This window comes from Aulonocara stuartgranti, assembly GCF_965226115.1.
Source record: "Aulonocara stuartgranti genome assembly, chromosome: 4".
NCBI classification, from domain to species: domain Eukaryota; kingdom Metazoa; phylum Chordata; class Actinopteri; order Cichliformes; family Cichlidae; genus Aulonocara; species Aulonocara stuartgranti.
In genome coordinates this window covers 5518651-5590739 of record NC_138942.1, presented here as the reverse complement: position 1 = coordinate 5590739, position 72089 = coordinate 5518651, and the positions used below count along the sequence as shown (strand labels likewise).

General features: G+C 39.6%; 1 protein-coding gene and 1 long non-coding RNA gene across 2 annotated transcripts; one reads left to right on the top strand and one right to left on the bottom strand.

The window, feature by feature from the left end:
• Nucleotides 1-14243: 14243 nt before the first annotated feature.
• On the bottom strand, nucleotides 14244-61680 carry mybpc2a (myosin binding protein Ca; the record flags this gene model as incomplete). Its single annotated transcript, XM_082531567.1, has 29 exons — nucleotides 14244-14624; nucleotides 14923-15109; nucleotides 16025-16161; nucleotides 17410-17569; nucleotides 19004-19143; nucleotides 20278-20473; nucleotides 26204-26292; nucleotides 26623-26790; nucleotides 28544-28678; nucleotides 28818-29006; nucleotides 29172-29276; nucleotides 30034-30193; nucleotides 30436-30575; nucleotides 31907-31936; nucleotides 32038-32144; nucleotides 32678-32843; nucleotides 34385-34554; nucleotides 36358-36463; nucleotides 40195-40319; nucleotides 45945-46077; nucleotides 46287-46453; nucleotides 46557-46613; nucleotides 50600-50648; nucleotides 50888-51005; nucleotides 52855-53003; nucleotides 53135-53218; nucleotides 61308-61383; nucleotides 61487-61495; nucleotides 61663-61680. The coding sequence occupies 29 exons, from the start codon at nucleotides 61678-61680 to the stop codon at nucleotides 14590-14592; spliced, it is 3405 nt and encodes a 1134-aa protein (XP_082387693.1). The 3' UTR covers nucleotides 14244-14589.
• LOC309704195 lies at nucleotides 38063-39045 on the top strand. Its single transcript, XR_014276165.1, has 2 exons — nucleotides 38063-38278; nucleotides 38355-39045. It is a non-coding gene; the product is annotated as an uncharacterized lncRNA (long non-coding RNA).
• Nucleotides 61681-72089: the final 10409 nt, after the last annotated feature.

The following is a 72089-nucleotide window of genomic DNA, read 5'->3' as shown; positions in this document are numbered from 1 at the left end:
TTGTCCACCCATGCATGTTACTGTCGCATTAGAAAAGCTGGCGAAGTGGCCTCTGTGTTCCCGTTCCTCTCCTTTCTTCCACCCCCACTCTGCTGCCTCTCCTGTCGTCCCCTTCTCCCACATCGTTCTCACCTTCCTGCCAACCTGCTGCAAGGATCCTCCTCAAATTCATTTTATTGGCAGCTAGCATTTCCATGGAAACATCTCGAAACCATGGCAACTATTTGAACGGAGCCAAACGCTTTCAAAACTGCTGCACTCATCCCCTTGCTATGCCTTTTCTCTCCCTCATGCTATCTTTACTCTCTTTTCTCTTCACTACACTATACCTGCGGAAATTTACAGGTCCTATATATGCATATATATATATATATATATATATATATATATATATATATATATATATATATATATATATATATATATATATATATATATATATATATAGTAGCAGCAGGCCCTTCTTGTGTCAAAGTGTACTTCATGCATGGATTTCAGACTTCAGCTTTTGGCTGTGTGGCTAAGCAGAGTGTCTCCAATGCATGGATGTTTGTGTGTCTGTGCATTAGTGTATCCTGTCCCCCATGCACTCCCCTAACATGATTATGTATGTGTGCCTATTGCCTAAGCCTCTTCTCCGCCTCCTTCGCTACTTACCTTGAGCTTGTCCTCTCAAGTGTTTAGCAGCATGGCTGTCTGTCAAACTTCTGACTCCTCCTCTGGGATACAGCCTGATGATGTGAACTGGAGTAAGACTGAGTTGACTGGAGTCCAGTCACAGAATCAGCCCACTCCTGACTGGCCCTGGCACTGCCGCAAGCTTCTGTGACAGACTCCACAAACATTCAGCCAAGCATGGACTGAAAATTTAAATTTTAGTTTGATTTTAAAGCAGCAGTGGGTAAAGCCAGAGCCTAAATCAAAGAAGCACTGAAAGGTTTTTCCTATCAACACCAATTTTAAAGTACAACAAATAGGAAAACCTTTTTTTAAGTATTTAGAAGTGACATAATACAATATATATATATTTATGTATAGCTATAAATATAACAAAGAATATATTACGTGTGATACACCAAAGGGAAGCACCAAAAATGTGGCCTGTGACCCAGGAGAAATTACGTCTAAATCTCAATGATGTGTTTGGTTCTAAAATCATCTCTATGTGAAGCCTTCATGCTCTTAAAGATCCACTTGATATGTAAATAGTAACACACGTGTAATGATTGCAGACTGACTTGCAAAAAAGCACACTCTCTAAAAAAATACATATTTTTCCTAAGAGCGCTCCTGCTGTAAATCAGCTGTTTTTGTACATGAATTGTTGAGTACAATAGCATGTTTGAGGTTGTGTTTATAATTTGCTTAAAAGAAAGATAACATTTTGAGCTGTGTAAAAATATACACATACACTGGGCTTTTGGGGTTATTTAGATGAAATTGTGGTCAGGAGCTAAAACGAGTTTATCACTCTTGATTCAAATAAGAGACACGTGTAAATGCACAATTGTAGGAAATATGTTTAATGGCAGGAGCTTTTCAGCATTGAATTACTGTACTTTTTATGCTGACTATTCATTTAAGTGCCATGTTTTGTTTTTAGCTGTTTTTCCTGCACAGCTGCACAGCACTTTGGCCAACATCTGTTTTCCTTGACTTGACTAAAGAAAGAAAAATAATCACTGAATATCAATGTCCCAGAGGTTTTCATTTACGTGTACAGCAATCATTCTCAGCTGAATACGATAATCATATTCAGGGGGGCATTTTTTTCCTCAAAACTGCCCTTTAAACTTGTAAATGTGTAATTTGAAGCTAAATACATTATTCCAGTGATATTCACTTAACTGCATTCTGGGACTTCCTCAGCTCATAAGTTGATTTCTAGGGATATCAGCAAATATTTAAACCTTCCAGAGTAGCCAGTGAATATTCAGCACTTCCTCTTCTGTTGCCAATAGTTTTGAGATGTACACAAACTGTTTACATGCAAACACGCTGGATCACGAGGTTTTGTTGGTAGAAGTGGAAGTACAGATGCTTTGGTTTAAAAAAAAATACTCTAATAAAAACTGAAAAGCTGAGTTAGGCTGTACTTTTTCAGTGTAAAAGTAAAAAATATAAAAAGTGAAGCCAGCTATTTCTGTGCAATGCTAAAGGAACCTTGTGTTATATTAATACGATAATAAATAATGTTACTCTAAGGGAACATCAACTTCTTTTTAAAAAAAAAAAACTTAAAAAAAAAACTAAACAGAAATGAGTACAGTCAGGGGTTAAGAGTAAAGAGTATGTTTTTCCAGTCATGCAATCACTGGGTGACTGTGGCAATTGGCTCACAACCAAAGCAATCCCATAGAGCAGGGGTGTCGAACTCCAGGCCTCAAGGGCCGGTGTCCTGCAGGTTTTAGATCTCACCCGGGGTCAACACACCTGAATCAAGTGATCAGTTCATTACCAGGCCTCTGGAGAACTTCAAGACATTTTGAGGAGGTAATTTAGCCATTTAAATCAGCTGTGTTGGATCAAGGACACATCTAAAACCTGCAGGACACCGGCCCTCGAGGCCTGGAGTTCGACACCTGTGCCAAAGAGGCTTTTAGTGCAGAACTTTCTTTGCTTATGATCCAGGAACTCGACTGACAGTCAGGGAATTCATATTTTTCCCAGTGGTTCCCTGAGGGTCGTCGACCAGTCTCTGGGTGACTAAAGCCTTAGCTGAAACGCCTTCCCACCGCTGGGTATGTGTCACTCTGCACCAGACATCCATGGACATTGTTTCTAGGCTAAATGATTAGCCATTCATGGCCTTTTAAAAGTGTCCCTTTTAATGTCTACCCCCGAAACGGAGCAGTTACTGTCATGTTTCAGCCCTGCTTCCAGAACAATATGACTGTGTGTGCATCAGAGGTTAGTGAGGGTGATCTCTGCCTATACAGTTTACTAGGGCCACCTTTGGAAAAACACAGAGCCTATTCTAATTATCATTGAACCACATATTTATTGTCGGTTTTATAACTAGTCCTTAAAGTTGCAGGGGAGGTCATAATAGGTCGTCTTCATGGAGGAAAAGTAAAGGCTAAATTTGGTGCAAGGTAAAAGAAGTGAATACTAAAAAGACTTTAATTAAACTTACACTGAACAATGTCCTGTTTTAGTCTAAAAGATTTCTCACATGAGAGAAGAGCCGAGACTATAGACACCACAAAGCTTCAAAAATCACGGTCTCGAGTGTCATTGTGCCGCTTTGATCCAAAAATGTTAAAGTTTGCCTTTATTTACCAAAAGCACAGCTTGACTGGACCCCATGACTACAGCGAGCAGCATCTGACTTATCATCTAAGAGCTATTAAAAGTTGTTTATTTTTACTTTTCAGTTCTTTAACACTGGGGCTTTGGATGTGACAGTGCTGAGTGAGACGAGAAGATGTGAAGAAAACATTTATACACAAATGCAACCAACAACGCTTTTGTGTGACTTCTGTCATGTGCCAAAAAGGAACGAGGGAGGAAAAAGTGCCATAACTGTGAAATTTAATCTGTCCTATTTTAGATCGGTTGGTAATAATTTATATCGTACCACAGCTCTGATGCATCAGTGGGCTTTGATTTTTATCTGAAGGATCTAATTGTAAGGCTGTGGTCATACAAGCACAAAGAAACTAATAACATCACTCTCAACATGAAAACTGTGCAGATAAAATAATTCCCAACCTTAATGATGAGGGAAGATGTGCAGATGAGTGGGGAGACATGTCTTCATCTTTTAATGTTGAGCTGCTCTTATTGTTTTCATCAGAGAAAGCCATAAAACATAACACGCATTAATTATTATCCCGCTTTAATCATGACAGTCTCAGTCTTGTGCTCATCCTGTCTTGTATCCCTCTTCCATGTTTCAGCTTGTGCGCACTTTCCCATTGCTTGCAGTTTTTTTTTTTACCAGCCCTGGATTTCTTAAAATAAAGCATTTCCTTTTTTTTTCTTTAACAAGTAAAGTAAAATTAGCGTAATTGTTTTAATGAAAAGACCTGAAGGCATTTTCTTTTTTCTTCACCCTGTGATAGCAGATGAGTCCTTTTCACCTAAAGCACAAGGCTGTCCTCAAAATCATTGAGGGAGCAAAGAAAAGAAAGCTCGTAGCAGCAGAAAACTATAATAAATAGTGCAATGTTTAAAAAAAGAGGAAAAAAAACAATACCCTAAAATAATAATACTATTACTAAACACAATGCAGATGAAAGAACAGTCATATACACAAATCTATTCCCCAAAGACCTGCTCAGGATTTGCTCAGTGGTTAAAAAAAAACAATTACAGTGCCATGAAATGAATAAAAGGTATATTCAGTTATCTGAGTCCTTTGAAGATGGGTGAGGACGAGTAAGCAAATCTAATTCAACAGCGAGGGTTTTCCTTTGCAGAAGAGCCTATGAGAAAAAAACTCCCAAAGTGCAGAGATTAGTAAGCAGTACTGCAGTTTCTTCTTCACTGGGGGAGTGTGTGTTGTTGCTCTCTCGCACGCTCTCATTTCTGGTTGTGTGTGTTTGTGCATGCGTGTGCGTGTGTGTGGTGGCACTGTAATAGTCCAATCTGGTCGGTGACAGTCTGAAGAGACAAACTTCCACTGTTGCAGGATTCCTGGGAGTTAATGATGAGGAGCCAGCAGAGGTGAGGACATTATGATCAAATGCACACAGAGAGAACTAAATGAACCCGTTCGAGGGGGGGCGGGCAAAATAACAGGCGCACCCTAACAATGTGAATATCAAGCAGCTAATAAGGAGGACCACCACCCTTCGCTCTCTTCATAACGGCTGCAGGCCTCCCCGTGACGCTTTCATGCTGCTTCGTGGACTGCATGTGGTCGGATCTTGGAACTTCTTTTAAGTGGGAAGCTGTGAGTTATGAGAGACAACAGAAGCGAAACACCCAGCGTTGTTTAGATCGGCTGGCAGAAACAACACTGCTGTTTTTTTCAGAATGTTAAAAAAGTGCTCGATTTGCCTTGAAAAATTAAATTTTTCTTTAAATGTGTGTGTCCTGCATAGGGAATTATGTGGCATTTGTTAATTATGCTTCATACCTTCATGCCTTTGAAACGGTTGCTTCAAAGATGGAGAGCAAGTCTGCAACCACTTCCAGTCGTCTTCGAAGGAACTTTGGTATATCAAGACAGCAATAACATGCCAATAAGACAGAGACGATCTGCCATCAGTCTGCTAGTCTGCAGCTGAGTGGGGTCAAGTTGGCAATTAAAATTGTTTGTGATAATATGGCAATTAACTGTGATAATTGGGGACAATTCCAAATCTGTTGCTATCTACATACACAGAACTTCATGTTAACAGTTTATATTCAGAGTGCAGCTAGAACCTCATAGATTTAAGCAGAAATTCCCTGAGTGATGTAGTTTCTGTGGGAAGCTGATTTCACTGCAAAATTTGACTGATGCTCTACAAACTTTCTTTTATAAAGGAAAAATAACCAGTCGGCAAACAGTTGAGTCATGTCCCTTACAGCAAAAAGATGCATCGGAGATAAATTGTGCTTATCAGCACAGACTGTTACAGACTGATTGCAATATAAAATAAAATAAAATACTCCAGTAAAAACTGAAGTACTGATTCAACTGCTTTACTCAAGTAAAAGTGAAAAAGTATAGGCTCTGAAACGTAAAATCAATAACTATTCAAGTAAAACACAGATACCTGAAAATCCTACTTAAGTACTGTAATGAAGTATTTATACTTCGTTGCTTCCCACCTCTGAGTCAGACCACAATTGTTTGGAGACAGGTTACTTCCCAGCATGCAACCCATGCTCGTCAAACGTGGTCACTGTGGGGCTGAAGGTGTGACCAGCTAGTCGCCATGTACTAGCAGTAAGTTTCTGAACTTGCCATCCTATTTTTCCTCTAGTGTGACTGAGCTGTGACTGTGGTTATAAATGTTAATACAAAGCAATAAAACCCAGAGCTGACAAAATGAGGAAGTGTCAAAAGCTGCAGTTCCTTGAATGGCCACTCGAGGCTGACACCTGAAGTAAGCCAATCAGCATTGACTCCCATGTCAAAATGAACTTTACAAATAAAAAAAACCAATAACTTTAATGAAAGCAAACCAAACCCAGTAACAACAATTCAAGCAAAGAAATCCAGAAGAAGCAGGTGTGAGGAGCACGAGAACATCAGACATTATCACAAGGAGACCACAAGCTGACAAACAGACTGATTAAACAACATAGTTAGAAACAAGACTACATACATACACAAGACTGACTGGGCACAGGTGAAAACAACTGAACACAGGTGAAATCAACAAGGAAATGACACAAAAAAAAAAAGCAAAAAAAAGCAAAAAACGAAACTAAAACAAACACAGGAACACAGATAGAGAAGCATATGAGAAACAAAAGTACAAGAAAAACTATAAATATGGCAGAACATAACACATACAGTCTATAGATACATCTATCTAAGAAAGCTAGAACTTAGCACAGCACACTGTCTTCCTTGTATGGTCACTTCTGGCTCAAAAAAACTTAACTTGAGCTTTCAAAATGGGACCGTTATAATTACAATAATTTTCTACATTGAACTGTCAATGTAAGTTTGGCCTGTCATATTTTTTCCACTTACAGTGGAGGAAGCTGGGCATTTTACCCCATTTAAGCATTACTTATAGCCATCTATTTCAGCCGGTTATTGCTTACAACACTTACAACAATTTAGCTATCACTTTAAGCAAACTATTACAACTAATTTAGTGATTAAAGAAAGACTTGGCATTCTGCTCACTTGCTAACTAGCGCATTTTTTACTCTCTCAGTGCCAACACTGGTAAGGTACTAAAACTGATTCTGGAAAAGCACCAGGATTACTAGTCTGTGAGCAGTTACCTTACATCAGTGCATCGAATGCAGACCACAAAGACTCAACTATGATACATGTCAAAAATAAATAAATAATATCGAGCATGTCTTGTGTAGTGTAGACATTACGGTGGAGCAGCGTTTGCACCCCTGGGTGCCTCTGCCATTTCAAATGGCCTCAGACGTCTTGTCTGTTGCATGACCATGCAGATCTATGATCAGACCTAAAGCCTGTGCATGACTGACAGCAGCTACTGTTAGAGATCCACCATCGCGTCTCAGAGCTGCCAACCCATACTGGGCTGAAGGCTTTCCTAGGTTTGCTCCAAAAAAGAAAAGAAAGGGAAATGTCAACCACCTGAAATATTTTTCTTCACTCCACGATGCAGTCTGTACCGTTTTAAGCTTTTTGACCGATCTTTGTCTGCATATGTTTCCACGATTTTGCAGACTGTTATTTTTCTCACACTATGCAGGTGGATTTACGTGCACAGCATGTGATTCACCTGTGTGTGGCAACATATTAAACACCTACACACATAAACATGTATGTGTGTACCCACACACTTTTATTTACGAGAACCTTTTGCTGACTGTATTTATCACCTAAGCACATATTGTAACAGCCACATTTCAACCTAACATTCAAGCATTTAAATCCTAAACCCTTTAACCTACTCTATTCTATGATATTAATGAATTCTGCACACAATTTATAATTCAGCAGACATGTCCATTACAGTGAGAGCAATCAGTGTACCGCTGAAGACAGAGCAGCATGTTAGGACTGTACTGGGAACCGTACATGAGGAATAAGAAGCTCAATGACAAATCAGGAGGTAAAACTTTGATAGGAATAGTCAGGCCTATTAGCAGTAGGTGTTGGACACAAAAAGCTTTGTTACAATTTGAATTTTTAGTTGGCTTATCTCAGGGTATTTGTTAGCCCTTCTTTTGTTTTTTATTTTGAGCAATGGTCTACAGCAGTCTTCTTCCAGGCCAAAGGTGCTTCCAAAGGTAAAGATTATATACAACCATAGCAGCAGAAGTTAAAAGTCAGGCAGTGCTATTTCAAAGCTACAATATTTTAAATTTAGAGGTAATTCTGTGTTGCTGTGGATACTGTTTTCTGGTTGAGCTGCAGCAAGACCATTTTAAAGACTCTTTTTTGGAAAGTTGCCTGCCTGATTTTTTATAACTAAGACTTGTGAATCCTCAAATCATTTTCAATTCCACTCAGTCTGAAATTGGTGCTGAGAAGGCCAGTACACCAAAGGTGAAATATTTAAATCTCAACAACCCTTTCAGCTTATACACAGGCATGTGAATTATTTTTTAAAGCAGACTTAAAATCTTTAAAGCCATTTCTTTAAGATGTATCGCTGCATCTAAGATGGCCAGCTTCCTTCTGGCTGGGAGTAGATTTGTGCAAGTAAAGGCGCTCTCATGGTTTTGCTGATTAGTGAGCGTACATAAGATGCAGAATTAGATATTAGCCAGGGTTAAGAAGAGAGTCAACTAAGCCAGAAGCTAAAGCTGTAGATATAAAGTCTACTCTTAATTTGTGTTCATTAACTTTAAAGTAATAAGATTATTACTACGGCTGACCTGAACTATTAGCCTTCTTTATGACAGTCTGGGCTCAACCGTATTCGAACTGGATAAGGACTTCTGTATCCAGAAGGCCATCTGCTTCTTTTTTTTCTTTTTCTTTTCAAAGACACCAACTGTGGTTTTGGCATCTCATCCGGAGCCCTCGCTGTGTATGGAGGTTTTCTGGGCATTAAGGAGGAGACGCAGAGCACAATGCAGGGATTATATAGACATCCCTTTGGACCCGAGATTGCTGAAAGAACACCAGGAAGAGTTGGAGGATGAGTTGTGGTTGAGGAAATGTGTGTCAGGGCTAGTTTGTGTCCCCTGGACCATGTAGTGTAGGAAAAACGGGAGGGGGTATGATGTTTTAAAATGAAGTATATTGCCAAACTCTGTTACATTAAACCAGGGGTCAGCAAACTTTAACACCCAAAGAGCCATTTGGAGCCGGTTTCCATGCAAAAGAAAACACTGGGAGCCGCAAATACTTTTTGACATCTAAAATGCAGATAACTCTGTATATATTGTTTTTTACTTTTATGCTTTGTGTGACCAACTAAGGTGTGTTTCTTATGCAATCCATGAAGTGCTACAGAGAAAATTACATTTTATTTATGTAATTAACACATTTTGAGCTCTTAAAGAAATATAACATAAGGAAAGACACCCAGCTGAACTAAAATGATCCATGTAGCAAACAAAAACTGTTGTGAGCCGCCACCCTTATATCGCCTTTGGGCTTTTGGAGCCTTGACCTGACTTTTAAAAAATAATTGAAAAAAAAGCACTATGCTGCTGAAAAAAATGAAAAATAGATATTTGAAATTTCTTCCTAAATATGTATCTAACCTGGTTAATGTGTGTGGCGGGGCGTGGTCTGCAGTGTCGCTGCAGGAGAGGCGGACGCACCTGAGCGGCACCCGCAATCACGCCTCGCCGCCTTAACGTCTGTGCCGTCTATGCTGTTGTTGGTGTGTGTCGGGCTGTGAGCTGAAAAGCTACAGCCGCCTGTATGCGTACAGCAACCGTGTGTGAAAAGTGGTCAATAAAGAGATGCTGAAAAGCGCATTCATGCAAACATCGTCGGGTCTGCCGTGGTATGTTTACAGTGGGACTTCTGCTCCCGAACCTCTGCGTACAGCGTCTGCAAATCGGAGCTGTACGAAGTCACTTTCATCTTTACACAGGACTGTAAGCTGTCATCTGTGAGGCGTGAGCGGTTTTAGTTTTTAACATGGTTCACGGTGGAGAATAGCTGCTGACATAATGTGAATCCGCAGATCCATAATTGGCCCACCTGGGGTTGAAAGTCTCGATAAATGCACGGCGTTTCGGCGGGTACACCGGCTTCTGCGAGTGTGACGCTTGTTTTGAGCGATGAAAAAATGAAAGAATATAATTGTATTTTTATATTTCAATATCACAATAATCTTCCAATTTAGAACAACAAGTTAAAAAAGAACTAACATAAATAAAATACACTTTAGCTAAATACTTCTAATTTATTTTCCCAAACCACGGGGAGCCGCATGTTGCCGACCCCTGCATTAAACTATTGAAAGTTCCGTTTAAAATTACAATATTTAATTAATTACACAGTACAGAGTACATCATAGGGGCTAACGAAAAACTCTGTTTCTGCTGTTTCATCAGCCTATACTGAACCAAAACACAAAGGCACATTTCTAATAGTATAAACTATTTAAAGACGCTAACAATACCACAGCAACCTTGTGATAAGAGGGCGTACCTGTTTCTGTTGGCTGCATGGAGCCATAGACTGTATATAAAAGATGGACATAGTGGTTCAAATAGTGATGTTGGTTTTTAAACACTATGTCATAAGTGTAAGCTATTTAAAGATGGCTGCTCCTTTTTTCTGCTGGAGATTTCTTCCTGTTAAAAGGGAGTTTTTCCTTCCCACTTTTGCTACCTCCTTGCTCTAAGGGGGTTGGGATTTTCTGTTATTATAAGGTCTTTACCTTACAATGGAAAGCTCCTTCAGGCAGCTGCTGTTGTGATTCTGCATTAAATAATAACAGTTTATCACATGCCTCTTCCTTTCCACATTGCACATAAGGTGTCTTTGGGCACTGGTGTCTTGATGCAAAGGCTGCCTATTCTCAGAAAAATAATGTTTTGCAGATATGCAAAGACCACATGAGAGTTATATCAGTTCATGTCATTTATACCTTTCTGTTTAGCATTTGGTTTCCCTTTTTCCAATTTATTTTATTTTCACTCACTTTCACCCACTACTTAGGTTTTGGCAATAAAAACTATTTGGTTAGGATTAGAAAGAAACTGCAGGAGTTAGATTCCCATGGCTCTTATGTCATAACCTGGTGAGGCATGCAGCTACCAAATGGCACCTTTTGAGGAATGAGGCATGCCAGAGGATTTCACAAAATTGTAATATTATAGAGACATAGACTTCTATCCAATTTGAATTACCCATTCAACCAGAGAAGTCCCTGCTCTGCATTAAAAAGACAGCAGGTTTAAAGTGCAAAAGACTTTCTGCCATAGACTGTGTATAAAAGATAGATATAGCCCCAGAAAAGTTTGAGAAATGAAGTGGCTCTTTCTAATAGCCAGCAGGGGGCTAAATCTGCAGTTTCAGAAATCTTCCTGGTTGTATGGAAGCTTTGTCTCTGTGACCGCAGTAAACCCTTTCGTAATGTGACAGTCCATTTTCCACAGGCAAAGACACTAAAGGCAAAAATGCTTAGTTTAAAGAACTTATTATGCTTTCAACATCTATGAGTCTGCTAGGATCTCCTCACGTTTGAGTGGCGTGAACTTCATCATCAGATGGCATGCACGCGGGTCAGTGCAAACATCCCAATGTCTGCTTGTTTTTTGTGGATAATTTACAACACAGTGTGCAAACTATGGACACTGAGTCTCCAGTTGTCTGTGTCCATGCCTATAAGAGACCATAATGAAGTTAACATCTTTAACCGCTACCCATCTTTTATATACAGTCTATAGCTTCTGAACTGGCTTCACTTTTCAGCCCAGAAAGCTGTATCTCTCATTTACTCATGTATAACTTGTGTATGCAAACATTTCCAAGCTTTACGTTTGTTTGCTTTTTAGTGCATAAGCGAGTCGAACCTGAAATTGATCCGGCTGGCAAAATGCCAACGTTGCAAACTCTAAGCGCTCACCTGAGCTCTAAAAATGGGAATTTTCCTTTGCAGAGGTATGACAGCGCTGTGCCACCGTTAGCAGAAACAGAGCTGTTTCTGTCAGCCGCATGCAGTCATGAAGTTGTCATTATTGTGAAATGTGAGGGCAGCTCTCTACTTTATGCCCCCCACCCCCCTGCAGATACAGTGTGCTCATTATTTGGATCATGAGCTGCGGGAGGGTTCGGGCTCTTTAATCAATGAACAGAATGACACAGGGTATAAGTCACAGTGATCTTCAATAAAGCACACTACAGTAACCAGAAGATGAAGACATAAAGTCCATGTGGTGAAATGTACAGAATTACTGTGCAATAGCCTGGATGTAGATTAAAAGTAGCTGGCTGGACCTGGTGTGACGTTGAGAGAAAACAGGTGGATGGTCCAATGTAATGTGTGTGTTCCCCTTCTGTTTCATTTAGTTCCTATACTGCAATTACACGGATGAGACTCACTGCAAGGCTTTTTCCCTCCAGTGCTCTTTCTCTCTCCCTCTCTCAATCCAAGTCTGTGATTTCATGTATAATTACTTGCATAATTATAGTTCCCTCCGTTCTACTGTTTCAGGAGGTCTGTTTCTGTCTCTCTGGTATCGCTTGTCTTTCTCGAGCACTCACACATCCCGCGCACACAGACACAACAGTGCTTGCACCCTACTGATTCTCCCACCCTTTCCCTTTGCCTGGTGGTAAGACTTGTCTTGTCACTTTTCTTTGTTTAGTCGTCGTCTGAGGCAGGCCTGTTCTAATATTGGAAAGACAGCAGAGCAGATACAGTGTGCATGAAGAAGCTGGTGCTTTACTCCTGAGCTGCCATGCTTCCTCATTAATTATTCATCCAGACATCGCAAACTTAAAGAGCCTTAAGGTGTGTCACAGGGAATGAGGGGAAACAAAATGCTCTATAATTTTTTTTGTTCTTGCTTACAACTTAAAGCTTCCCGAACTGTGTGAGAAGACAAGAGGCGCACACGCGCACACACACATAAACACTGATCGTGGCATTGTAAACCAGCACCTTCTAATGTTTTTAACGTTTCCTACGGCTTGTGGATGATGCCAGTAGATACAATTAGTTTGATTGCTTAGCAACAGAACATCACTTTTGAGACAGGGTAAGATTCAGGTGGAGTATCGAGGTTACATGCTGTTTTTTTCCCCAAAGAATCTGTTTTTCCCAAAACTTCCATGCAAAGTAGCACGCGGTGTATCTTCAGTGCCGCTTTAATGTGTCAATCAGCAGAGTAACACACCACGCTGTGTCTCGGGTTAACTGACAATACGATTATATCAACACCACACATAATCCACACACACATACTCGCAGAGTCATTTACTGCTCGACAGGGTTCAAAATATAAGCTTTGTACCGCACTGCAGGTCTACTGTGTAACCAATCATGGCCTACTTTCAGGTATCTGGAGGATTTCCCCGCTTTATCTGGCCACATATGGCCTCATCCTATTTCAACTCATCTTTATGCTGCGATGTAAAGGAGGAAATTCAATTTCTTGTACTTGGAAGTGTTTCAGGATGAGTGCCAAGAGTTACGGGAAGATTGGCACAGTTTGGGAGCCAGGTTTGGCATTTCGATAAGCGGTGCATCAGTAATGTAATGATGCTTAATAACCTGCCACTCACAATTACAGCACAGACCCTAATGGTGGTCAGTTGTGTTCTTTGTCACTGTGCTCTTACCCCCTCTGCTGGAGAGACAAGAGACCGGGACCTGATGTACTCAGCGGTGGGGCAGGTCTCGAGAGTAAAAAGTACCTTCACATCTCCAAGGGAGGGTGATGTATTTGCCCTAGTTCACAAATGTCACACCTCACACTTTCACTCTCCAACTTGAGCTTTTCCTTCAGTCAGGTGAAGTTAGGGTGTGTGTGCGTGTGAGGGAGGGCAGGCACACTTGGGTCGGAGTTGCAGCACATCGGTGAGGCTTTAATTTGGTGTGCGAGGCGAGCTGCCGCGGACTCTCCCAGCAGAGACGGTGCTGTGTTTGTTTTGCGGGTGTGTAAATTAGCGGTAATTCGTTTGCTCAGTAATGACGTGGGAGAGCTAATTAGGGCAGTGTTGATGGGTGCATTAATTAGTCTCTAGTGTGTGATGCTAATGAGACCCTGATTTGGAGTGTGTATGTTTGTGTTCGCATGTGCATGAGTGTAAACCATGTTTCTGTAAAGGCCCACCAGTATAGGTCATGCCATGAGGAATGTAGTATGAGAGCATGAGGGAATGGGTAAATACTGCAAGAGAGTGCGTTGTGAGTCAACACTGGTACTTTGTGTGTGCGTGTGGTGGAGCAGCAGGGCTATATCTGTGTATGAGAACCTCTTTAATCCTGGTTACGCCATGATGTCGGCTATGCCTGACTGAATATTGATCCCTCCATTGAACCATTACAGGCCCCTGCTCACACACCACAGCGAGGAAACAGGGGCGTGCGTACAGCCGGTCAGTCACACTGCGGTGCTTTCAGTGCTGCAGCTGCATCCCAATCATAAATTCATACCAACCTATAAAAACGTCCAGGACACAAAACAGACAACACAGGGAGCCGTAATGGATGAAAGGCTGTTTTATAAGTGTGTTCAGTGACAGGTCCACTTCACAGATAAGAAGGATCCATCTGTGTGTGTGGTCACAGCAGGGCAGCTCTACTACTCTACACTGTGGGTTCTCTCAGTCAGGGAGTGACAAGGTGGCAGCGTGCTGAAAGAATTTATGGCATATTACTGATATGGCATTCATCATAGCAGCGGTGAAAGGCAAGCATATGCGTTTAGGGGGGTGGGGGGTGCACGGGGTGGCTTTAGAGCCTCACAAGTGATCTATTTTAATCATATTTATTCATGACTATCCCGTTATACATAATCCATTACTATTCCTGTTCAACTGTATCCTCTGCTGTTTCGCAGTGCCGCTCATTTCTTCGCCTCCTCCCCTTTCTCTTGTAAAACTGTGGAGAAAAAGAGAAATTTAAATCAGCACGAGGGGCCAGCAGATCATCCTGTTTAAAGTCATCTGTGGCTCTGAAACTTTCTCTGACAAATACAATAAGGTGATTTATATTTAGCACAGGAAAAGGAATTCTGCTTTCGCCTGAACAACAGCTCAGGCAAAAGGGGTTGAGGGGATGGAGATTTGTCATGGTGAGCTTTATTGAAGCCTGCCAGGGAGAGACTTGCCCTGACTTCAGGTCATGCTTTAGCTTTGAAACTACATTGTTGTGGGAAGTGAAAACTACATCGACATACCTCGAACCTCCAGAGTGCACTCCACCTCGTCTTCCCCGAGGTCATTGATGGCCCTGCAGGAGTATCTGCCCCCATCAAACAGGCTTGGCTTGCGGATATTCAGAGTCAACACTCCCTGGTTGTTTTGCATCAGAAACTTGGGGTCTTCACCGATGATCATTCTGTTCTTCATCCAAATGATCTTTGGCTAAGGCACAGTAGGATGTTGGAGGAGCAAGCAAAATTGGTGGGATGCAGGAAAGGAGAGGAGAAGGGTGTGTGAGTGTACGCGTGGGGGGGGGATAACACAGCGAGGGACGTCAGGAGGGTAGGAGAGAGCAGAGGGAGGAGGGTAGGAGGTGAAATTAGGTCAACGTTTCGCCTTGACAAATCTTTGCCGATTTTGTGTGATTAAAAAAAATACATGCGCTAAAAGATCTAGCTGCTCCACCTCTTGTTCTAGCTTCCTACATAAAAATACATTCCTGCAGCAAAGGCATCAAAATCCTTTCTGACTGTTCACACACTCACTGCTTGACACTCAAAACCTGTAAAAAAAACACAAAGCAGGAAATCTGTGGCAAACCCTTGCAGTGCAGCTATCACAGGCCAATCCAGGTAAAGTCCACACACGATGGTGCTGTAGTGTGTAGTATAGTCATTTGCAACAAACAGCTGGGGGTTACCTTTTGTGCATTCAGCACTGCTTTATTGACAGCCATGACTTTTTTTTTTTGTCTTAACACAACCACACTAGGACACATTGTACTCACTTTATTTCACATTTATTTTACTCGTCATGCATAAACTAGGAAGCACACTTCTCTATATTTTATCTTTAGGTTTTCTAGATATGTTTGAATCTGTGAGCCGCACACAAACTACCATCAAAATCCACATACTGATTGGTGTCTAAATACCTAACAGTCTAAATACCTTGTTGCTTGGTTTTACAGACCAATTTTTAAACCGATTTTTAAAAATTATTTTATATCTTAAAAATATAAAAAGACAAATAATTAAGAGCAGAAGGATAAATACCTTGGGTTGTAAATGAACTCCAATCAAATGCCCAAAAAACGACATCACTGACACACACCTGTAAAAAGTAAAGTTCAGATACCTTGGGGTTGCCACGAACGGCACAGGAGATGGCGGCACTGTATCCTGCAATGACACTTCTGTCCACCAGGGGAGCTGTGAATTTAGGACAGCTGCTCACGTCTATCTCTTTGTAGGGTGAAGTGTTGTAGAGCAAACCTGGACATGGGGTGAAGACGTTGAGACACACATACACTCACACTGCTTGATGCCAACACAGATATAATGAAACATAATCAAAGTCAACATATATGAAAATAAAGTACATATATCCATAAATAAATCAAAAGGCAGGGTAAAGAGGTAAGCTTCAAGTTTATGATTAAAGATTTCAACACGTCCTCCAGCAGACTGGAGCATAAAAGCTAACGCTGACTCCCCAAAGGTTTTTGTCCTGTGCTTTCCAGGTCTTTCTATGATGAATGTGAGACTGAAATAATACCGAATTTGCTTCCTTGTATCAATAATGGATATTCAACAAATTTACCCATTGATGGGTTAAGAGGAAATTCAAATAATTCTGAGAATTTTCTGAAGAATATGATGAAAAGACAGATGAAGGCCATGTAGCTGAAAAGGCTTACATAGTGTAGTGGATGAAAGATGTTTTCATTTCGGTGGGGCATGCCTCAGTTTAAAAGACGCCAAGCTAGTTTGTACCACGCTGTAAAAGTCGATTCTGTCCAGGAAATGTGTAACACATAGACTGAAATGCATAATTATTAACCTTCAGTTGTCACTGTCCACTATTTTGGGAATGTTTTGTCTGTAATATCCACGCCGCATCCTCTCACACAAGCAACTGTTCTCAACTGGCTTTTGAGTTATCGAGGCAGGAAGCTGACTTTTTGTTTTATGCTCAGGTCAGGTGGGCACCGCGATCAACAACCCTCCAAATTTTATAGGCCAGACTGATGCTTGGAACACAAAAGAGATTGGCTGGTGGGCTGCCAAGTCTTCTGGGAGAGTAAGCAAATGCAACAACACAAAAACAGTAGCAGCATTTGGCTGGTGGCAGGTGTTAATTTCCCAGCCTGGTTGCTTTCATAATATGCGGCCAATATTAAATGGTATTTAACACTCTGTCAAAGAATATTTCTGTTAAGCGTAATCAGTGTGAATTAATTTAGTTTTAAACCATGTTCAAGCAATTAATCACAGCCGATAATTAATTATAGGTAGTTCTAATGTCGTTACTGTGTTCTACAGCGAAAATAATACAAAGCTGCGTTTTATTTAGTGTAGCTTCTGTTTTTCACTACTGTACCCTTTACAAACCACAATGCTCACTTTATCTTTCAATTGAATACAATGTGGTCTACCGCTCAGCATGCGTTAGATGTTGCTCAGCATCAAAAGCAATACTATCATGTTACAGAGAGCAGAGCTCTGCGGGGATTTCATTACCTGTTTTGGTAATGACAGCGGTGTTCTTGCTGATGCCAGGCTCATCGCTGAGGCCACAGATGTTTTCGCTGAACACTCGAAAGGAATACTCGTTCCCCATGACCAGGTCAGACACAGTGCAGCTGGGCCTGCGGTTGTGCTCATAGACCGTGAACCACTCCTGATGTATGAGAGAGAAGGAGAGGTTCAAAGAGGCTTATAGCTGAGGTGGAGCTCTATATGCTGAAGAATCTCCAGTGCCCAACATCTATGTTCTTCTAGGCCGCCTTCCTGTCGATTCATTCAACATAACGACCATGGTAGCGTACGACGGCTTTGCGTACGACGTACGACGTTGGGTTTTTTGCACATTCGCTGAGCATTGCACATTCTGACTTTGGAGTAAATTTTCTAGGAAGCCAGAGTGGGAATGCCGTGTGGAGATGACATGTTTTTCACTTGTGAAAAATCTTTCTCACTTGGAATAATGGACTTCAAAGCCTCAAAACACCTTCCCAGATTGATGGGCAGCAAATATTGTTTCTTTAACATGATAGCTGATGTCTTTGCATCTTGGCAATGTATCTACACACCTGAACGCTCCAGACTAGTTTTTACAGGAGTGCTCTCACTTATCAACTATCAGTTAATTAAATGCATTTGATTATATGCACTTGTCTTTCGCTTTCCCTTATATTTCCTGTTGACACAGTAAGGGTGTACTTACTTTTTTTGCACACTGCTTCTGCATTTTGACTTAGTTTTTATTAAATAAATAATGGCAGGGTGTAATATTTCATATGTAATTTTACCCAATTTTAACACCTTCCAAGGATCTTTATTATGTGCTGATTGACAAACTGATTGAAAAACTTAGAACTGACAGTTGATTTCTTTTTTACCATGACTGTAGTGTAAAGTGGGCTTTTAGAGGTTTACTGCTTTCAAGAAATTGTTCATAAAATTGTAGGGGGGAGAGTAACAACAATGAGCAGAATAATTTTATATATATATATATATATATATATATATATATATATATATATATATATATATATATATATATATATATATATATATATACATAAACATTAAATTGATGCTTTTTTTTAAACATGAAACTTGGGTTAGTTCAACATAGAAGCTGAAAAGTGAGCTCTGGAAGTGATCCATAGGTGCACAAGGAGGCGACCCTGATGGGCAAAATGGGACAAATCAGGTTCAGTTTTTACAGAAAGTTTAAGCTTGCATTTTTTGGGGGTTTTTTACATTCTGTTTCTTTTCTGATGATCAGACACAGTGTGATCGTTCCAAATTTATTCTGCAGCAGCTAATGTCAGCAAAAGATCCCAAAGCAGGACTGATCTTCATGGAGCGTGCCTGGCTGTTTAACATTTAGCAAACCACAATATAGAAAATGTCAGGCAAAAACAATTAAATCTAATCCCAGTGACATTAAAAACAAAACACAGAAGAATTTGGTTCAACTTGTACTTGGATGCATAATTTAAAAGACACTGTTGCTCCGGAGTTGCATGCCTCCAGCACTATTATTAGCGAATTACCTTGCTTGACAAACCCTCTCAGTACCACCTGTACACTCTGTTATGCATACCTTAGTCTTCTTGTCAGCTTTCTGAATGGTGTAGCCAATAATCTCACAGTTGCCGTCATCTTTAGGCGGCTTCCACTCCAGCGCAGCATTGAAGCCCCAGATATCTGTGACATGCACGGCGATGGGAGGACCAGGCTTTTCTGGTGGGATTGTGAGAAGTGGCAGAGTCGAGATACAGGTGGAGGATTTTGTGTGAAACTATGAACAAGACAGGTTCATTAAACTGCACAGCTCAAGGGTGGTGAAAAAATGTTCCACACATGCATAGCTGGCTGAGATAACTCTCTTCTTTGCCTAGACATAGATGTTGGCAAGGCTTTTAGAGGCTGAGAGAGGGAGAAATGTACAAACAGATATGGAGCAGGGAAGTCCCAGTGAGACAAAGAAATCAACACTTGCAGCCGTAGAGATTTGACAGATTAGACAGATTAGAAAGATTGACAGATTAGCAGAGCAAAAGACAATAGGATCAAGGGAAGGCGGTGATAGCTGCATACATTACTAGAAAAACTGTTGGCATAGACGTAACAAAGAAGAAGTATGCCTCGATAACAAAGCAGAGAAATGCAGTGTATTTATCACTGATCCTTCTCTGTGGCCTTCACCAAACACAGTGCAGTAAAGAAAACAGTGCAACATAGTAGTGTGTGTCTCATTAATCTTGCTGTGAACACTCTTTTCTTTTGGAGTACAGTACAAACTGTGAGCACTGCTTCTGTTTTTCCCCTTTAATCCCTCCTGTACTGTCTCCTGCTAAACGAGTACAGTGACAGATCAACTGAGGAGGGGGGGGATCAGAGCCTCTCATTATTAGCTCAACCTTCTCAGCAGAGGAAGTGACAGAATAGCCCTCAAAATCCAAACCTAATCCAAGTCTATAAGCAAATAATCTCAGCAGAGCCCCACCAAATAATCCACCCAGAACCCTGACCCGCGGAGACGAGCAGTAAGCTGGTGAATGAGCTGGCGGCCACAGAGGCAGGAGCCAGGATTATAACAGAGTGAGAGAGAGGACTGAGCACTTTGATGATTTGCTACTTTGAGTCACAGATCCTTCAGAGTATGAAATAAGGAATTATCATCAAATTTGACAAAAAAAGACTCTTGACATGTCACAGATTCAAGCTCGAAGATTCATCCCATTTCAAAAAGGTTATTAATCATGCACTTTGTGAATTATGTGCTATGTTCTAATCTTAATGAGAGAACATGAGGTGCGAGTTTACATTCTTTAGGTGAAGCTTAGAAGGTGTTGCCATGGTGAAGGGACTGACCTACAACCTGGATGTGTATGTCAGCGCTGTCTGACATGTTTTCAATCTGAACAGACAGTGTGTACTTTCCAGAGTGGACCCTCTCGGCAGAGCGAATAAAGAGGATGGTGTCAACTTCACTGGTACGAGTTCCCACTGTGCGGTCCTCCATGGGAACACCATCTTTATACCAGGTCACAACAGGACGAGGCTTTCCCTGTAATTAAAGGAAAGGAAAGGAAATGATTCCAAATATTTCAAGGAATACAGTCTTTCCAAAAATCGGGCACAACCCTTATAGCAAAAGAAGATCATAATTTCCATCATGTCAGACAGTATGTCTCTATTGTCCCATGAGACCATTCTGCCCCGCTAAGCATTTATTTTAAAATACTGAGGCAGCAAAAGAAGCAGGAAGACTTCAGCACAGAACAGAGGAATCATCACTGTCAACAAACCTGATGTTACCCACATAGCAAAATTGGTATGGCCCAGATCTGGCCCACACAATGTGCTTACACATGGCCCACATACCGCAAAGAATGACGGCCCTTTGGTGGCCTAGATCAGGTTTGCCAGATGTGGCCCACGCATGGCCAGCAATGTGTCCACAAGTGGCCTTTTGCTGGCCCTGTGCTGGCCCAGAACAGTTTCAGCTCTGGCCCCAGATGTCAGCCTAATGTGTACCTTAATCAAGCCATGTAATAACAATGTGCATAATAGTGCAAAGTAACATGACAAAACTCTGTTCAGACAGTGAATGGACTGATTCTTATATAGCACTTGTCTACTCTGTCAGATTACTCAAACACACCACACTCACTTTCTCTAAACTGAGTGCTTCCGAACTACATTTATACATATTCACACTTGACATACAGACTGGAAGAGGCAGGGATCGAACCACTAACCTTGTGATCAATAGGTGAACTGCTTCACCTCCCAAACCAAACCACAATTGAGCCAGATATGGCATGCCATCACATAGTGCCATCTATGCCAGGCCTGGCCCATATCTTGATGTCATATGTTTTACCATGCCAGAAGTCAGCCAGCAGTACCGGCTTGATACCAGATCCGGGCCAGACCTGCTTGCTATGTGGGTAGCTGGGGTAGAGGTGGGTTACAAAGCAGCTTGCAGATACAGAGATACACAGCCTGCCCAAAGATAGAGATATGCCACTGAAGTAAATCTGAATAAAGATTTGTTGGCAAAGAATCGCAACAATATCAGATGGACTGCAGAGTGAAGGCAAAAGGGCCAACAAGTGCTCAGCATCTCTGTAATATAAATATTCTGATCCTGATTTGAACCTGCTCTTTTCTCCTGCCGTACATCTGATATCTCATCCCAAACCATCTCGACTGGGTTTAGGTGACCAAGGAGTCCAGGCCATCTGGCGCAGCACTCCATCACTCTCCTTCTTGGTCAAATAGCCCTTACACAGCCTGGAGGTGTGTTTGGAGTCATAGTTCTGCTGAAAAATAAATGATGGTCCAACGAAACGCAAACCGGATGGGATGGCATGTCGCTTCAGGATGCTGTGGTAACCACGCTGGTTCAGTGTGGCTTCAATTTTGAATAATTCCCCAACCATGTCACCAGCAAAGCACCCCCACACCATCACACCTCCTCCCAGCACAGATTTCCACTGGTCTAATGGCAATTCCTTGTGTTTCTTGGTCCAAACAAATCTCTTTGGGTTGTTGCTTTTCCTTAGTAGTGTTTCTTAGCAGCTATTTGACCATAAAGGCCTGATTCACAGTCTCCACTGAATAGTTGACGTAGAGATGTGTCTGCTACTGGAACTCTGTGTAGCATTTATCTGGTCTGTAAACTGAGGTGCTGTTAACTTGCGATTTCTGAGGCTGATGACTCGGATGAATTTATCCTCAGCAGCAGAGGTGACTTTTGGTCTTCCTTTCTTGGGGTTGTCCTCATGTACGCCAGTTTCGTCGTAGCTCCTGATGGTTTCTGTGACTGCACTTGGGGACACATTCAGAGTCAAATTTCCCAGACAGACTGACCTTCAGTTCTTAAAGTAACGATGGACTGTCATTTCTCTTTACTTAGCTGATTGGTTCTTGCCATAATATGAATTCTAGCACTTGTCAAATAGAGCTGTCAGCTGTGTACCAACCTGACTTATGCACAACACAACTGATGATCTCAACCCCATTAAGAAAACAACAAATTCCACAAATAAACCCTGACAAAGCCCATCTGTGAAGTGAAAACCATTTCAGGTGACTGCATCATGAAGGTCACTGAGAGAAGGCCAAGGGTTTGCAGCGCTGTCAACAAAGCAAAGGGGGGCTACTTTCAGGAATCGAAAATATAAAACATATTTAGAGTTATTTATCATTTTTTTCTTTGGTGCATAATTCCATATATCTTGCTTCATACATTTGATGTTTTCTTTTTATACCTACAATGTAAAAAATAGTAAAAGAAAAAAAAACATTAAATGAGAAGGTGTCCAAGCGTTTGACTGGCAGCGTATCAGAATAACTAACTCAGTAGCTGAGTCTTCAGCTGATATGCCATTATTTCATCTGACCTCGATCTGGGGGCCCACCTAAACTAATGCTTTGGTTAATCTGTTGAAAATGAAACAACTGACTTGATTACTCACTAATAATGTCCTTACTAGTAAATTGATCTTTTGATTAACAATAAATTGATCTTATAGAATATTTTTAAAAAAAATTTAAACTTTTGCACATAAAATATTTTATTAAACATGTCACCGATAACTTTAGTTATGGCCTGATATTACATCAGTGTAAAAACAGCCGCGGGAACACACTCAGTCCAGCTCGTGGATGAGATGACAGAACAGTCGGTGCTCTTTTTTCCCAGGAGAACACTATGTAGCCATGTTCTCTGTCTCAGAGAAGGCTTTTCATCTGCTTCTTCAAAAGGAGACCGAGCTATGGCTCGCTTTCTTCTTGTCTATTTTTATTTAGAACAATGGTTTACCCTTTACAGCTTATGGTTAGATTCTTTTTTACCACTGCCATAATTTGCAAGTTGCTGTCAAAAGCTGTAACGCTCCCTGTGCCTTTAGAACTCTTGTTCCCCTGTTACTACCAACATTAGCACATTAGATTCCAGAAGAGGACGATATGTTTTCAAGTAGCAGCCATGGGGAAATAAGGGCTTGGCTGTTTTTTCTTCAAATTACCACTCAAGGATTCACTTAAAATATCTACAATGTGCAGTGGGATTGAGCTTGGGTAGGCTTTGATACAAATGTTACCCCATTTTTAGATTTTTAGATGCCCCGGTGCATGATATAGCCATTTGTTAAAGATAACTAAAAATAGCAAGTTTAAAGTTAAGGTAATGTGGTATTTACAGATGGCCCCAAACACCAGAAATGTGAACCAATAACTTTTGGCTGGGGATTGCTTGACTAGCTAATCATGTTTTTCTGCCATCTTTAGGTGAAATTGCATTTTCTAGTGGAAATAAATTTAGAATAGCAATTAGTAAAGATTTGAATGTATGTCTTTTTAAATCATTTTCAACAGTTAGTCATTATGTTTTCTGTCCAACCTCACGGTTTTGCTCACAGCTCATATTTCAAAGCTCATGACTGATTTTGACTCCTTCTGTATTTTTAGATTCTATAAATATTCCATAGGCAGTCGAGTGGAGGTATGTGTGATGTGAAAGCCTGATTTACAATGGGTGCAAAACATTTCTTTAATCTACTCTCTGACCACTTTACCAAAGCTAGATAAAAAATATTTTTAGGTGTCATGTGGATATTCTGCCTTTACTCTCCTTTAATTAAATATTAGACATGGGGTACTGACACTTTGTTCAAAGTTAAAGTGTATAAAATATCACCACTAGGCTTCAGTAGAGTTTTTACCCCTCAAAAAATGTTAGTGTTTGAGGGGTAAAAACAGTAAGCTGTTTACCTCAGCTGTCTATGTGTGTCCGTGTCTATTTATTCTGGAGGCTTTAAAACTCCTTCAGAAGTGAAGCTCACTTCTGTGTGATGACAGCGATACTGGGGAGAGTTGTTGAGGAAATCCTGAACTTTTCTTTTGGTAAGTGCTGCTGTTTTTTGCCACTGTTAGCTACTGTTAGTGTGTTAGTAAAAATTTCTTTAAAGTGGATCTACAATTGCTGGACTTAGTGGAGACTAAGACTGATTATAAGAGGGAAAGTGAATTCTAGAACACTTGCATGATGTTAGCTTATTTTAACAAACTGTTGTTGTTGATTAGACAGGTCATTATCAGCCGTTCGGAAACAGGAGGGTCACATTTAATGACAATAAGTAATTGCAAACATATTTGGAATAAATAAGATGGTTTTGCACAAACCCTGACTTCAGTTTGGGAGATGAGGTTTGAGGTAAAGAGAAAAAGCATGATATTTTAACCAGATGCTGATTGTGTTGTCTCTTTCCTTCACGTTTTGCATCTTTGGTGATGAGAACCCCGTCTTATGTGATAAAACATACTGTAGGTACGATCCTTCATATCTTGAGTCTGGCGTGAATAAAAGTTGCCCTGACAGCAAAAGAACACCTATGAGTTCTCTTCTCCACCGCCTTTGATGTACCACATATGCAGCTGGTCTCAAGCCACACATATAAAACACAATTAAGCAGAACAGCAGTGTCCATCTCGGGTGCTATAGTCAAGATGGCAGGGCAACGTGATAGCTTTCACAAAGCAGTGCCTGCTCCTATGTATTTTTAATGGATTATTTAAGTTTATTATATACAAGTTTATTAGATTGCATCAATTTGTTGAAAGGCATAATCATACATCACATTAATTAATGTATATTTATGAGTACAATATCCTGTTTTTCTATTAAATGAACTCAAAAAATACCTCAAAACCAGAATTTTAGCCTTGAGACATAAGAGCTGTATTTTGGCTGTTATTCCTTTAACATAATCTCATTCTCCTCAACCCTCACTGTCTACTCATATATCCCCGCACTTACTCTGATTCAAAACCAAAAATCAATCATTAAACTTTATGAGAAAACAAGCCGTATTTGCTTTCACTCCATATTTTTTCATGGTCATCTGTCCCTCACCTTTGGGGACTCTGAGCACATGCCAAATGTAGGACTCCAATAAGCAGGCAGAAGGTAGCAAAAGCAAACCTTTTATTTATATTTATGTATTTAACAAAGAAATCCAAAAGCACAGCAAATTGCAACATAAAACTTAAACGAATCCATAAACTTTAAGGGAAAGAACAAAGAGCGCACAAGGGAAGATAAACAAAGACTGAGGCGAAGGACACGACTACTTCTACACAAGAGGGGAAAGTGGAAACAGGAGGGTAACAAGACACAACTGAACCAAATCTATACAATGAGACAGAAGGTTCTTAGTAAAACTAAATGTAAAACCAAAGAGACGAAAAAATTCCAAATGAGTAACAATAATTGCAACAAAGAAAACACAGAGACATGAGTGAAGGTAACAGATGGGAGAAGACGCAGAATGAGACAGAGGAAGCACTGAGGGGACCATAAAAACAAACTAGAACTAGAATCAAAACCTAAATAATAAACAGAAATAAAAACATACAAAAAAATTCATATTTCCAAAAACTCAAAATGCTGGAACCACCCAGAGAACCCACTCCACATTTAGAGAACCACTGTTCTAACATTTGTATATTTCTTAATATTTGCTAGGATTGTTTACATCTCATTTCTGTTTTTTGTTTGTTTTTGTATTTTGAAGAGGAAATATGTGCCGTTTGCATGAGGAGTGAGACTGGTGTTCTGTTTACAGTTGTTTACTGCCTGTGACTGCACCTTGTTCATTTGCATTTTATGCAGTTAAACAATAAACAAACAAACAAAAACCACATAAGAGCACCTTGTATTGTCCACTCTTTTTTTCCCGATATTGCAAATGAAGTGTAAAAGCTAAAACTCTAAAACCAGACTCACCTGGAAGGGGATGACCAAGTTCACCTTCTCGCCCACTTGTGTGATGAATTTGGTTCTCAGACGCCGAGGCAGGCGTATCTTTGGATTTTCTGGTTGGTGGACACAGAGAAGCAAAAGTTAACTTTGTGAAAGAGTGGGTGATGTGGGGGTGTATAGATATGTAAAATGTAAAACATGTAGAGCTTTTAGGTTTTCTGTATGTTCCTTTGCGTGGTTACAGTAGAAATGAATGACTCTTATTGGTTAAAAATCTCCGATATTTGCAGTAAATTTATAGTAGCTAAATTATTTTTTCCCCTCTGATTTATCCTAAATGGTTGCTGAACATGATGTCTATCCCTGAATACACTAAATATTTCTAGTGCTGTTAAACAAATGTGTTCATTAAATGCTGTGTTTGATTAAAGCTTGTTTCTGACCCACAATCTCTCGGATAGTGACGGCTTGGGAGAGAACGGCAGGAGGACTGTGGCCGGCAATGTTGACTGCGATCACTCTGAATAGCATTTTCTCCCCCACTGGGAGTCCCTTCACCCTGTAATGGATATTTCCCACCGGTTCCTCATTAACCCGCACCCACTGGTCACCTAAAAGCAATAGTAGGAATAGTGAAGAAACAGGTCAGAAAACCAGGATTAGTGTGTAACTTTGAGATTAATGCTGAGAAATTAATCACGTATAAATATTGCTTACCAGTGAACAGGCAGATATACAAATAACACTAAAACACACACACAGGCACATTGGCAAATACGTCTTCACTCAAACTTTTTTCTTATACCTACTAATCTTAAAAACTCACATACAGTTTGTAAATAGCTGAATGATGATTGCTATTACAGTAGGCAGAAAGTTGGACAGTTTTCTATAGCGCACATTAATCCAGCCTCAGGTGGCCTTTTCTCAGGGGGTCACAAGCTAGTGTACTCCTACAGCCTGGATAAATGAGAAGGTTGCATTAGGAAGGGCATCTGGTGCAAAATCTGAGCCAAATCAAACATGCGGATGTGTGTGCTGTGGCAATGCTTTGGGAAATAAGGGAGCATCTATAAGTACCTCTCACATTACACCAAACACATGATTTCTTTTGCCTTTGGTCATGTTTTTTTGTTTGTTTGTTTTAAGAAGGATTTGTCATATCACTCATTTATTACTTTAACCGAAGGAATAATCATGACCATTACAGTTCCTATAATAAATAACTTTTAGGCAGAGAGGTTTAGCAAATGATCAATCGTTCTCTTTGTATGAATAATTTTTGGGTTGCCAGGATTTGAAGAATCTCATTTGCACGACTGATTTCTAATGTGTCTAAATTCCAGTGTTCAGTGTTACTGTAATCACATTACATTTTTCAGTAATGCAGTGCGAACTGAAGAAGCTTCTAAGATGAGAGGTGAAACGTCTTCAAGCAACTTAAAGAAGTCCCAACGCTTTTCTTTCCAAGCTCCTTAGACTTCTTCCTACACTTGTGCTGCGTTCAGCTGATTTTTTTTCGTGCATGACAACAGAAAAATGCTGGAGCGGTTTAGAGCTTTTGAGGAGCAGTGATATGGATTTTTTTTTTCCATCGGAAAGAAATTCCAGGACATAAACAACTATATTATACTCCAAAACTTTGGCTCTTTGCAGGCATCTACTCAAACAGCATGCTAACATAAAGCTAGCCAAGAGTGACGATAAAGCTCAGCAGACAGGTAACAAAAGCAGCAAGTAGTCAGGCTTGTAGCCTCCATTTCTCTCTGTTTGTGTTTCTACAGCAAAATCCCAGTGCCATGTAGTACATTATGAGTTGACTTGTAAAGGAAATGAATTTCAACGGGGTAATGTTGTGTTAAATCCAACATGTTAAACTTTTCAGTTTCAGGAAATAACATTTCTAATGTTTGACTGTGATCATCCCACTATCTTCTGCCTGTCATGCCTCTGGCTATACATAATTCATGTATATACACAAAACACAACAGATGCAAATATCACTGTTAGCATTTATATTGTAATGATTATCTAACCTGCTTAAAATTGTTTAGTGGCCCCTTCCTTTCTGCTGCATACCCAAGATGGCAACCACTGAGCGTGACAAGTGTTTCACACGTGTAGAGCATTTCATGCAGCCTTGATTGAGAGCCGGAAAACAATCATACACTCAGAATAGCAGGTGTAAGTATGAATTCCTCTTGCTAGCTAACTCAAAGGTGCATAAATATATATTAGCCCACAATTTACTGTTAATATCCCCAATTTGTAAAGTTCTGACATTTATCTAATGTCGTTAGTTATAGCTTACAAATCCAAAAGAAATCCTTAGTATAAAGTGATATCCATTTTGGTTATTCTTACTTCCTTCTTTGCAGTATTCAATGATGTAGCCATCGATGCCACCTGCTCCGATTTTCTCTGGAGGACGCCACTTGAGTGCACAGGTAGAATCTGTCACATCATCTACTGTGAGACGAGTGGGCTCACTGGTGGGGGCTGAGAGAGACAAGAGCTAATTAATACGTTAATACGGGGTATAATGGGATGGGAAGGTAGGTTAAGCTGCTTCAAAATGAGCATTGTGTGAAAAGCCTCTGTTAATTAACCATTCTGCTAATGACAAATGGCAACGCACCAATGGGCATGAAGGGCTTTGAGCTTGCACTGGGCTGAGAGATGCCAATGTCGTTGACTGCAAACACCCTCATCTCGTAGAGTACACCTTCAATCATCTTCTTAGCCTCGTATGTGGTGGACTCGTAAACATCAAAGTTGAGCTTCGTCCATCTGGGCGAGCCTATCTTCTTCCTCTCCATCAGGTACCCTCGAGGAAGCAGGATCAACATACGGTGAAGTCGTTAAAAACAGCTCCAAGTCAGTTAGAAAAAAATATTGCAATGTAATAAACAAAATGGAATTTAAACTCCTCTTTTCTCCTGGGAGGAAGACATCAGATGTGAATATTACACGCTGCATGTTTCAGGGGTACCTTTAACGGCAACTCCACCGTCAAAGGCGGGAGGGTCCCATGTGATGATGGCAGAGTCCTCGCCAACTGATGCGCACTTGACGTTCTCAGGAGATTTTGGCACATCTGGAGAGGCAGGTTACAGTTAGAAATTGAAAGCATGGAGAGATGAAACACAGAGAGAAATGGGAGCGTTTGAGGTTTTTGATGTAGTACAGTACGTAAGACAACATGCAGATGTGATTTAGGGAGTCAACACCAAATGCACTGGTAAAGCCATCATATGTTTCACTGATCACAAATGAAAAACGTTACATTTTTTATTACCTCTATATAGACACTGCCACTTTGTAGAATAAATTACATCAGTGGTGATTACAAATCATGTTAGAGCAAGCTATTCTGTGTGTTTTATGACTCTTAAAAACTATTAATCAAATGTTTCTATGTCCCTTATTTAAGTAATTTCATCCACTGCTCTCTATTCATTGCTTATCCTAAAATCCATCTTGGACTAGAGACTAGATAATTATTATTTATTATATAAATTATGTCTTGGTCATTCTTAGTTCTATTAAGAGACAGACAAATTCCTTACAGTATGTATTTTAATGAAAAACAATATCTGAGGTGAAAGTCTAAAAACATATGTTTTTTTTTAATATGTTAATTGTTCTGGGTAGAAGCTGCAAAGACACTGGACCTAAAATTCAGATGATGTGAGTTTTTAAAAGATGGCACCACTATTGAAAATTATGGATTTCCTTTTTTTTTTTACCATGACCCAGTCTCAAACTCTGAGGAACTATTGCCCTCAGTCAGACAGAAGTAATAGAAAGGGATCAAGGAAAGAAAAAGGCAAAAGTAAGAAACAGCCACTGACCCACAACTCTAACAAAGAGATCCGCCTTGTCCTCGCCGACAGGGTTAGTCACCGTGATGGAGTATTGGCCCTCGTCCGCTTTCTCCGCCCCCTCTATTACAAAGCTGCACACATTCTGCTCTGACTCCACGTGGACCCGTCCCTCAGCCTCGGACAACACCTACCACACAGGGCAGCACAGAGTGAGAGACAGAACAAAAGGAGATTGCTGAAGAGGACTGTGTCGCATGACGACAGCCACCACAAAGACAGGTGATTCAACCGTCCCACTCTAGTGTTGTTTCATTCTTCTTTTGTGCTGTTTAATGACTAACGGCGAGGTACTCTGATTGACGCAGAACATATAAAATATCTGACGCGTTTGTGATGCGAGGTGAAGGATAAGAGCCATTTCTTTCTCACTTGGTCTCCTTTCATCCAGCACACAGTGGGGGCCGGCTCTCCTGTGAACTGAACGTCCAGGCGAAGTTTGTTTCCAGCCACCACCGTAATGTTGTTCTTGCCGCCGGAGCTACCGGTGTCCAGGAAGATCTTGGGAGGATCTTTCATTGTGACCAGATGAAGACAGGAAGAAAGAGACCATTTAGTTTAGAACAATGATGTTGGTTCTTTTTTTGTTTTTTATATTTGAGATTCAAGGTGTCTCAAAGGTGGCACAAAGACTAAATTTACTGTTTTTTTATTCTATATATGGTCTTTTTGGACTCTGGCAAAAAAAAAAACCACTAGAGGGATTTGGGGGTTTTACATTTGGAACAGCATCATACTATACTGCCTAAAGCCAAACAAGCAAGTTGGAGCTTTTGTCTACTCGATGGCTTTCCAGAGCTGTGAGCATTTTCAACTTTCACATTCTTCAGTTCATTATATATTTTTAAATTGTTTCATAGAAGAGCCTTTTGTGTTGCATTTTATGAAAAGATCACACAATTTTGAGAACAAAACAGAGAGCAAAGAGCAACTTAACAGCAGCTAAAAAGCAGTTTGTTGTGATTTAACTTCACACCTTTCTGCAGGGATGTATAAATGAACTCCAGGGTACGTCTGTAAACTCTAGGGTGTTGTTGCAGGTGGAACAAAGTGCACTACAGACATACCTAAGCATCAGTCTGAGTGTGGTTAAATAAAAAAGGAAGTGCAATTTCACCAGTATTGTTCAGTTTTATGATTAAGAAATGTAAGTAAATCTGCCAATAAGACATCTGTCACTATGTCTAAAATTACAGAAAATGCTCCACCTCATGGACCCATTATAAAAAAATATAAGTTGCTATAGTAAAATGCTTCTGTGTTTTAATTGTTTTTGTTTACCTATTACTTTATTATTTGGCATAGTATGAGTAACAATAGCAGAGTTCCCTTATCAGTAGGAAAAACTGTAAATACAGTTAAGTTCAGTGATAGGTTTTCAGTCCCTCCAATCCTCTTATGGCTCAGGGACATTATAAGTGCAGCAACCAGAGCTAAGCTCCAAACAAAACCTGCACATATGAAGATTAGAGATAGCCCAGATAACTGTCACCCAGTCTATTTGTATTACCAAAGCATATAATAATGTCTGCGCTAAAAAACTGAAATGAAATCCTTGATGTGCTTCTGGGATAGATGAAAACCTGACATAGACAGAATCTGTCCCACTAACTATAACGTACGGTTAGGCATCAATCAATAAGAGTGTTACACTAACAATAAATGATCAACTATTTGATTTTTTTAAAAGGGCACAAGGACATTTTAACCATTTCCCTGTTCAGAGGGTCACTCAGTGGCATCTTATATGATATTTGCTATATTTTCTCAACAGCTGATTAGCTCAATAATGTCATACACGACAGTATAAAGTATGAATTTTGTCTTTTAAAAAAGCACCTACCTTGTCGTGGAACATATTCAATTTTTATCTCTGTGGGGAAAAATGAAACAGATCAGGAAGATTCAAATTTGCAACTTATAGGTTGAATTCAGAAGAACCGCTTGGTATTTTGATTTTTACGTCGCTCTCACCCAGGAAGTTCAGTTTTGCTGAGAGAGAAAGTGCGTAGCCATCAGGGACGAAGGTATAATCTCCAGCGTCTGAAGCCTTCACATCATTGATCGTCAGCTTGTGGATCCTGGGGACATGTCGCCAGATGTTACCAAGGAGACAGCAGTTGTTATGACCCGCATTTATGCAAAGGACAGTTGCCCTAGCAACATACTTCAAGAGACAATATCGCAGAGTGAGAAAGCTACTAAATGGCTTTCACCTTGTGTGACCGCTGTCACCTTGGCATATCTCCTTCCATAGGCAGCTCTGATGGAGGGCTTACTGAGAGAAAACCCAGACCCTTGGGGTCTGTTTGTTGTTTGTGTGTGACCATGTGTGAGTGTTTGAGGGAGCGTGTCTATGTGTTTAGAGGTTAGAGCTTTACAGATTGCAGCCTATCCCCAAAAAATGGGTCAAACAACTAAGAAAGCCCTCTGGTAATAGTTTTCCAAGCCATGTAGCAAACTGTTTATTGTCATAGCTATATGATTTTGTGAGCCTGGGTGTGTGTGTTTGCTGTTGTCATAATGCGTGCAGCTGTACATGATAGGTAGCCAAGCTGGAAACAACAGTTTTATCACAACAGAACATTAACCCACTGGAGTCTGATAGCGATACCTTCCAATGTGTGAAATTTTGATGCGATCGCTGGCCTCGACTTCGATACCATCCTTGAACCATTTTCCGGTCACGTTTTCATCAGACACCTCACACTTGAATACAGCTTGCTCAGATGCCTTCACTGTCAGGTCGGCTATGCTCTGTAGAACCTCCAGCTCCTTATCTGCACCACAAAGATCAATCAAAAGTTTAATTAATTTAAAAAAAAGCCTAATTAATTAAGTGTATCCATGCAAAATTAGTGCAAATGCAATGTTACAGTTTTGCGCTTGAGTATTACAACTTCCTGGATTTTATTTGTGTGTTCCCATTTCCAATCTTTAGTGTTGAGTTACATTAACTACCCATTAGAAACCTAATTATTACCAAGTATTTATAAAGTAACGTTGGATTTGGAGGAATCGCTTCCTCCCCCTTTTTTTCTTTAAAAGAAAAAAACTCTACTATATACCTATGCTGGCATTGCTACAAACTAACAGCGACCTCCACACCCAAATGAAACCATTGCACAAACGTCAAAACTGCAGTTCTGTGAATGAGCACTTGAGGCTAAAACTGAGTCAGTCTCCACAGACTCCTATGTTAGGCTGCCTCTTGCACCGCAGCAATAAACATGATCGCAAAAACGTGTCTTTAGCCATTTTCCCCCTTTTATGCATTCGTTTTAGTACAACTAATCCATACATACATTTTGTAAACCATTTCAGAGACACCCCAAACCCGCTTTTCTGGTCATCTTTTATCTGAAAGAACCCATCCTACTCGGATTCCCTAACCACCACTATGGAGTAGCAGTTCTGAGTTCTGGATGACCTAGAAGATCCCAGAATCAGTACAGAAGAAACTAATTTTCTTATATCTGCAATTTGCTTGCAGCCACAAGTGAACGGTAGGAATGTAGATCAGCTGGTAAATCAACACCTTTGCTTTCACGCTCATCTCTTTCTTCACAGTAGATCTGAGCAGTAGTCACATTACTGGACGGTGACACAGGCAACACTGACAACAAACGGGGAGTGTTGCCTCTGAGAGGAAAACTATTATCCAGCATTCCTTCGTTACCTCATAGGCTTTAGCCATGCTGGTTTTAGCCACTTTGACTGTAGTACTTTGTTTATATCAGCTACCTAATTCGCAGTTACTATAACTATACTATTTTTTCTCTGTATTTCTATCCTTCATCTGAGGGGGAAGGACACAGATTTTTTCACACTATAATCAATTTATGGGACTCGTTTGACTCACAGCGTGTAAGTGCCTGATATCTGAAGCCTGATATCAATTTTGGAGGTGTAAAACCAAATTAGTATGACGAATAGTGTGATACAACTGATACAAGAGATTAATGAAATAAAATTAATGATGACATGAGTAATGACTAATTTGTTGCTTTTCATGCTTGTCAGGACGGAAAACATCAACATGTGCTGAAGTTTGTTTCTAACTGAGGAGTCATACTGGAAATACATGTCTGTAAACTTTAAACAGCACCACAGATTTCATGGCCTTTGCAATTTAAGAACATTAATATTTTAATTATTAATTTTTATTTTAATTAATAATTATGTAATGTTTAATTTTTAATTGCTCCAATAATATATGATCATGTTGTTATTTGCTTTTCATGATCCCCGTTTGTTGTCAATAAGCCCAGTTAGCCTGGATAGCAAGTTTTCAAGCACTGGTGGACTGGAGGACAAATACCTTCAACCTCCAGCTCTGCCTTTGACTCCCCACCGTTGGTATAGACGTAGTACGTTCCAATATCCTCTTTAGTGGCTTCATTTATGATCAAAATATGTCTCTTCCCATCTTTCTTTAACCTGTACTTTGAACCTGCAGTGTCTCTATTCAACTCCACTCCATCTTTCATCCTGTGAAGAAAACACACACACATATATACATCTGAAATACTTTAGCACAGGAATGCGAGAAAAGGGACTGATACTTGAGATGTTGGCAGTGTTGTAGATAGTGAGATCCTTCAGGAGTCAAAAGGCTTTGGGAAAAAGTTGTGCAGTAGGTGAGGATTTTTTGTGTACAATATCTGTACCAAAAAAAGCTGTGTATAGCAAAGAAAAAAAATGCATGCATTCATACTCATATCTTTTAGTTTGGCTCTCTAAAAATCTCTGAGTGGAATAACCACGTCCAAAAAAGTGCAGACAAGAAGGAAGCAAGGAAGACAGTGTCCCAGTTAACAGCCCATCTAGGCTTCCCCTAATTGCTCAGACAGCTTTGATTGCTGTGTATTATTTCAACAAAAAAACAAAAACCCAAAAGACATCTTTGTAGATTTTGCCTAGAAACTGTCTGGCTTTGTACAACAAAGAAACTTAAAATAAAATAAAATAAAAGCCACAAAGATTCTTCTTTTGTGGAGAAGATTATTAGACAATGATATTAGAGTCAATTGCAAAATGTTTAGCTAATAGCAATGTTTCATATAACAATTTGGTTGAGCTTATTGATAGATGCTTACTAATAATGGTTTTGGTTTTGGGGGGGGGGGGTTTGTTATTCATTACACCTTTTGCACCGATAAATCTTTATTTTAAAGCTTTTCATCACACCATCTTGGAATAATAAACCATTACAGTACTGAAGTGACAAAACAGATAAATCTCCACCATTGCTTTTGGTAAATACTGTCTTATTTGCTGAGGGCAGTTAGCCAAAGTATAGTCACAGTAGAAATAAAGTCCACCTATTACTTAGTAGGTTGTAAAATTAGATAAATACACATCAGACTGGCTCGTACTGCCAATCTTTTTAAATCTTATCTTAAAACACATTTGTATTTACTGGCTTTTAATACAATATGAGAGTTATTTGACAATTCATATTTGATGTTTGCTATCAATATTATAAGATATTTTAATAGGTATTTTGTATTCTTGTACAGCACTTTGGTCAACATTCCTGTTGTAATTAAATGTGCTATATAAATAAATAAACTATATAAATGATATAACTATATAAATACAACCTCAGTACAACAGCAAAACATGACATATTACACTTTGTCATCATTTATTTAATCAAACTTAAGCAGACCTGCAGAAACAATACTTGAAAAACTAAGACAGGACAGAAGACAGAAAACCTGATTGAAACGCTGTGCCGTCAATAACTTCAATGAACCTCAATGAGCTCAAGTAACATTGAAAAGTGAGCCAAAACTCTGTGATGTGAAAGCCTGATAAAGTCGTATAGAAAACAGCTACTTCAAGTTACTGCTGCAAACATTCGCCCTAAGAGGAATTGAATCACTGGGTACTTTGCTTTTCACACAATGCATTTTGGATTTTGCATTTTAGTTTTTAAGAAATAGATCATAATATGTTGTAATATGTCATGTGCTGTTGTTCATATCTCGCTGTATTTACAGTATTTAATTTTAAAATGTAAAGCCTTAGGAACTGACATCTGTCCTTTTGCCATGACTCTGTTGGAGTGTCCTTATGCAGAAACCTCAGTTACACACTATTAGCCAGTATCTTTTATGTTAGCTTGTAAAAATTAAAAAAAATTGAGCTGCGTCAGCATTGCTTTATGAGGCCTGAAACGTATTGTCTCATTGGACTGTTTATTCCGTTATACAGAGAGTTTTATTAGCTGAGTAGCACATTGATGAATTTCAAACTCAAAATGAACCGAAGGGTAAATTAGCTCACCATATGACGTTAGCGCCTTCCTCAGACACTTCCACTTCAAACTCCACCCTCTCACCCACCACTGTATGAACATCATCCAGCAGCTTGGTGATGGTGACTGGAGGTTCTGAAAACAAATAGCTTTGAGTCAAACAACAGATGGGAAGTGAGTCATTAAAGAGATACGCTATTTTATGTAAATCACCAACGGGAAACTGGACATATCTAAATCACCGGAGTACACAAATACGAATGGAGAGTAAAATAAGTGTGGCGAATAAACACATCTGCAAGGAAGCAGGACTTGAGGAGAGTGACTAATGCTTTTCTACGATATTAACAGCAATAAGAATCTATCATTAAAAGATATTAATTATGTCATAATACAGTATACATGTACCTGTAGGTCAGGTTTTTTAGCATTATTTTCTTCTTTTTGAATGGTCGATACCCTACTTTAGTACCTGTTAGCAGAAAAATAGGATAGCACACAAAACATGTAAACGCTCCTTCGTATTTGAATAACAGCATAGTATATTCCTGAATTTCTTATCCAAAGCCACCAAACACACCCATCTTGTGGAGGTGGAAGGCACCTCAAGTCTCCTGAGGTGGTGGGAGTCACATTGTGTAACCACATGGTGTGATGCTTGATGCTCTACTAGCCTCAGCTATTTGTCACAGTCGGCCTCCAGTCCCCCTCCGGACGTTTCAATTCTTTCTCCCCTTAGCTGGTGTGCCCGCAAACTCTCTGAACTACACTCACAACACCACAGAAATATGTAAAAATCTGACTGGCATCACAAAAGTTTTGTGAAATGAATTTGATGTTGTCCACATAAAAGCTGAGGAATATATTCTCTCTGGAATACACAGACACAGCTAGAAGAGTATGACACTGAAATAGCCCAGTAGGTTTGTAATAGCGGCCGTACCTTCAAGTCTGGAAAAAGCAATATGTGATTTGTACTCTGATATGGAATCACCGTGACATGTTTGGAGGCTCCCAGAAACTCTAAAAGTGAGACACTGAATGCAATAGAAATGTAGATGTAGATACAAAGTCATGTAATCAATAGTTTATCATGAATTTGTCCCTTCAATGAAGTAGCTGAAAAGGCAACTGAGTGAGTGAGCTATACAGGTTTCAGTTAGGACAAGAAAAACAATATTTAATCTAGCTTTAAGGGTTTTTTCAGTTACATAATCTGTTTAGTGTTTAATAAATAATCACAAGCTTCATTTCCAACTGTTTTTTTATGTCTGTTTATCTCGTATCCCTTCACCCGTTGCCTACTGGTGGTGGTCAGAGGGCCCGGTGGCGCCAGTGTCCGGCAGCCTTGCCTCTGTCAGTGCGCCCCAGGGTGGCTGTGGCTACATTGTAGCTTGCCATCACCAGTGTGTGAATGGGTGGATGACTGGATATATAAAGCGCTTTGGGGTCCTTAGGGACTAGTAAAGCGCTATATAAATACAGACCATTTACCATTTACCATTTATATATTATCATTTTGTTAGTCTATGTATTTATGTAAGCCTGTGTTATTATTATTTATTATCATTATTATGCTATAACAAACAAATATGGGATAAATAAAATATAAACTAAAAGATATTTATTAACTTAATCTAATAACTTGTTTTATCTAAACTGTTCCAGCTGGTCCCTGATTGGCTACTTTTCTTTGATTGGGTGATATCTGAAAAGTTTATTTTTGCTTGTATATTCTGTTTGTAACCCATGTGAAATACAGGGCTTCAAAATCCCTTTTTGTAATCTAAGGCTATAGCCTGTTATTGTCACAAGGGGGCGCTGTGATGCAGTCTTGTGTTCTGATGACCTTGCGTCTAGTGCGCAGGAAGTATTACCTCTCTCTTCCTGTGAGATTTTCCCTCTGATGGCGGTCAAGTACGTGTCGGAGCGCATGGAAAAAGTATCTTGGTGTGCAATACTGCAACCCGGTTAATGAGACCAGATTGTTTTACGTATAAATGCTAATAAGGTACTCTTTTATTAGGCCCCGAACTCTGACCACAAAGGGAATAACGTCTGTCAAGTTATTTGTGTCTGAAAATCCCGGTGAGTCACGTGCTTTCGTTAGCTACCTGTTAAGTTAGATAATGTATTTCACTAGCTGATTCAGCTCAGAAACCTTTGAACAAAAACCAATCGGGAGCTATGAGAATCTGGCGTGTTGTTTTACTTCTCCTGTTGTTCTTTACAGTGTGTTATAAGTGTTGAATGCTTTGAGCTAAACGATGTCGATGCTAGATGCGATGCTAGCTGCTAATAGCTGTTAGCCACCCCACCCCGCTGAAGCCATATTCCGATCGGGGAGGTATTCAAGTAGAAGCAATAGCTCTGTTTATATTAGAATGGTTATGTCTTAATAGATATGAGCATATTTCAAGTTTAATAGGGTTTGCACACTGACAATTCCCCTACAGTACACCTGTTTGGGTTTTCAACGACTTTAAAGGACAATTCAGACTGGACAATTCAAACTTCACAACAGGAACACTTTAATCTGTTTCATTCATTCCCAAGAGCTCTGATACTGTTCAGTATAAATCTTCCATTTAAATGTCTTTATTTTGTTTTGTTTTACATGTATTCACCTTTAAAATGCACTATTAGTGTGCAATTTGGGTTATTGTGTTGTATATGTATATAAATGGTACTGAGGCAATAAAGGTCCCAGTTATTCACTTCCAAGCCAACTCCTTTTGTGAGTCCCCAAAACAAAACCTCCTCCTGAACCTAGTAAGATGTCTAGGGTCTCTATTTGAAGTGAGAGTGTACTGGTCCTGAGTAGAGGCGCTACATGTTCTTAGAAGGAAAGAGAGAAAAGAAAAATATTGGAAAAACTGGAAATTGGAATCGTCCAAGACAATCTAAATTGATGCATCTTTACAATAATGGTACTATAAAGGCCAAGCAAATCTACTTTAAAATTGTATATTGTAGTGTAGTATAGTATTCAGAATATGAATTTGAAGATGGAAATAAGCATGAGATTTCGCCTTAAGAATCTAGTGTTATTTCATAAAGAGCTCAGAGGAAAAATATATGAAACTAAAGCAAATCAACAGAAAAAAATGGGTTTCTGAGCACATCTCAAACTGATGTCTGCTAGCCAGCTTACAGAAATCACCTCTACAGTCAGATTTTTTACCTGGTTTGCTGGAGCTGAAAATGCTTCCTGTCTGAGCACACCTTTATGAGTCATTTTCGATCAAGACACATAGACACATTGTAGCTGCCTGGGAGTGGTTACAGAGCTTATTTTTATGGTTCTGATGATGTAAGAGAGTAAAGTATGGGATTAATATAAAAGCAGTAGACTGAGTTACATCCATTAAAATGTACAGTAAAGTGGCATGCATTTAGTCGATCAAATAGGCCCAATTAATACCGAAAATGACATGTGTTACAAGAATACGCAAAATACAAGTGCTTCTTTCAAAAACCCTGAATACAGAGCTATCATACACCAAATCTGCCTAGCAATTTTACTATTACCATTGATCCGTATTCAAATTGTCCTTCAAAAACACACATATCAGTCAAACTCGGATAAATATGTCAGCACATTAATACAAACAGCACGGCGACAATGATACATGACAATAAACAAAGCATGAAAATTTCACTCGCCACGTACCCATTAAAAATGAGTGAGCAGACAACAGAGCGCAGCATGTTACTGCGTGGCATAAAAGCATTGAAATACACAGATGACATGAAGGGAACAGAGCTGTCAGGCCTCTCAACACTCAAATGACAGCATTTGCTAAACCAAGCAGAAAAACCGCTCCCTCCTGAAAGGATTCCTCCAAAGACAGTGACTCATATACCTTTGACAAAAAGCTCCGTGAAGCACTTCTCCTCCCCGACCACGCACTCGTATGCTGCATCATCCGACAGGTTGCACTTATTGATAGTGAGTGTCCGCTTGTTGCCCACGCTCTCAAACACATACCTGGACGCAGAGGGATGGCGGGGGAAGATTATACGAGTCGGATAAAGAAGAAATGAAGTGAGAGACAAAGAAAGGGAGAGAGAGCGAGAGAGAATAATGATTAAGTGCTTTCAGCAAATCCAACCACAGTCAGGCGAACGGGGCCTAAAGACAACAGAGTGACTCAAAGTTACAGATCGAGACAAAGAATGCACACATTTAATATATGCTCCCACACACATGCGTTGAGCTTGCTGTGAAAATATGGTGCCAAACATCAGAGAGCTACAGTAATGCCACAGTGTCATCACACGCAGTGATGAGGCAGTGATGAGAAAGATTCCCATGGTTACAAGCTGCAAGCATTCACATCATCAGACCACTCAAGGTCCATTAACAGTAGGTGTAATTTGAATACTGAATAAGTACTTATTGTAAGGCTAACAGTTAAGCAGAAATGTTAGAAACAGAGTGTTCAGGATTAAAATGTATTACATTTTGATTTCATTGATGTAAACATGTCATGGTCCCTGGATTTCTTTATTATTCTCGTATACTGCTCGAGACAAATAAAGGAACACTTAGGAACACTCAGTGACGCGTTAGGAATAAAATGATGCCACATCATTTGATGGAAATAAAAATGATCACACGGCAGAGGGCTGAATTGAAAAGTACCCCAAAAATCAAAGTGAAAAATACTGTCGGCTGCGATTTCTACCCCTCACAGCAGTTTCAGAAAACCTGACCTCTGACCTTGACCTTGAGGTGGAGGTCACTGAGACCCAAACTCATCTGAGATTTTTAGTAGCTACAACTGCATTATTCATTTCAAACCACTACGTCACTTCATTCTTGAATTCTCGCATTCACAAGCTTGCATGTCTGCACCGCCAGCCCGCCACTCGGCAAGGTGACGACAATATCCCATCAGACTTTTATGAAGCAATACCAAATGTAACTCAGTAGTCTGTATGCCCCCCCTTGCTTGTATGCATGCCTGACAATGTTGGGGAATGCTCCTAATGAGACAACAGATGGTGTCCTGGGGGATCTCCTCCCAAATCTGGACCAGGGCATCACCGAGCTCCTGGACAGTCTGAGGCGCAACCTGGTGTTGTCTGATGGATTAAAACACAATGTCCCAGGGGTGTTTTGTGAGGGGGGCAGTCAGTGGTATAAAGTCCTTCATCCTCCAGGATCCTCCATGGATATGCCTCCCTACACCATCACTGATCCACCACCAAACTTGTCATGCCGAGGAATAGTACTACCACTAGCAGTGACACTGACCCTAGTCAAATGCAAAAATAGTGAAAAAACAGTGAGGAAAAAATGTCAGTGGCCTCCACATGTAAAACATTGCCTGTTTTGAGGGTTGTCTCATTGTTGCCCCTCTACTACAACTGTTGTTAATTTCATTATTGCCAAAGTAGCTGAAACTGATTAATAAGCCCCTCTGCTTGTTTTTTGAGCAGCGTATAATGTGATTATTATAATCAGTAGTAAAGGTTGTAATAAACTCCCCATTGCTTCTTTTTGTACCTTCTAATGCTGTTGCACTCATTGGCAAAACTAACAGGCAACCACGCAACCTAAAAACTAAAGCAAATGTGACCATGCCAAAAACTTGAGTAAATCCTCATAGAATCCAAAGCTATAATACCTTACTTCACAGCAAAAATAACCATGGTTACAGCCTCGTATTTAGAATAATTTTAGTCTCTACAGCATACACTGGCTATGGCAGATTAATATATGAGTGCTAACTCAGCTAATACTAATGTTAGCAAGCTTTTATAAGTTAGTCACTCATCCAAACTTGAGCTCAAATGGCTTGGATGATCTGTACCACACCACAATTTGTCTCATAACCTCAATACACCTCCTCCAGAAGGAACCAACCGCTTAAACATGGAGTGAACTGAATTTTCAGATGATAGATGATAGCTATAAAACAGCTACCCTCGATCAAATGCTCCTAAACCTTAAAGCTTACCAGTATCTAAGAAGATGAAAGTTCACTACCGTAGTATTGTTATAAAGGGACAAACTTTCCATAATGCCAACAATTGTTTATTTACCGAGCTGTGAGGGTGGTTTTTATTGGTGTTGAGTTTGGCATTTTAACACTGGTTTTTAAAGCCAACCTCAAGTGGAATTGCAGCTTGTAGCAGTTTTGCTGTGATTTAATTTTTCAGCCCTTGCTGCTCAGTCATTCTCCACAGACTCCCTTTTGAATAACCCGATTTCAGGAATCAAACTAATATGCTTATGATAATAAAATAAATTAAATCAAATAACAAAATAAAATAAAATATTTGCATCTGTATGGCTATTTCAGGGGGTGATTTTGTATGACTCGCTCAATTAAACTCTTAAACACTTGAAGTTTTCGTTATTAGGGAAGAGTCCACTTTGACTCATAGGTGGACACCAATACTGTCTCATATAATGGGAGGCGGAGCCTTCAGCTATCAGGCACCTCTCCTGTGGAGCTAGCTCTCCATTTTGATTTGGGAAACATAAATCCTTTAGGATTGAGTTTAAAACTTCCTTTTTTGATAAAGCTTATAGTTAGGGCTGGATCAGGTGACTCTGAACTATCATTCAGTTATGGCGCTGTAGGCTCGAGCATTTGCCTTCTCTCTCCCATAATGAATGTTTTAGCATAATCTCTTTATGCTCTCTTCTCTTTCCCTTCATCCAAACAGTCAAAGCAGGTGGTTGTCCCAATCTGAGGCTTTCTTCTCTTAAAAGACAGTTCTTTCTTTTTGTTACTGCAAAATCCTACACATATGGGGTCATCTGAATTGGACCACTCAATGCTGGTTAAGAGGACCATTTTTAAAGAAAACATCAGACAACTAGCATGACTTATAGTGTAATTAATTCTACAGCCCAAGAAGTCTGTGTTTTAGTTATTTTGAGTAAAATTCTAGTATTTGTATGTTATTCTAATAACTAGCAGGTATATACGACTGTACAATGCATGCATACATACAATAGATGCACTTTGCACCGATGCACTGTCCAGATATTGTCCTCAACTGATGACAGATGAAACTTTAAATTGCAAGTACACAATCTAACAAGCCACATAATTGTAGGTACAGCCATCTTTAAAATACAGTCTGTTTGCAGAACTTCCTATGCCCATGTTACCCACAATGCACCTAACTCTGTTTAACTCTGCAGCTCCAGCTGACTCAACTAGCATCACGGGTGGTCTTTCATTGCCCATATGGAAAAGAAACAGAAAAAACTTATAAAAGACTCGCATCAGATTTGGCTTGCTTCATATAATGAATCATATAAGGCTTATATGATTTACTCATGAAAGTGGCCACTTTCTCAATACTTTCATATATTGTTTTAGGAAGTATCCAAAACATACAAGTTTCATTTATATAATTTTTCAAGGAATCTTTTATCTGTTTTCACTCTTGTATGCTTTTCATACAAGTTTCACACAAGACAGATACAAACTTTATAAGATTTATATATATCTTTTCCATATGGGTGATGTGTTATTTATCCATACTTCACAACACTCCCTCTGTAGCTACAGACGTCTTTTCATACTTTTTTCCCCAACACCTGCGAACCAACTTTCAGTAAATGTCTGTTATTCCACGACATTAGTTCTTGAAGGTATCATTATGTCATGTACAGCGTCCTGCAATCTTAAATTATGGTATTTTTTAATAGAAGAGTAAATTAAAGAAGTGCAGATAGACTAAATTTAATCAGTATGGCATTTTTTCCTCATCTCTGAGGCTTTGGTAAATTAAATGAAACAAAAAGACAACTCAGCCTTCAAGAAAAATCACTTTACCTAATAAACAATGTTTTAAGCTGCTATCAGTGAAGGAAAACACAAAACAAAATTAAATTTATTTTCTATGGTGTAACACTGAGCGGTAAAATAGTGAATCTCAGCTGACCATAATAAGATAATCTCTTTTTATATGTATTATGTCAAAAGAGTTTTTGGATTGGTTTTGGTTTTATGCTTTATCCACAGCAGTAGTAGGAGTGAAATAAAGCAACAACAAAAAAGAGCAGGGCTGTAATACCCTGATCCCAATGGCTTTTAGTCACTAACCTAAAACATTTGATTTGTTAGAGCTGAATGGTCACAGCCCACAGCCTGGAGAGACCTCCAGGGAGACTCTGCTCAGGCCAAAATAAAAGTCGCTTCTCCCGATGTAACTGTCTTAATCATAACAGGAAGAGGGCCGCCTTACTTTCCAATAACAGCATGAAGATTCATGAAATAGCAGATGGTGGAGCTATTGAAAACATAGCACTTGAAACAGCTGTAGCCTCTTCAATGAAAGACCACAAGTAGCCTTTGAAGAAGGAGGGAAAAGAGCACAGAGGAGAGCGACGCAGACACTGGATAAAGCTCAGCAGGCTAAAGAGGCTCAAAAAGTAACATATGTATTCTGTCAGACATCCCAGTCAGAGCTAAAGGATTTTGAATTAACCGTTTACACTCCCTGCACCGTGTTTTGCTTGAGGAAGGATGTGCTTGCTGAACTGCTTGAAATGTACTCTGCAACTCTTGCAGTTGCTCCAGTTGGTCAAGTTGTTATTGCTATAATGTTAGTGACATAATGAGAGCAATCAAGCTAAGCTAAACTATTTAAAGGACAATTATGTTTTATTTATAGATGTTGTATCTCCCCTTAAAGTGACTATTGTGGCTGCAATGCAAACTTTGCACTCTTAACCTCTGTTGAGATGCAGGGAAATGAGAACTCTGACAAATCTGGGACATCCTGCCAGCTGATCTAATCACTAGCATATTCATCTGCCCACGAGTTTGTTTATGTGCATGGGGCTGACCTTAACTGGCGTCATACTGTCAAAAGTTTGTCTTCTTGGGAAAGTCATCACCAAAATGGTGGATTGCCCTAAAACCAGTTATCCTGCTACGGGAGCAGTAAGTCATTCTAGATGCTCAGCCATATTAGTGAAACCAGCGTCAAGAGAACAAGGAGCTACATCAGATACAACACAAGACCTGTAGGATGAAGACAGAATGATAACAGGTCTAACCTAAGACATGGTGTTGAATTGCACACAGCACTTTTCTGAGTTAGATGTGAGTTAGAGTTAGACTTACAGTTGCCACAGTTATGTGTTTTCACAGGACTCTGTGTAGTCCGTAAAAACTAAGTACACGCCATAATTAGCTTGTAGACATGTATTAAACAGCAAAAACCTGAAGTATGCATGTTCTATATCACTTCATCTTCCTCTCACATCATTATTTTGGTCCACTGTTCTTTACAGTGTTGCTTCAGTTTGGTGCAGTCCTTGTCCTGCTGAATGACCCAGCTTTAGCTGTCAGACAGATGGCTTCACACTCGATTCTGAAATGCTTTGGTATACGGAAAACTTCATTGTTGACTCAAAAACTAAAAGGTGGTCAGGTCCTGTGGCTGCAAAACAAGCCCAAATCATCACCATGTTGACAGTTGATATGAGGAGTTTGTCCTGATATGCTGCAGAAAGGGTGTACTTAGTTTTTCATTACATAGACTCCTATGAAAACTTTCTTCTTCACATAATCATAGATGACAGAAATGTGAATCTAAATACAAAAACTGGCACAAATGCAGGATAGTTGCTCACTTAGCTGATGGTTTGATTTCCTGTCCATTTTTGAACCATTTGACTGGAACGTTGGGGTCAGCCACTTCCACTGTGAGATGGATCTTCTCGCCCTTGTCCACTGTGTATGCTGGATCCAGCTTCTTCAGGAAAGCTGTAAAGACAAAGACTCTAAGGGCCAAATAATACCTGTGCCAACCAACAGCAGGCATATGCTAACACATATTCCACCTGTCGTCCCAGTAGCAAAACTGCTCCTCCTTAAAACGCTGGCCTTTATATGCTGCTGGTATTTACAGCCTGCTGCCTGTTATCTCATTCAAAGCACAAACTCTGCTTTTGCCTCATAACTCCGTCCCGTACCATCACTCTTTTTGGACTCAGCCTTCATCTTCTTCAGCCTCGTCAGCATACCCCTCAGGTCTGTGATGCCGTATTGAAAGGCAATCTTCTCATAGTCGCAGGGCTTAGCTTTCTTTAGGATTTCCCATACATCCACTTCTGGTTCCTCCTTCCTCTCCTTCTTCTGCCTGGTGGTGTTTAAGATTGATTGTGAATGAGTTAATGAGTGCAAACCAAGTTTAAGACACATATAGATGGAAGATGCTTCTCTGAAAATGTAAATTATCTTGCCTTTTCTTGAGCAGTGCACTGAAGTCTAGCTCTCCAGCATCCTCATCTGCATCTCCACTGGAATTAAAAGAAATTCAATTCTGGGATTATTATTTATTTCTTTTTATCCTGTGCTTTTTACTTTATTTGTAAATTAGGTGGCAAAAAGACATTAATAATGTATTTACATTCAATAATATACCCTTTTTTATTCCATATTACACATAGGAAATTCTAATACGCAATAATACTGAAGATGGTCGAACAGTAAACTTCTAACAAATTTGTGCCTGTGGTTAACACTTACCCTTTTACCATCCTGCATTCAGAATGATGCAAAAAAGAAAATGGGGGCAGTGAGAACATAGAGTGAATCATAAGCTCTGATCATGCCCTAAACTTGACTGACAGAAGAATCATAACAGACAAGCAGCATGTAATAAAATAAAAGTCTGTTTATATAAGACTCTTGATCTGTTAGGTCTCTGAAGTACACAAAAGCCACAAACAGAGGACCATGTGACATATCACAGATGTCCAGCAGATTTGAACCAACATTAACATTACTTATTGCAAATTCTGTGTTTCAAAATTCCACATTTTAAAAAGTTATTTAGCTATCAATACAATTTGACCATGGAAAAAAGAGCTGTAATTGTGCAACCCACCTAAGTGTTTTTTAAAAGCACAATCTTTATAGTATGACTAGGCTGTACTTTGTGTAGTACCAATTTGTACCACAAGACAGTGGAGTGAATCAGTCAGACATGTCATTAAAATTGTTATTTACAGAAGCAGCTTGACTAAATGCAAAGCCTCCGGAGGAAATCGGAAATGTAAAGTGAAACCAGTCTGTTAAATCTGCATTCTTTCACATGGCCAGCAGGGGGCAACATCTCTGGTTGCAAAAGGAAGGCAGATTGTACAGAACTCCGTGTAGCTCTTGGCTCCCTTATTCTATGTATGATGACTTTACATGTAAACCTGACTATTTGGTCGCTTCTATCGCGTTCGGTGTGTAGTAAGTCTATTTTCATCTGTTTAGCAGGTCATGTCAGTGGGCGGATCCGGGGGTTTCTCTGTGAATTTCACATTCCTGTGGCAGCGTGCTAGGAGCCACATTTAATTTTTCCCTGTAGAAAGAAGTTTTCTTCCCACACAGAGTGTACAGTGGACGCTAATGTCAGTACTTTACTCGTTACTTGACAAAAGTAATCAGATTATCTTTGGTCATGATGTGATTAAAGGAACTTTATGTAAGAATGAGACATAAGCATAGTGAAAGGAAGAAGATACTCAAAAAGCGACAGTCACATGCAAAATATTTTGTTGATACAAGTAGGGGGAATTAAGCATCTGTAACCATGCATAAAACCCTTTATTACCCTTCAGATGCACATTTGCAAGTATAAAGTGATGGTGAATATGTCATGTGCTGTGGCATAATCAGTCGCTGTCTCGTGCTCAACAAGGTGACAAGCACTGTGTGTGGCACACACCAATAAATGTCTACAGGATCGAGTGCTGCTTGTTTTCCACCGTGAATGGTTTTGGCAGCTCCTTTACAGCGTGGAGTGTGTTTTCCTGGCATTGTTGAGGCTCATTGAACCCCTCAGAGATAAATGCCAGTAAATTCAGAGCCATTCTGAGTGGTAATGCTCGTCCTATGGATGAACAGTTCATCCAAGGATAACATCCATCCGTGTTATCCTTGCCATCCTAATGGAGGTAAATTCTCGCTGGGTGGTATTGTCGTCGATCACCAGGCACACATGACCACCAAATGATAAAAACGATGAGAGTGAAAGCGATGTCTGCGGTGCTGTGGTCACAGCAAATGCAGAATCTCAATCTGCTTGAGCACTTCAGAGAGCTTCTCTCTGCACAAAAGTCAAGTTATGTGAAAAACTAGACTGAAAGTTTAGATGAAAACAGAGGTGAAGAGCTCTGCTTCAGTATTTGAGCATGTGGAATGAGTGCAAAGAACGATTAATGATACCTGTTAATGTATAATAATATTATTGTGTGGTATGGCAAACAGTGATTCACACTATAAATTCATATTATGAATGAAAAAGCAGTGCTAAACACTAATAGACTGTATAAAAAAGATAAAAGACTGAAGCCACAGCAAAGCGTCATTATTATGCATCCTTTTTGATGGCAGCTGAAGGGAACTTCTCTGGTTTCATAACTTGTAATGTAGAAAAACCTATGAGAAAATGAACCTATTCAGATGTAGTTCAGTGAACATTTTCCTGTTTAGTTCATCTCAATTGCTGGTTTAAGTATTTTCTATTAAAGGGTGAAGCTCATTTTGTAAAAAGGACATAATTTATAGTCAAAAAGATATAGTGGTGCTATTCTATGCATTTAGTGTGTTTGGTTTTAAATGGACCATTAGCTTGTTTGGTTAATTTGTACTAAAATATATTCTGAGACGATGCTTGCTCAGTTTTTCTGATAAGTAGATTTTGTTTTAAACTTGTTCTAAAATAAAGAAAGATAACAGATGCACTGTAACAACCAACGTGGCTACGTGCTACCGCTAAGCTCTAAAACTGTAGTCCACAAACCAGAGCGATGGTCGCTAGAACCATCTTTTATTCACAGTATATTTAAAAAAAACACATTATGTGTATTTGACCTCCACAGCTAGTAACAACAGTATTTTATTTTTCCTTGATTTAGCGTGCAGTAATGAGATTCGTTATCACCACCTATCGCGGCCCACTAAGAAATAAATCAAAATAAAATCCGGTGTCAGAGGAATTCTTTGAATTTAGATGTGTGGTGCATCTGAATCTGTTATTTTGACCTTCATCTCTGTGCAGTAGTGCCATGGCATACTATCTAACAAATGCAGATATGCCCGTACGCATTTCACTGATAAGAATAAACATAGTGGTATAATGAGAATTCTACCTAGAAATGCTTTTAAATGCTGGTGAAACACTGCTGTGTAAACATACAGTGTGTATTTTCTGTTTCCCTTTGAAGCCCTCTCAGCTGGCCGACCAGTCAGTGAAGACGCAACACAAAGAAGAAAATAGCCTGATATGCCTGGGGCACACAATGAGGAGCTTGTGCTAATTCAGGCAGACACGAAAATCTGGTGTTAATAAAACTCCAGAAATTAAGAGAAGAGGATTGTGTATCTTAATGCATGCAGACCTTGTGTTAATGAGAGAAGCACAAATGATCCTCCTATGGGAAACAGGATCCTCTATTCTTATTTTACAGAAGCTAAGCTGCAAGACTTCCACATAACAAGTTGTTTAACGCACTCATACGCTGTTTTCTTCCAGCAACATATTTGAGTTTTAACCAACTTTTCACTTTTCATTTATCTCACTAACCTTCTCTCTCCTTCACCCTCTTGTTCCCTCCTATCAGCACTCTGCAAATAAACGCACCGACATCCTGTCTAAACCACAATATGATGCTGTCTTTTTGCATGTTGCCTTTTTCATCTTTTTTACTCATGCTCTAATGAGGGAGGGAAATTATATTTTTGATCACAGATTACAAAAAAGGGCGACTCAAGGTATCGGTGCAAAGGTGTCAGCTGATTTACCAGCACAAGGCACGTGTACATATGTACAATTTACAGGCTGAGAACAGCTGAAATCTCATTTTTCAAAAAATAAAGAAGACTACACATTCGCAGGATACATTAGCATAGACCAACTTCACACAGGCCAGAAGCAGAGACGGAAATAGACAGTGAGAGAAACAGTTACACATACACACAAAAAGAAATACTCCCTTCGGAGACTGTTACTGAGACATGTGACGAAATACATAAGATCCTAAACCACGAGGGAGTCCAGGTGAAGCAAAACACCAAGGCAGCAGATGCACTGAGACGTGACAGAAAGAGATAGATGGCAGACTGAGTGACTCGTACAAAGTCGACTACAACCGAGGGATAGACAGGCACACGGGCAGAGACGCTGGTTGAGACTGACAGATGCCCAGAGGCAGCGATCTACAGAGGAGCATATGCGAGACAGTGTGATGGGTGACATGTAGAGTAGACCCACGCCGACACTGACACTCACGATCGCTTAAATGCCTCCAAGATGTTGTCCTGCTGGTCCTCTTGTGCAGCTGAAACCAGACAGAAGGAGAAAGGCTGGTGAGAGCTCAGCTAGGTTAATTCATTACTCAGCAGGCTTGAGCAGCAAAGGAATAATGGACTGATGACCTCACTAGGCCACTAAATGATAGGACCTAATGTATATCGCACTCACTGAGTTATTGCCTGACAAAGCTAGTTACATAGTAATGGTGGATACGCCAAATGGAAGATGACAATAATGTGATTAAGTGTCTGTCTCCAGACCTACCCTGCACAGAGACTTCGAATGTGCAGCTGTCGCACTTGTCTTTGGAGGTGACCTCGCAGCGGTAGCCACCTGCGTCTCCATCCACTACTTTGATGATGCTCATCTCGTAAGTGTAGATCTGACAGAGAGAGAGAGGGGGGATGATATGCTAGGAACACACACAATTCAATGAACACCCAAACGCAAAAGCTCAAACGTACACGCACGTACGTGCTGACCAACACATGCTCGAAGTATGGATAAAGCGAGCAGGGTGACACTGATGCCTTGAAATGTTGCTCGGTTAGCTAGTCACTCACTAGACTTTGATTACGTGTTCATCATGTCCTCCGTTTTCTACACAAAGATGTCGGGGAAGAAATGTCATTAAATGGTAAGTAAACAGATTATTTCTACCAGCTTTTATGCTGTTGATTTTTGTGAGTTTTACAAATATTGACTGAAATAAACAAAACTTTGTGGGTGTGATCTGGAAAGCATAAAATCTATTAATTGCAAGTTTTATTTTCAGTTGTTCATTACTGCAATTTGCTATTAATGATGGCAGGATTTTGCACAGGCATGCCTTCGTGCCTTTGTTTGCAGTAGTATAATCCAAAAGATTCAATATGTTTTACACGAGAAGCTTTTTGTGCCGTGGTGGAATAAATGTGATTTCACAGGATTCAAAAAGTGAATAAATATTGAAGCACATTACTATTTGCTACCACTTGGTTGATCAGTATAAACAGCTGAGCTGAGTTCAGTTACAAAGTTTGGATCTTTCGTTAAAACCGTCAGTTTTACACAAAGTTTTATCCCATTTTTTTAAAAACCACCAAGAATCTGAGACAAAGCAATGAGCAGGCTGACTTGCATGCAGTCAGGATATTTAAAAACTGATATTTAGCCATTAGCACTTTCACATTTTATGCCTGAAACTTACAATGCAGGTCACTAAGGAAAAACATGTATTCACCAACCTGTTGCCAACTGGTTGCTGAAGGTTTGTTGGCTGTAATTTCACCAAAAATCTCCTTGTGATTGTTTTGGTTTGTAGCAGATTTCACAGAACAGTGACTGCTCTGTAAACGACTGCAAACTAACCACTGAGTGATAGTGAATTTTGCAAAAATGCAGTACATACTGTAAAAGGAAACCTTTGACTGTCAAAGTAAAAGTTGCTCCTTACCACTGAAACCAACATGTTTCAAAAAGTGCAACTTTGACTTCTCTGTTTCCATTTTGCATCTGACTCTTCAGTTTCACAACCACTTAGTGAATAGTTGGTAGGTGCAGCAGTTGGAGATACATTCTGCATTTCTATTTGTAGTCTATCATTTTATTCCCCCCCTTTCTCCCCGACCTCCTCGTATTAATTTTTTTAATATACATGTTTTCAATCCCACTTGTGCATGAAATGAAACACACAGCCATGCAGTATGTCATTATAAACATTTGTGAAAGTATGCGTCTTCTGTATAGCTTACTGAACTGCAACCATTGCAAGAAGTTGGGTCCAGACATTTCTTCCCTCCTACATATTCCCTGAGAGCTGTAAGTGGTATTATTACAAAGCGGAAGCATTTAGGAACCACAGCAACTCAGCCATTAAATAGCAGACTGTGTAAAGTTACTGAGCAGGGTCACCAAATGATGAGTCACATAGTCAACACGGCTCTGCTGACTCAATAATAGCCAAGTTCCAAATCTCCTCTGGCATTAATATCAGTACCAAAACTGTGCGATGGAAGTCTCATGCCATGAGTTTTCATGGTGTAACGTTTATGTAGCCCAATATTTCTGTCCATAGTGCTGTACGAAATACCATAACATACTCATATATTTTGGTCTACAATAAAGTGGTCAGTCAATCAACTGAAAGATTTGCTATAATATTCATGAGGCTATGGTCCCGTTGATATTACTGTCTCTTTATTAATACATTCACAAAAGTTATATTTAAAACAGAGAGTATAAATGCGTACCTTGGTGTTTCTGTCATAGGACTCTTTAAACTGAAGATGCTTTCCAGCTTTGCTACCCAGGTCAAGCCACTTCCCCTTCAGCCATTTCATCACCGGTTTCTTTATCAGGTTTGAGGAGTCCACTTTAGCCACAAACGTGATGTCCTTGCCTGCCAAGCACGAAGATTAAATGCAGTAATTAATTAAACTGTGTGTGTAACAACTGGAATTTAGCACTAAGTGGCCATTCCTCTCATTTCAGATATAACTCAGTTTTTATGGCCAATGATTTTTGCCAGACCTTTTGTTGCTGTAACACTCTCCGGCTTCAGCACAAACAGGCCGGTCGGCTCAGACAGCTGAGGACCCTCCCCTGGAAGATGATCTGTGACGGGAGTGGAATGAAGAGAGTAACTAAAGTATGAATTTAAACAAGAAAATGTTATCTGGGCACAGCATATAGATTTTAGATAAATAAAGGCAACCAGGCGACCAAGCAAACCCCCAAATCATCTTCTAAGTGCCTATTTGAAAGTCATTTGGGAAAATTCTGAAATTTAGTTCAAGGACACAAAGCCTCAACCCACTAAATTCTGTCTTTGCACGGTTATTTAGTGCTGAAACTGAGCAACAGTCTCTCCACAAGGCAGCTTGTTTGCATTATGCCTTTGTTGTTACACTGCATAAGCCATTTGGGACCCTCTGACAAATGACAAGCGACCAAGGAGCAGGCTGGCCCACAGGGAATATAGAAACTCCTCAGATCACCCCTGAAGACATCATATTACTATTGACTCTCTGCAATCATCTGCCACCCCGACAGAACATAAGCTGAAGCCGTACAGTCTTATCATGGCAATAAAAAATGAGCTGCTCTTTTATCTACTCGCTTGTTTCTTTTGCAAGTAAATTGATGTAACCTTTGTAAGGTGTTTGCTTGTCAGTTGATATGCTTTATAGAAATGCTAACATATTCACTTCTTTTACCATCAGGAGGCAACTCTGCATCGGAAGGGGAAAAAAGAGAAAGTGAGGAACACGTCAGTCTGTACAGTATTTGTGTTGTCCCATTAAACACAAGTGTTAATTGGCCCAGTGATCACCTTGACTTCAAGTGATGAACACTCACACATTAAATCATTGTGCTCTCACACTTCAAAAGAACACAGATTTCTTTCTCAGAGTCTAATTAACATTTTTTTCTCTTTTTTTTAAAGAAAAGTACAACTGTTAATGAGTTATTTCTTCAACAACTGTCCTAAAATCACTTCAACTGTTCTGAGGTACAGTACACAATCTACATAAACTGTCTGAGTCAGACATCCTGCAGATTTAACAAGAAAAAAGGTTCATACACAAGCAATAAGCCAAAGGTACATCGAATCACCAATCAGATAGAGTGAGTAGGACCCTGACTGGACATCCATTGGACGAGACCAGTTGCTGAGAGAATGGATCCAGGGTCACAAGTCAGATAAGGTCATGCGCTTCCATAAATTCAGAGAGCCATACTGTTGGCGCCTCTTCCTCTCTCTGCTTTTATGGGCTCAGTTAATTTGATCTTTTAATCAAAAAGTACCCCTGAGGACAGATCCAAGTTCAGATGTTCAGCGTGATTTAAAAGGTTTCCATTGGAATGCTAAGTGGGTAAAACTGATTCTGGGATAGGGCTCAGGGGACACTTTTGAATGTTTACACTCTTACGCTGTTGCACTGGATGCTGGCTGTGTTTGGGATGGGGCTTCTAAATGAAATTGACTCTAGACACTGTGGTACTTTGGCACTGGGAGTTTTAAATTATGCCAAGCAACACTATTTAACCATGCATTACTTTTAGACTCTAAAATACAACTTATAGATTTTTTTAACTGTTTGTAAAGGATTACACAGTATAAATAATATGGATTGTATGGGGTTCTTATTTCCTCATAATTTCCTAATCTTTTCTATAGAGTTTAATAAACTACAACTGCAACATTCTCCTGTTAAAACCTTGGTCTTAGCATTCGTGGATATTATTTTAACATTAATTGTCTTAAGTTTGCCAGTGAACATTTACAGTAAATGATTCAGAGAAGGTATGAGAGGAAGCGCCGCGATTAGAACATCATCCCCATAGTCAAGCACAGAGGTGGAAACATTATGCTTTGGGGGGGTGTTTTTGCTAAGGCTAAAAGACAACTAGATGGATGAATTTTGGATGAGAACTTTCTTTCCTCCCAGAACACTGAAAATGCATCATGTATGGTTTTTATAGCATGGCAGTGAGCCAAAACCAAGGTAACAAAGGAGTGGCTAAAGACAAAGCACATTAGCTCTCCAGCCCACAGTCCTTTAGAAAATCTGCAGAGGGAGCTGAGGTTTTTAGTTTCCAAGTGGCAGTCAAGAAACCTAAAGGAAGCAGTTACTGTAAAGAGGAGTACGTCCAAATCCCTCCTGAGATGAAACCCTGTGACAAGACAAGACAAGACAAGGTACTAAGTGATGTTTTTGGGGGGATCAAAATACTTATTTCACTTTAATTTCTTTGGAAGTGAGCAAATGTAAAAATTCAGCAGGAAATAATTATTCCCTCCCAGTGTCTTATACTGGGCCTTGGTCTTTCCCCACAGTTCATTTACTGTATGCCCTTAAGCTATCTTATTTCTGATTGGCCTCATAAATTAGAGGTATATACGGCAGGTGGGTGGGGCTTCTTTTGACATAGTGAGCACCATGTGTCTGAGATACCCACATTAGGTATATCTAATGTGCATGTTAAACTTGTGTTAAACTAAGCATTATTGTAACAATATTGTTATTGTAACAATATATACATATATTAAAGAGTGTAAAAAAGATATAGTACTAGATTCCATTTAATAATAGTTTTGTGTCAGATCATAAAAGATGATTTAGTGAAACCCATTAAAATGAATATTCTGACCAACTTAATTCACTGGTTATTGAAAACTTCATTCACTGTGTTAATTTAATTACTGAAATGCCTAGTATGCAGTTTGTAGTGTATTTTCAGGTGAGCACTGACACTGACTAAAGAATCAACAGATACTTGGTTTCCACATTTCACACTTGGAGGAAAAGATAAGAGAGTAGTCGGGATTTCTCTAGTTCTATAAAGTCAAGTACTACACATGGTATACTACTATAATCCTAATTGTACAGTACATATTATTATTATTACTTATTAAGTGTATGAAAACATAATGAAACTAGAGGACCTCATTGTGTAAAGACATGAACAACAGAAAAATCATTATGGCTGTAAACAGTAATCAGTGCAGTGTAACACTCTTCAGCACTAGTAATAATTAGGCCATGTCACACACACAGATGGCATATATCCAGCAGAAACACAGGCGGGATATATCGCTTTTTACCAAACAGATCTCATCATTTCACTTTTAAAACAGACGTTTGCTTGGATGCTTTGGTGGAAGCAATCTAACCACTGTTCTCTGAATCCTTTTGAAAGACTTTTTTTCACAAGACATTGTCAGAAGCTTTTTTGTTATCTGCTATATTTGTATTTATTTACTCATTTTACCATCAACATGTTTCATCTTACAGTCTATCAGTTGAATTTGCCGTGCCTTGAATTGCTTTTAAGCTGCGCCTTTGCATTGATTTCTTCCTTTTGATTTAGGTTCCTTTATCTGTCTGCTGTGGGGCACTTTGTCACTTTTGTTTACTCCATAAATAAAGTTATTCTCGTCATGATTAGTGTCGTTGTTATGTTCAATGTCCAGAAATCACCGCGGCTATATGTCTGCAACAAAACTGCATCTTCATAATGTCTCCGTCTGCTGAGTGAAAATACTGAAGCTTTAAGCAACACCAGAGCAATCCCAGGCTTCAGTGAGGAAGCGTTTTTCATCTGATACCCATGTCCACTAACGCAAAAAGTGACTGACACAAAGCAAGCACAAACACGGAAAGCACAAGCAAGCTGGCATGTATTGTGTCGAGTCTTTTGCTTACCATCCCTAGGCTCATTGTTGGCTAAATGAAAAGAAACAGTTGGTACATGGAAATTAGTCTTCACAGCACAGCACAGGTCTCATCAGACTGCAGAGGGCTGTGTGTGTGTGTGTGTGTGTGTGTGTGTGTGTGTGTGTGTGTGTGTGTGTGTGTGTGTGTGTGTGTGTGTGTGTGTATAAAGAATGAAAATGCTTCAACAAAGATCGGATTAAAGACAATGCATAAGCCTATTCACTCAGACAACCACAGTATCTTCAGACAAACACACAAACACACAGATATAACAACAAAGCAAAGCACTTACCTAAATCTGTTAATGAAGAATAAGCACAGGTTTTGTAAATAAACAGGACTAAATAAGTGGTAATGCAGATATAATGTACTGTAAGCTTTCCATGCAAATGCATGCTGTAAATAAACACAGCATGACAGAAAAGTGCTTGGCGTCATAAACTGCCCGTGCCTCTGTGAGTTACAGTGATAATTGTAGAGATAAATCAATGTGTTTAATTTTACAGATGAGTAAGGACAAAATGAGCGCACACATATGTCAGCACACCTATAACGCTATTTAGCTGCAGGACAGTGCTTACCGTCTACAGCCGGCTGCATTTCTGCCACAGAAAGTGACATAATAGTGTAAAAGGAAACAATCTGAAAATTTTAATTATCAGGCCCCAAAACATAATAATCCCTGCGCTGACTCAAGCTGTGATGTTGCAGGCCATGAGGCATGTAGGTTGTTGGTGGCAAGATCCAGATGTTGTACAGATGTCGACTGAGACTTCCAGATGTAAACAGTGTGCCAGATTACAGATATAAGTTAAAAACAAACAAAAGGCAGCAATCCAAGGATGGCTCAGAGGTTTTTGATAGATAAATTAGGAAGTTTCTGTTATGGTGGATCTGTGAGACCCAAGTCAGGCTGGACACAAAATTGACTTGAAAAGTTGGGGGTGCTGTTTCAGATGCCCCTGGGCCGAGAAGGAAAGGCAATTTTTCCTGTAGTAGTAGAAAATATGATTTAAATTTGCAATACCTCAACAGACTGACTGGCGTCTTCTCATTGGATGATGGGTACTGCCATATTTAAACTTCTCTGCCATGCTAAAATACTGGGGGGAAAAACGTGAGTTCTCACAAACAAATACAAGCTGTTGGTGCCAGCTGTCTTGGGTGGCTTTTACCACCCAAGATGGTAGCATATTTCTGACTTTGGTAACCTTAGATTGTCTGAAGGACTTCTCGATTCTGTTTTGCTATTGTACTCTGGACTGGATGTCGGTCTGGGTGTTAGTTTGTCGTTGTGCATCTTAGACTCTTTAGATGCTATAATCATGTTGTCCATTGTAATCACAGAATGGTAAAAATTGTGTTTCCCAGTTTAGTTGTGGTGTCTAATTCCCCCAGAAATGCAAAATATCTCCATACATGACATGTAAGGGTGAAGTTGTTAACATGCACTATGCACATGTTGTTAAAATCACAGAAATAACATCAAGCTTACAGTCACAAGGTCTGGTGAACTTTCTGCAGCACTTTTGTGTTTTATGTTTTTTAGAATAGCGAAAAAAACACACAAAAAAAAAACCAACAACAGAGGCTTATCAGATTTGTTTTGTTTTTTCACATATAAATTCATACGTTCCTACACCTGGAGCGAGATCAGATCAGTAGAGTTTCCCTTTAGATTGCAAAACATCACGCCTCCCTCAGTGTTTATGTTCTCCCCCAAAGCGGGACTCTCAAATCACAGCCAACGTTTTAGCTCTGCCAACTGCAGCCAACGCTAACATGGTGGGCACAACAGAAAGGATTTGAGAAACAAATTAGCTAAGTTCACTGGCATATGGCATATTAAGCAAAAGGTCATGGAGTTAAGAACAGACTAAAGCTGTGCCAGCCATTTGCTTTGAGTGTTGCTTTGGCTTTTTCAATCATGTTTGCTTGGAATTGTCTGATTTGGGTTCTAACTGTATATTGGCCAATGTACCCCTTCAAAGACTGTGACTAAGCATAAATGAGCTGGAGTATGAGTAGAAATCGCTGCTCTACCTCATCATTGCACCTGCGCGCACACACATTTAATCACTCCCGGTGAGCTGCAGAAGGTTTATGTAATAATTCATCTTGACTGCACACACTCACACATACACGGGCAGAGAACCACGTGTCCAACTTTCTTGCTCATGCCCTCTATTACAGTTGGCCCATAATAAGAACTGACATTCAATCCAGAGAGGTGAACTCAAAGGGTGAACATATTACACAAATAGACTGTTCACATAAATGTGCAACAAAGTGTACTTCACTCTCTGGGAACCTGTTATTTAAGACTTTTTATGAGCTGCAATTAAAGGAAATTCGCATAAACATAAATAAAGACCATCGTGCAACAGAATCAAAAACATAGACTGTATAAAAGATTGCTTTTTATACTTTCTGGGTCTGAAAAGAGAAGAGCTTTGTATTCTGTGACTTCAGTAAACCCTTTCCTGATGACTTTACGGTCTTAAAGCTGCTTTCACATCTTCGTGAATACAACACAGTGCCTGTTTTGTACATTATATTTAATTCTATCAAAAAGGCAGATAAAGCCTTGTTTTTCAGTCACACACATCTCTCATCACTTTTGATTGAGGCTTGAGGTTTCATAACAGTAGTTCATAAATCAATGAGTGGCTATGTCTTTTATTTACAGGTAACACACCAGCCACAATCTATGAACATATTATATATGTAAACAACAGTTAATTATAGTTTACTATATGTTAAGTGCCTCCCAGGCCCCCCGACTTCCAGTGAAATTGCTCTAACTCTCAGTTTGAGCTGATTACATATGCACATAGAAGGGTGGGGAGGTCCCAGAACAAAGCTATATATTGCTGAACATACATTTTTTTTGCAGAGAGAAATAATTATGTTTCTTACAGATGTCCCTGATGGAAATAAGAGGAAAAATCAGCAAAAAAAAGAAAATAAAACTCAGTTTTCTTTCTCACAAATACAAAGTAGCATCTTATATTATAGAGAAGGCTGGAAAACACTAAAGGGTGATGACACAACCAGAACAATAACAACAACAATAATTAGTAATAATAATTTATATTATTGATTTGAACCCATCATCGGGCATTTCAGAAAGCGCTAGAGGTGCTGGGTATATCCCAGGTTTACTACTCCTGAATTAAAAATAAATATTAACTATTTCAGTTTGTAGTTTCGAAAAAGGAAAATTCACAGGAAAATGAGCTTTTGCCGATTTTCAGAATAATTCATTATTACATGTAATAATTAACTGTTAACTGACACTTAAACAGTTTACGGTTCAATATTCCAGTTAAAAGTCATATTGAACAAGAAAATGTTAAAATGTAAATATAAAAGCTTCCTTCCACATAAAAGATGGAGGTTAACAGGTTGAGAATCTCCATTCTGTTTTCTACCATTCTTAACCATTAGTAAAACATGTATTATGTCTATTTTATAGTGGTTATTTTAGTAAACCTTTATCTTCACGAAAACAGTAAAACCTCAACAGGTTATCTGACATTTGGATTAACAACTGATGTTAATGTGGAAGTTGATTAAAATCATTTCTATTTTCATGACACCAGTGTAAATTGTTTAGTCCTACTCACTGCCATAGTTTTATTTAGCAGCACAGATAGCATCAGTTCAGACTTCTGCAGTGGCTCTGCCCAACACATTTACTTTCTAAATTATTCATATCTTTATTATCGGCATTGGTAGTACAGTAGTAGTAGTACTGATGCTATTTAAAACATGAGGAAATAGGCAAGAATTTCTGTAGCCATGGCAACCTAGAGATTTTAATTTCAATGCCTTTAATTGTATTACAATTTACCTGCAGCAATTAATACTAAATTTAATGTTTTCCTCTCTGGATATGTCCCCTCTGGAAAAACCAAAAGGGGCGATTTGTCTTCCATGTTGGATTTTGTCTAATCACAAACACTTTTTTGTATATCAGCTAAACATAGATACACATGTATAAGCTGCAAACAAAAAATCAGACACAAAACCTACTTTTTAATTAAATAAATAAACTAATATCAGGATAAATATTGTGCTGATAAGGTGCCAGCTTATCTTTTTCTAACTGATTTAAAATTGGTTGAAGTCCTCAGCTGTTCCCTACACGAATAAGATTAAATTTAGGAATGCTATATTGCTCCAGTAAATAAATGTAGCTAAAAGGCAAATATTCATCTGTATCCATTGCATGTAATCACAGATTTAAATAAAGCCAAAAATATCATATAGACGGGCTCGTGTATACACGGTGTGACACTTACCCGTGAATTAAACACCTTCTTCACTGCTCGAGATTTTAACAAGTGATTACCGAGGAATTCTGAACTGCTCAAGTGCATGTGTGTAAGTGTGTGATCATGCATCTCCACACTCAACCCCATCACCACAGAAGTTCACTGCTTCTGTGTTTGTTCGGGTTCATCTTTAAACCTTACCCTCCTCCTCTCCTGACATCTCTGAATCAGTGGAAGGAAAGACATTATTTTGATGATGAGGATGAAGGCGATGAAGCTGACAGCGATGATGAAAAGGATGAGAAAGATGAGGATGAGGATGATCTACAGACAGTCTGCGTGACACAGAGACTAACCAACACTGAACGCCGGTTTCTTACCCTTGTTATCTGTAAATGAGAGAAAAAAATTTATATTAGAAGCATTTCTTTAAATATTTGTTTCCAGTGCATGTTCTGCTTAGAGTGGGTGGCCACTGTATGCATTACTCAAAAAATAAATTGGATATCTGGAGCACAGCTAGTGGGCCCAGTTTAGATGTCATGAAGGCTCTTACCAGCAGGGGCTGCTGCATCCTTAACACCCTCGGCTGCTGCAATTAAACAACAATTATGTAAATTAATTTGCACGTCCTCATTATTTCATATCATACAACACTAGGAGCACAGCGTTTGGATAGTCTTTCAGAGCTGAGACTCGGTAAAATGTTTAAAGAGTCACATCCTGTAATCTGAATCCTCACGAGACAATAACTAATATAACCGAGGGCTGCTTGTTTATCGCTATATTTATCTAAAATGCAAAACATCATTCTGTTTCTTACATTCAGCTGTACACCGTCAACACAGATGCTTTCAGATAGGTTTTGGGAACCACTCTGCAGGGACACACTCTTTTTTTTACTAGCAGTGATCAGACACCTTCATAAATACACCACACTGCACATGAAATACACTTTAAAATAAACAGTTTCATTTTAACAACATAAACACACATTCACATGTACCCGCACAGGGAAACGGCAACCCTGCTTTGTGAACCTCTTCTTGGTTTCTGTAGGGTTTGCCGCTGGCAAAAGACAGAATATTGGATTTCAGCGAGGGAATAGTGCATGATTCAAATGAGCCACAGTTTACAGAAACAGTGAGCTTGAGATAAATATAAGCAATTTTGTCAGCGATCATGAGGAATAATTGGGCTTTAAAAAAGTCTGAAAGGGGCAGCCGCAAGACAAAAATGCTTTTGATAGGATAAGTACATCAAAGTTCCAGGATCGCAGATCTAGGTTACTTTAGAAGCTCTAGGGTGTTTAATGAGATGGCAGATTAGGTATGAATTTCTGTCTGCCAGACAAACTAAAGCACACAGTAGCACAGTAATAATTCAGCTCTGGCAGCATTCGCATCTTAACCATCCATTTAAATAATTCTGCAGGTCTGCGCCCTCATTAGGGCCCCTGTTTAAATGTTAAGAAGGTTTCACTGTGGCAGGGAGGTACAGTTGAGACGGCAAAGTTTATTAAAGGGCTGAGCCACGGAAATGAATAAGGACATCATCTTGACAGCTATCATCTCTCCGAACGACCAACGAGAAGCCACAACTGGAACGGCAGAGCGTCCCATGAGCCTACTTAACAGTGGGTCTAAGATATCAAGGCTCAGCCTTGGCACTCTGGTTGTGATCAAGGCTGGCATACCATGTGTGGCAAACTGAAGGGGAGGCAACACTTCTATTTTGGATAAGGTTTGTTTTTCATGTAGCAATCTATTAATGCCTCTCTCAGCACTTCAATCCTTGAGAGGATCTGTGGCACAGCAGGCAGTTAAAACTTTCTTTAGGCTCCTGCTGAACCATCTTTCCCACCTCTCTCCCCCTCGAAATCAGAGGGAAAGTCGGTCACTGAATTTTGCTTTATTAGGTGCTCGTCTGGTCCTCTGTTTTTCAGGGATGTTACCTTGATGTCAGTGTGTTTGCTGGCAGGATTTAATCTTTGACTCAACATGATGTAACCGAAGACGGGAGGAGGTTTTGTTTTTGAGAAACAATTCTCACCCTGAGAGACAACTGGGGCGTTAAATAAATGTCACAAAATCACCATGGAAACAGCCCCGTGCTGATTTCAGATATGTGTGATTAATAATATAACCGTTTTGCCAAAGACGGCTGGAACTCAGAAAGTGTGCGCTATGCACAGGAGTCCCGCTGGTGTCTCACTTTACTGAAGGAAATATCACAGCCTCTCAGAGGAAAATTTCATATGAAAGACTGTTCATAAATGGTTTTAAACCCCACAGAATAACATGAAAGTAAAGTGAGAGAAATTTCCCTGTTAAATTATAGTGAAATACCAGCAGCTGATTTGCCAGCAGTAAACTGTTATTTTACAATCGGACTACTGTAATCTACAATAACATTCTTTATTGTCAAGAAATCTGCATTGAATATAATCTTTACACTGTTCAGCTGTTCTTTTACTGTTTCCATTATCACCTCAGTAAACAATTTATTACACTGTTTACTCGATTAGGACACGTTACCATCTATGCATATTCGTTGTAACTCCATCATAACTTGCACAGCAGTTGTGCAACTATTGCCATCAGAGAATTTTAAAAGAAATAATCAATAAAGGGGAACTCTCAGTCGCAAACTTCCAGTTTCATAGGCAGCGTTAACAAGAATGAAGTGGACCCCAAATTTGCAACAGAAAATGAAGCGGAGTGAAGCATTTTTATGATTATTTTATTGTCTTTTTGATAGAAAGGACTGAGCAATGATGTAGCTCCATTTTGATATGTTTTACAGGGTTTTGATTGTAGCAAAGCGCGAGGCAGGCGTTACTGAAGCAATCATAACCCAACAGTCTATAGAAAATGTAAAACTAAATGAATAGACAGCAAATTTTTATAGCAGTTTATTGCAAGGTACAACACACAGTACCTGCTCAAAGATCATGTCTGGGGTCTCAAATGTGCAACTACCTCTTACTAAGCCTTTCAAAAAAGAATTTCTACAGTTCTCCCACAGTTTTCTACAATAGTGTCATGGTTAACACTTCCTTCTCACAGTAAGAATGTCCTGGGTTTGACTCCACAGGCCAGCTGGTGCCTTTCTGTGTGGTGTTTGCACATTTTCATCGCTTTCCCTGTGGGTACTTTGCCTTTCTCCAGCAGTCCAATGGCATGAGTGTTAGATGAATTGATGTTTCCAAACTAGCAGTAGGTGTAAGTGTAAGCATGCATGGTGTGTCCAGGTTGTACCCTGCCTCTCCAGCCCCCATGCAACCCTGAGTTGGATGAATAGAATTGTAATAAAAAACTATATTGTACACCTGTAATTGCACATTAATAAAACCCAGGAAGGAAAGCCGAGTGTGAGTACATTTTCCTCACATTGTTTGATGGTGAAAGAGCGTTTCCTGACTAAAAGCAGTTCTATAGCTTTCTATTTTTTCTGTACAGCTTTCTTAGATGTAAAAGTTTCAGCTGTCATCGTATGAAATCTCAGTCGGAGCTTCATTCAGTGTCAGCGGAGCAGCAGCACAGCAATATGAGAGTGAATGAGAGTTTTGGTTCACTGGTGTCAAGATATGAGAGAAAGATATTGACGCTCAGAGACTCTGGTTTGACTGTCTTGAAATGTTATATGTGGTGTGACATCTTAGAACTGTCACTGCGGTTAAAGCTAAATCTGCAGTTGCAGGCATTAATGGGAGGCGTCCTAAACAACAGATGAATAAAACAAACATTTTGGTCACGTGATAAACTGGAGACACATTAGAGAGGAGATTAGATTTGCTAATTTGCATCCCAACTGACAACCTTTTCTTCCCCCCTTACATCATAACTTGAAAATACGATGACAAAACAGCACAGGCTTTTTAAAACAAACGTACGGTATAAGATCTCTTTACCCTGTAGCTGCGTGCTGTCTCACCGCAAACAAGCAAGATAGTGACACACTCACCAGTCTCTGCGCAGTTTCCTCCACTGCACCCAGCAACGTTCATTGTGCAGTAAATTAGGTTTCACAAAAGAATTTTTAGCCTTCAAGGTCACTGCCACCTCCTCTCTGCATGATTACGCAGGGATTTTATACATTATCAGGATCACCCTTTCACATCTAATTTATAAGCTTTTCACTGCTCTGGATTGGTTATTTTTTTCCCATTTAGGTAGTTTGCATCATGAGGGTAGTATCAGCAAGCGGTTTAGATTTTTTCTGTGTATCCCAGGTGAAACATTTTATGCAGATGATGATAGAGGGGTGAAAAAATGCAAATTATTACCCAGCATCCAAAATGCACCACGGAGAAAATATTTAAAGATGTACAAGGGACGTTTTACACTGGCAGCTGCAAGTGGCAATAAACGTGAAAAAACAGACAGCACGTGAAGTGTAAAAGACACACAGATTGCTTCTGTTTCCAAGAAGTGAAATGTCAAACAGCGGCGAGACAATCTTTCTTTCAACACAATACTCCTTCTCTGCTGTTTATGAGGCCGGCCGCATTTGTGCTCATTTGTTAATATGTTGAAAATGAGAAGCTTTGAGTGCTAAGAGGCCAGTAGGATATCTTTCTTGTCGCGCTACCAGACGGGTCTCCCACTCGACAAGCCGATCTATTCATTCAGAGAGCCAAGTAATTCGCGTGCGTACCTCGGCAATCCTTTGGATAAGTAAGTGAATTATTTTTGGCACACCCCCTGAGGCATAAAATACTCACACTGATGCCAAAGAGCTGATACTGAGCAGGTTTGCAATGTACACCATCTTACTTCAGTGTGTTGGAAAACCAAGATAGAGCATTAGCTAACATTAAATCACCTTAGAGCTTTTTTTTTTCTTGTCTTGTATCTTCTTTTCTTTTCTGCCATAAGTCAAAATAAAAGACAAAATACTTTTTTATATAATGATTAAAAAGTGGGAAATTCAGCAGAGTCTTTCATGGTTATCTGACATTTCTTGACATGTTTCAAGGAGTGAAAGATAACTAAACCCATTTACATACACATCATAATAAAATGCAACCCTGAGCAGGTAAATATTATCTCTCCAGTAGATTTTTATGAAAGTTAACTAATTTTCACTTTGCTGGGTTTTTATATATGAAACATTATAACATACTGTGGAAATGATTTGATGCCCCGAGTCAAGTGAATTTATTTATGAGCAGCTTTAAAAGAAAAACAGATGACCAAAGTGCTGTACAGCTTAAAAAATAAGAAAAAATTATATTAAAACAATACAAATAAAAACAAATATAAGAACTTAGTCTGGCTTTGAATGTCAGAAGCTAAAAATAGAATGTAAAAATACCTTTTAAAATAACTCTCAAGCAAATAAAACATTTCCAGTCTGGAAGAGATGATGCTCACTTTCTAGAAAACTACCCAGCATCCATTTACTGTTTTTATTTCATTTTATTTTTGTTTTTTGGGGGATTTTTTCTGATGCCAAGCTCAAAAAGAAATCAGGTCTGCTGACAACAGGGAATAGCGAACACGACATCCAAAATCAAGCTGGGAAACACATGAAAGCTCTGGTGTTTAAGGCTTTGCTGTAATGACCTTTCAGATGACATATTATTAGGCCTACAGATTAAGCTACCCATAACTGTGTAACTCAGTTGAAATTGGCACCACATTTACCAGCTGCAACATTATTTGATTACCCGTTAAAGCTGAGCCAGGCAACATATTTTTGGCATCACTGGACACAAATATCTATAATAACCTCTGAGTATGTTTTTTTTTTCAGGCCTTAGAAAATCTAGCCCACAATGGAGAACTCTGGCCATTGGCAAGACTTTTCAGACCATATCAGTTGAGTAAAGGGAGTAAATAGTGGTGTGATAGGCTGGAAGAGCAGAATTCAGCAGGAGGAACATTCTCTAGATTTCTGTAGCATTATTGCAAATTCAAGTGATATAACATGGCTCATTCAGATCCAGGACATTCAAGGCATATCAGTGATAATCTAGATGTTTTTCATTAGGTTCAAGAGGTCCAAGAGGTAAATCCTATGACACACCTACAATCTGTCCCTGAAACAAAATTTTATGTGAAATGTACTCTTAAAAAAAGCTTTACTTTCCCACAAAACACTCATATTTGAAATGTGCAGAAAGAGGAAATCTACGGCATCTCAGTTAGTCAAGGTTAGTGACGTAGTTCTCTTTTGTAGCTCCACTTTGTGATCAAAGCTGATAAGATGGGTATATTTTATTTTTTAAAAAAATCTTGCCTAGTGCAGCTTTTAAAGAACGATTTTATCCTTTTCTAATTATCCATAAGTGACCCGTTTCTCCTTCAGCCCACGCCTGTAGCACTTCCTCTACTGCAGGTCTCTCTGTCCAGCTCTGAGAAAGCTGTGAGCAAGCCGCAAAGTCACAACCAGGATCACTGTAACCCTTGAACCCTCCCTGCTAATGCTGAAGGTAATGCACAGCTGATGAAGGCTCTGTCTGCGAGGATCCATCTGCGCTCTCATTACCATCCACGCTTCATCGACAGTCCTCTCTGGCCTAGATAATTTCACTCAACAGCCGTCTGCTTCCCTGTCTTCCAGGTATCTGTTAAATGGATAATGTCTCTTGCGGTCTCCATTCCATCTTACTTTTCACTTAATGCAAATCGTCACTCTCAGCACTTTTCGGTCCCACCAATTCTTTGTCCTACTTTAATCTGATTCCACTCTCCTCTGAAGTAAATGGCTGAGCAGAGAGGCAGAAACTAGAACTGGGAGAGAGAAGAACAATGAGCCAGACCAACTGGGGTCAAGCAGCTCAAGGATTGGGTTCTTCGGTGGAGGAGATGAGATATAGGCTACATGGTTTATATTTAACAAATACCAAGTGAGATGCGTGTTGAAAGAGGATTTACTCAGTTTTCGCTGACCCTGCCACTGCCAATACTTTCTTTAAATACACTCATCGCTTGATGCACAGTGCATCCATAATTATAGACCAAAAGCTTATCACTTATATCATTTTAACGTCTCGAGGATTTTAGCACCTCATGACTGTGGCTAAAAACTGATTAAGTCATAAAACTGAAGTCAAGACATAGGGGGGATTTTTAAGCTAAGTGCCTGGGTAGGGGGTTTTCTATCTGACCACAGATACTAAAAGACGTATGCATACCTGAGTTTTCCGTGTGCTTAGAATATAATCTTTCACCACATAGTGCGTAATAATCCATATAAGTTATGCTTTAGATATTTTACTCATCTTCGTGCACTTTAGAGCAGTTTAATGTTCTAATTTGGTTTTTGAACCAGTTATAAATTAGATTTAGCTGTTGTACATTTTCTTCAACCAGCCTGCAAATATTGCTGTTTGGTAAGATCAATGTGTCCTTTGGCACAGCTGCCTTCATGTCCTGACATATTAACACTGAGAAAAATCGTTTTTGCCTCACATTTGAGCACAACTGGTTGAGCGTCATTCTTCAGCTTTCACAGCTAATGCGATGAAGGGGAGCGTTTTAATCCAAACCACGATATTTTCCTAAACCTATTCAAGTCGGTACTGGTGCTTAACTCTTAGCCAAAAGTAAAAAGCATGTGAAAAAGAAGAAACGGAGTGAGAGAAAACAAACCAAATTAAGGTGCAACACACAAACTAAAGGTAACTTGTGACTTACTCCATCGCCACCCCTCCAGCCTCCTTCCTCAGGCTCTGTAGTTCTTCAAAAATCTTTCTTTTGTCACGCAGTGTTGCTGTGGCCAATGCCTAAGACATCAATGCCAAAGGACATTGTGCGTATGTGTCTGTGATGGCTGCAAAATCTGACATCAGCATTTTTACATCCTGAAAACAAGTTCCCTAAACCAGAGGTAATAACATTTTTTGCCAGCAAATAAAAGCCCAGCATCACTTTGTTAGCTCTACTTTTTTTTACATGCAGGTACAAGTCCCTGAAAGAACAATGAGATTGATCCAAATCAGCACCATTTGGGCTGGCAAACCAAATCTATGCTCTAATGACCCAATTCAAGAAGAATTAGTCAATGCCCATTTGTGTATCCAATTGGCTTTCCCATGGCTGCTGTATACTTGCAAGCAGCTCTGGAGTTCAACTCTAGCTCATCTCTTTTTGTCATGTTGTATCTAACTTTGTCATATTTGTGGTCTTTGATGCCTGCTCTGTTCTGTATGGGGATCTAGCTGCTGCTTTCCCTGTCTCGACCTTTCCATTTAAGGCCAGAGAAGTTCCCCCAGAGCAGAGACATGCCATCAAATATAAATTGCTACAAGGAAATATCAATCTTATTTCGACTACAGTGATCCTATTCAGCCACGGAGGTGTGTGTTTTTGATCCTACACAAAGTAAAACCAAGATGAAATAATTACAAAAATAATAAATCTGCCACTTCTTTTACCCAATGAGGTGAGGCCCTTGCACGTGCCTCAGAAAAGCATTTATACAGAATACATTTATACAGAATACATTTATACAGAATAAAGCTACTGCAAGCTAGAGCTTCTTTTTTTGTTTAATCAATCCTATTGACACTGACCTCAAGACAAGACTTTGTCATGGTCGAGTTCAAACTTTAGGTATTGATCTGCTCGGCACTAAAGAAAACACTCGGCTTAGTGCTTGTGTTCTCTGAAGCGCAAGTGAAACACGCAGCACTGGAGACAGTTTAAAAAACATTTATATTCCAGAGATCACTTATATTACTATTTCCCCTGTAATGTTATAATCATTACAAATCATACGCATTAGAAAATACAATAAGAACCAGCAACTTATAAGTTTTCTGGGCCGTATCGCAATTAGCCTTAAAAAATATTAGTTTCTCTTCATAAATCTGAAAACAATAAGTAGATTAATTCTGCGCTGATCCTCGACAGTCTCTCTCGCTCTTGCGCGCTCTCTCTCCCTCGCTCCGTCCGCCTCTCGCGCTCTCTCCTCCCATTTTGCTTTTGAAGGGTAACCTCTGTGGAATGTGCTTCGTTAATCTCTCTTGACATTTCCCTGCCTTCCTTTGCTGCGTGCGCCTCCTGCTTATTCAGGCAGTTAAGCCAAAGGAGTCAGGCCAAGACAAACATTTGAATCTTGAAATCTTTCTCATCACTGAACAAAGCCAAAAAGGGCATAGATTCCTCATAAGAATGTGTGTTTTGATGCTAGATACTGAACAGCTGTCTCCTTTAAACTCAGTGACTGACATATCCGATGCTGCTGCAGCTCAAAAAAGGCACCCATTACACGGTTTTGTTTCTGCTGAAGCTTCATGTTGGAGTACCGCTGAATACATTAAGCGTGTCTATAACCGTAAGCTATTGCACCAGCGGACATGTTAACCAGAAACTGGGGCTAGTGTGGCCTCCTCTCCAGCTGAGTATAATGCCAATTGGTGGTAACACAGTCCTGCTTCTCATACTTTGTTAATGCATCCTGGCACCATTCTGCACAGCATCCCTGTCATAGCCCTGCAGTCTGGATGAGTGTGTCAGGTGAAACTATAAGCTCCTGTTGCTGTGCTTTTACTTTTTGGAGTCAGACTTGCTCCAGAGGCAAAATAGCATGAAGACCAGGACATAAAAACAGGATCTTTCTCCTGTTACACATTTGTAGTACTTGTGTCATTCATGGGATATAATATTTCTTTAAGATGCCAAAAGTTCATTTGTCAGCAGATGGTGATTCAAAAAATCAGACCGAAGAGAAAACCCCAAAGAGTGCAGATCTTAATCATGCAAAAAAATAACATCTGTGCCTCCTAACGGGCTGCACAACATCAAACTGTCTCATATGTGTGTCTGTGCTCATATTGAATAAAATAATTCTATCTAAGATAACTTATTGATTAGGATTACTTCCCACAAAGACACAGAATCAACAGCTTAAGGTAAACAGAGGAAAAGGTGTGATGGGACTTTGGTACATGTCCACAAGGGAACTTTTGAATGATACAGGTCAGTCCACTTACTAGCATTGTGTGCTTAATGGGCATGCCACTACACAGTACTGTGACAGACTTTTGACAATTGCTCTGCTACTCTGACTGTGCAAACTCTCGGCTGGACAAATGCCTCTCATATAACCTGTCTGATGTCAGATTTTAACAAACCAATGATTGCTTTTCTGAAAATATGGATTACATTCATATCACACTGAAACAACAACATTAAAACATTTGTTTTGGTGTTTCCAGTCATATCAAGGCAATTTGGAAACCCCTAATTTGAACAGCATAGACTTCAAATGTATGTAAATAAAGACCGAGCAACTCAGTGCATCTCAAATACAGTCAAGTGAAAAAATGACTTTTTTTTCAGGACTTTATGCTTTCTTGTAAAAAAAAAAAAAAAAACTAATTACGCCTTTACTGCTTCCACACGATTAAGCAAGTAAGTAGGAGTAAGCAGCAGCCAGGTGCTGCTAGTCAGAGACAGATGATCAACAGATTAGAAGCTAGTGTGAGCACCTCCAGAAGGAGACGTTTTGGTGTTTTGTTGGTCTGGAGACACATGAAGTGTGTGTTAATACGCTACCACAATCATCCTAGGAGTGAATGTCCCATCAAACTGACCCCAAAATAAGACCATTCAAGCGTCAGAGAAACTTCAATAAGCCTAAGAGCTACACCTGAGACATTACAGGTCTGAACAAGTATGGGTCGTTTAAAAGGGGAGCCAATAGAAATGTCCTCTCCCCTAAAAAAAAGAAAAAGAAAAAGACAATAATAGCACAGCTTAAGTTTGCAAAGTTGCATCTGAACACACCAGAATACTTCTGGAAAAATCTGCTTTGGACAGATGAGAGCAAAGTTTAGATGTACAGCCCCAACACAGCATATCAGTGCAAACACTTCATACCAACTGTCAAGCACAGTGGTGGGAGGCTTGTTTTGCAGCCACAGGACCTGGGCACCTTGCAGTCATTCGTCAAACACAAAGTCATTAAGGTGGGGGAACGTTAAGAGAGCTGTGCATAAATGAAAGCCTGCAAACTTCTGTGAACTAA